We start from the raw sequence: 72,089 nt of genomic DNA on the forward strand, positions 1-72,089 counted from the left end.
TCGCTGGCGCTAAACCCACCAGACTCCATGTAAAAAAAAAAAACCTATAGTTTTAGCGTGTATAGAGCCAACATATTGCCACATGTAAATCGGTAAACTATGTGTTTATTTCAACCAGAACTAGATTTTGATGGTTGGAAAAGTGGAAAGACGACCCAAAACGGCTTTTCATAGTTTTATTTAGTTTCTGTCCACTTTGAATGAAGTGTGTTTTAACGATGCTAAAATCACTGATTATTTACATGGAGTCTGGTGGGCTTAGCGAACGCAATTTTTGCAGATGTTTAAAAAAAGGATCTTACTCTCAGAGCTCTGTACCATGCCACTTTCTACTTCTACTCCGCTACATTTCAGAGAGAAATATTGTACTTTTTACTCCACTACATTCATCTGTTACAGCTTTAGTTACTAGTTACTTTACACATTAAGATTCCTGCCAACAAAACACATGTAGTTTATAAAATCTGATATTTGATTCTAAAGTAAACTAGCCGACAATATAACGGCTACAAGTCCAGCTCCTTGCTGGGTCCTTCCCATGTCTCCTCCCTCCTTGCTGGGTCCTTCCCATGTCTCCTCCCTCCTTGCTGGGCTCGTATATAACAGGGATGCCACTTCTGCCCCGGGACATTTCATAGGTGTGGTCTGCAGCTCTGGCAGAGAATTGGGCCGGAGGATTTCAACAAGTTAAGGAGCAGCACTTTTCATTCTTTAAAGGTAAGACTGAGACACGTTCTTTCTTTCTATGTTCATTTGTTTTATTGTTCTTTACTTTGTAAACTGCTCCGATATATTCTTTAATCCTGAGACGCTGATAGGATGTGTATTGTGATTTTAATTCACTGGGATTCGATAGTATTGAGTATTCAGATTTTCTTGTCTTGTTTAACCCTTGTGTTGTCTTTCCGTCGACCTGCAACTTTGCACAACACACAGACACACACACGCACACACACACTCACACACACACACACAGTCACACACAGACACACAGACACACACAGTCACACACACACACACACACACACAGTGACACACACACACTACTAACTAAAAGAGCCTGTTTTCTAGAGAGCAAACTTTGACTTTGTTTGCAAAAAGTTATTTCATGCAAATCCTGTCTAGTTAATTCAGACGAACCAGACTACCCCCAATAGTATAATATACTATATATTATACTATATATTATACTCCTGACCTACATTACCACCTAGACCACGACTTGCACTAACTGTATATTGACTCTTCACTACATCCCAGCAGTGTTATAGACTGTCCATTCATGTATATCGTGTTATTACCTTGTCTCTTTCGCATATGCTCCGACTTAATTACACCTCACTTTGCGCCAGCTTTATAATGCCTACTTAATCTGCACTTCATGTAGCCTGTTGTATTCTGTAGTCCTGTATTGTAATGAATGTGATCTGTATGTTGTCTTGCGTGACTATACATTTCTTGGCCAGGTCGTCGTTGCAAATGAGAACCTGTTCTCAACGGTCTACCTGGTTAAATAAAGGTTAAATAAATAAGTAAAATAAACCATACCAACAATGCCTTTAGGGACAGCTGTCTCTCTGACCCTTTCACTGGAAGAGCCTGTTTTTTAGAGCGAGCGCTTTGTTGGAGAGGTCAATGAAACTCTTTTGGATTACCTCAAAAGGTATAACGAAGGCCAGCGGGGCAGCTGTAGTCCAGGGCGTACGTTAGTCCAAACAGCACAGCAACAGCTAATGCTACATTATCAAGATCTTCAACGTGACAGCGTGGCTTCGCGTAAAACATACACGCCCAATTTCTTAAGCCAAGTGGCGTGTTATCTGTACGCATTTTGAGCTATCCGCGTGTATGTCTACGCCGCATACAGCGGACGTAAACATACACGCCACTTTCTTTTTCCGACCAACCTCGTGGATTTTCGGCCTTTCATACTACTCGCTACGGCGTCAATTTGCACACAATCGCAAGGTAATGTAAGTCGATGGAGGCCAAACGGCGTTGATAAACACGCTAAAAAGCGAGTATGCGTCTTGAGAACACGCCAATAATGGCATACCAATTGGCGTGTCATACATACGCCACTTCATGAGATCAGTCTGCATCAGGAGTGCCACCCACACTTCCTGGCGCCCTTTGATTCAAATATACCATTTCCGGTAGTGACCAAACTTAATTCGATCGTTTAAAATGTTCAATTTCAAGACTTTAGTGAACATAAACACAAGCTGGACAATTGCTGTATTAACTTACATTGTAGCTGGTTTCTTGTTTAATACTGGACCAGTTTCAGAGATTGTTGTTCCATCAGACACTCAGACATGGAGACAGAGTCCAGGGTAGTAGTAGTAGTAGTAGTAGTAGTAGTAGTAGTAGTAGTAGTAGTTCCCCTTTAAGGCCTAAAAGAAGCCGGTCTGACTGGACACGTTGCGTCACTGGGATGTCTCTGAATGAACGTGTCTTTCTTCCAGTCGAGCGTCCCGTGTCCATGTCTCCGGCTCTGACCAGATCTGCTCCCAGCGAGCTCAACCATTGGTGGAGCCAGCTGAGGTTCCGCCTCCAAAACAAGAAAGGATGGAACCAGATGTTGGATGAGTCCTTTCTGCTCCACACCAAATGGTAAACACTGTGTGTGTGTGTGTGTGTGTCTCTCTGTGTGTGTGTGTGTGTGTGTGTGTGTGTGTGTCTCTGTGTGTGTGTGTGTGTGTGTGTGTGTGTGTGTGTGTGTGTCTCTCTGTGTGTGTGTGTGTGTGTGTGTGTCTGTATGTATGTATGTGTGTGTGTGTGTGTGTGTGTGTGTGTCTGTATGTATGTATGTGTATGTCTGTGTGTGTGTGTGTTTCTGTGCGTGTGTGTGCGTGTGTGTGTGTGTGTGTCTGTCTGTGGTCTGTGTGTGTGTGTATGTATGTGTGTGTGTTTCTGTGCGTGCGTGTGTGTGTGTGTGTGTGTGTGTTTCTGTGCGTGCGTGTGTGTGTGTGTGTGTGTGTGTGTGTGTGTGTATATGTGTGTACTGTATACGTGTTTGTGTGTGTGTGTGTGTGTGTGTGTGTGTGTGTGCCTCGTGTGTTAACCCGTGTGTGTGTGTGTGTGTGTGTGTGTGTGTGGTGTGTGTGTGTGTTAACCCGTGTGTGTGTGTGTGTGTGTGTGTGTGTGTGTGTCTGTGTGTGTGTTTGTGTGTGTGTGTGTGTGTGTGTGTGTTAACCCGTGTGTGTCTCTGTGTGTGTGTGTGTGTGTTAACCTGTGTGTGTGTGTGTGTGTGTGTGTGTGTGTGTCTCTGTGTGTGTGTGTGTGTGTATGTGTGTGTGTGTGTGTGTGTGTGTCTCTGTGTGTGTGTGTGTGTGTGTCTCTGTGTGTGTCTGTGTGTGTGTCTGTGTGTGTGTGTGTGTGTGTGTTAACTCTGTGTGTGTGTGTGTGTGTGTGTGTGTGTGTGTGTGTGTGTGTGTGTGAGTGTGTGTGTGTTTGTGTTAACCCGTGTGTGTGTGTGTCTGTGTGTGTGTGTGTGTGTGTGTGTGTGTGTGTGTGTCTCTCTGTGTGTGTGTGTCTCTGTGTGTGTGTGTGTGTGTGTGTGTGTGTGTGTGTTAACCCGTGTGTGTGTGTGTGTGTGTGTGTGTGTGTGTGTGTGTGTGTGTATCTTGTGCCCTGCAGCATTAATGACAACTCTCTCCTCTACGCGGCCAACAAGAACAGCGTGGCCTCCATCCACAAACTGCTGAGTTGTCCGTCCACTAATATCTTCGAGAGAGGTAAACTAGGACTTCTGGTATTCCTGTCACTATGGCAACAACATTTACAACCCAATAATCAAACCTGTTTACCAGCCGAGTCTGAAAAGGTCTCAACTTTCCAAATCGACATTTTAGGCCTCGTGGCGTCTTCAGTCGACCAACACGCAGCTTTGGGTTTTTCTGGGTCCAGATTTAAAATTCATACTTTTTTTTTTTCCACTTCTTTATACATTTTGTCAATTTGTTTCGATGTTTTTGACGATTTTTTCCAATTTTTTTCTAACTTTTTTCGATGTTTATGTCCAACAGGCAACTTTTGTTTTTTCTGGGTCCAAATTTAAAATGAAAACTTTTTTCAATGTTTTTGTCGTTTATTTCTGCGTTTTTGTAGCTTTTTTCCATGTTTTTGTCAATTTTTATAACGTTTTTGTCAATTCTTTTCTACGTTTTTGTCAATTTTTGGGGATTTTTTGGGGTTTTGAGGCGAAACATTTAGCAAATAACAAAAAAGACATTTCCGGAACAAGCCAACTGCAATTTCGGGGATGAGAGACAGAGAGACATTTTGGATATCTGTACAAAGCTCAAATATGTTTTGTGGCTCCAAACAGATTTTTTTATTTTATTTTTGGGGCCAAAATGTCTCCTTTAATAGTAAAGCTCACTCTGCCCTGGGGTAGTTGTTGTCGCTTCTTTCGCAGTTTTTGAAGATTTTTTTTGGGGCCGTTTTTGTCAAATGTTTCATTGTTTTTGTCGATTTTTTTTCAAAAAAAATGTGGAGCTTTTTCCAATGGTTTTGCTGTTTTATTTGTTCAGAATCCAACTTTAACCAGACAAAGTTTGTTTAGAATTCTGTGAATTAATTTAGACCCAAAAACACGCCAGTCGTTCCCGATACACGGGCGCTGATTGGATGTGTTTGTTTGTTTGCTGATTTACTGAGATCCAATAGTATTATAATATTCATGAGACATTTCTACAAACTCATAGTTTTCTAAGAAGAATGACGTCACATGTCAGTCAGTCAGTCTGACATTTATTTACTTTGTAAAGAAGAACATAAGATGTATTTTCTGCTTTTTCGGTTTTCGCTCTGTTACCCTGGAAACAGATGATGATGATGTGCTCGCTGTGGGCGTTACCGTAGCAACAGATACATAAGTGAATCGTTCCCCAAACCCCCACTCCTACCTCTCCTTCAGGGGCTCTCGGCGAGACGGCGCTTCATGTCGCCGTCATGGCCGACAACCTGGACGCCGCCGTGGCTCTGATGGACGCAGCTCCCGATCTCATCAACGAGCCCATGACCGCCGAGATCTTCCAAGGTGGACACTCAGGAACTCACAGACACAGCAACACGCACATACACACACGGGGTTCACATGTAAACTTTAGACAAGACAAGACAAGATAACTTAAGACAAGATAACTTAAAGTGCCCATATTATGAAAAAATCACTTTTTCTGGGATTTGGGGTGTTATGTTGTGTCTCTGGTGCTTCCACACACATACAAACTTTGAAAAAAATCCATCCATGGTGTTTAGAGTGAGATACGGTTTCTGAATGTGTCCTGCCTTCAGTCTCTGGGTGAGCTGGTCTAAATCGGCACGGCTTGTGACGTCACAAACCGAAACGAGCAGGCTAACGCAACCATTAGCTCGTAGCGTTAGCATGCTAACGCTAATGCTAACGCTAGCATGCTAACGCTAGCATGCTAACGCTAGGATGCTACCTCGTTCTCAGTAGCAAAGCACTGCTACAACACACACCAGTTCACCATAATCTACAAAAGAACTACTTCCATGTGCGCCCTCATTTAGAAGTCTCCCAGCTAATCCTGCCTTGTAACTGGCCAAAGTTGTAGAAACAGCCTTTCTTTTACTGTCTATGGAGCTAGCTAGCTGACATGAGCTACATCTGAGCTACTGGGCATGTGCAGTGCAATCAAAGATAGTACAGAAGAAGAAGAAGAAAAGAGGTCTCACTCTGTAGCTAAAACAGAGACCAGCTGAAAAGAGGATCTGCAGCAGTGAGAGAGAGCGGTGCAGTACAACAACAATATGGTGTTTTTAGAAAATTAAACCATGTAAACCTATTCTGGTACAACCTTAAAATACAATTATGAACCTGAAAATGAGCATAATATGGCTGCTTTAAGACAAGACAAGACAAGACAAGATAACTTAAGACAAGATAACTTAAGACAAGACAAGATAACTTAAGACAAGACAAGACAAGATAACTTAAGACAAGACAAGACAAGATAACTTAAGACAAGACAAGATAACTTAAGACAAGACAAGATAAGATAACTCAAGACAAGGTAACTTAAGACAAGACAAGATAACTTAAGACAAGACAAGACAAGACAAGATAACTTAAGACAAGACAAGATAACTTAAGACAAGACAAGACAAGATAACTTAAGACAAGACAAGACAAGACAAGATAACTTAAGATAAGACAAGACAAGATAACTTAAGATAAGACAAGATAAGATAAGACAAGACAAGATAAGATAAGACAAGACAAGATAACTTAAGACAAGACAAGATAAGACAAGACAAGATAACTCAAGACAAGATAACTTAAGACAAGACAAGATAACTTAAGACAAGACAAGATAACTTAAGACAAGACAAGATAACTTAAGACAAGACAAGATAACTCAAGACAAGATAACTTAAGACAAGACAAGATAACTTAAGACAAGACAAGATAACTTAAGACAAGACAAGACAAGATAACTTAAGACAAGACAAGATAACTTAAGACAAGACAAGACAAGATAACTTAAGACAAGACAAGATAACTTAAGACAAGACAAGACAAGATAACTTAAGACAAGACAAGATAACTTAAGACAAGACAAGACAAGATAACTTAAGACAAGACAAGATAACTTAAGACAAGACAAGACAAGATAACTTAAGACAAGACAAGACAAGATAACTTAAGACAAGACAAGATAACTTAAGACAAGACAAGATAAGATAACTCAAGACAAGGTAACTTAAGACAAGACAAGATAACTTAAGACAAGACAAGATAACTTAAGACAAGACAAGATAACTTAAGACAAGATAAGACAAGACAAGATAACTTAAGACAAGACAAGATAACTTAAGACAAGACAAGACAAGACAAGATAACTTAAGACAAGACAAGACAAGATAACTTAAGATAAGACAAGACAAGATAACTTAAGATAAGACAAGACAAGATAACTTAAGATAAGACAAGATAAGATAAGACAAGACAAGACAAGATAAGATAAGACAAGACAAGATAACTTAAGACAAGACAAGACAAGACAAGATAAGATAAGACAAGATAACTTAAGACAAGACAAGATAAGATAAGACAAGACAAGATAACTCAAGACAAGATAACTTAAGACAAGACAAGACAAGATAACTCAAGACAAGATAACTTAAGACAAGACAAGATAACTTAAGACAAGACAAGATAACTTAAGACAAGACAAGACAAGATAACTCAAGACAAGATAACTTAAGACAAGACAAGATAACTTAAGACAAGACAAGATAACTTAAGACAAGACAAGACAAGATAACTTAAGACAAGACAAGATAACTTAAGACAAGATAAGACAAGACAAGACAAGACAAGATAACTTAAGACAAGACAAGATAACTTAAGACAAGATAAGATAACTCAAGACAAGACAAGACAAGATAACTTAAGACAAGACAAGACAAGATAACTTAAGACAAGATAAGATAAGACAAGACAAGACAAGACAAGATAACTTAAGACAAGACAAGATAACTTAAGACAAGATAAGACAAGATAAGATAAGACAAGACAAGATAAGATAACTCAAGACAAGATAACTTAAGACAAGACAAGATAACTTAAGACAAGACAAGACAAGATAACTTAAGACAAGACAAGATAAGATAAGACAAGACAAGATAAGACAAGACAAGATAACTTAAGATAAGATAACTTAAGACAAGATAAGACAAGATAACTTAAGACAAGATAAGATAAGATAAGCCTTTATTGTCTCCTGGGGGAGAAATTTGTCTTGGGCAGTCGGGACAACAAAAGTGGCGACGCATCGCCCTTAAACACACAACAGACATACAGTAAACATGCATAAAACGTACTTGACGAACTTAAAGGGGCGCTATGCAGTTTTGGCAATTTCTTCGCTGTTTTCTGGCTTTTTGCTTCCTACAGGTTTCTCTATAGAGCCCCCCCTACAGGTTTCTCTATAGAGCCCCCCCCTACAGGTTTCTCTATAGAGCCCCCCTACAGGTTTCTCTATAGAGTCCCCCTACAGGTTTCTCTATAGAGCCCCCCTACAGGTTTCTCTATAGAGTCCCCCTACAGGTTTCTCTATAGAGCTCCCTACAGGTTTCTCTACAGAGCCCCCTACAGGTTTCTCTATAGAGCCCCCCTACAGGTTTCTCTATAGAACCCCCCCCTACAGGTTTCTCTATAGAGCCCCCCCTACAGGTTTCTCTATAGAGCTCCCCCTACATGTTTCTCTATAGAGCCCCCCCTACAGGTTTCTATATTGAGCTCCCCCTACATGTTTCTATATAGAGCCCCCCCTACAGGTTTCTATATTGAGCTCCCCCTACAGGTTTCTATATAGAGCCCCCCTACAGGTTTCTATATTGAGCTCCCCCTACAGGTTTCTATATAGAGCTCCCCCTACAACGTTTTTAAAACGGGAGCATGCCTATGTTCCCACATTTCTAAGATTTTTTTCAAAATTAGGCCCTATGTTCCCACAGTTCCCACATTTCTAAGAGTTTTTTTTCCAAAAGTAGGCCCTGTGTTCCCACACTAACTTTTTCATGCATTTGTATCAAATTTTATTCCCCTTTCTCCCAATTTGGTAGCCAATTACACCCAACTTATTATCCAGTAGCAATGGACTACAGATGGAATGTAGCTTTTAGCTAAATCTGGTAACTAACCCTAACCCCTAACTAACCCTAACCCTGGGAACATACGGCTATGGGAACATAGGGCTGTGGGAACATGGGGCTGTGGGAACATGGGGCTGTGGGAACATATGGCTGTGGAACCATAGGGCTGTGGGAACATGGGGCTGTGGGAACATAGGGCTGTGGGAACATATGGCTGTGGGAACATAGGGCTGTGGGAACATATGGCTGTGGGAACATAGGGCTGTGGGAACATATGGCTGTGGGACCATTGGGCTGTGGGACCATAGGGCTGTGGGACCATAGGGCTGTGGGAACATAGGGCTGTGGGAACATATGGCTGTGGGAACATATGGCTGTGGGACCATAGGGCTGTGGGACCATAGGGCTGTGGGAACATAGGGCTGTGGGACCATTGGGCTGTGGGACCATAGGGCTGTGCGAACATAGGGCTGACCCCTTTAAAACTATAGATTTTTAGCTATTGGTCTCAGTGTGGACACACATGGGATAAATGTGAGCCTCACTTACACAACAGGGGAAATGAAACCGAGTTGATTTACGCTGTCTCAGGTGTCACTCCTCTCCACATCGCCGTGGTGACGCAGAACATCAACCTGGTTCGTCATCTGATCGGTCGCGGGGCTGACGTGGCTACACCGCGAGTCACCGGTCTGTTCTTCAGGAAGAGGAGAGGAGGACTCGTATACTACGGTAAGTCCCAACGCTCTTTGTAAAGGCTGTACACTCTGAGAAATAAGTCTGTTCCAGCAGCTCGTTACCAGGACTTAATTAGTAACTTAATAAGTAATTAAGAAACAGATAATGATGTGTGTATGATACAGTTAAAACGCAGAACGTTTTCTGTTATTTCAAATTCTTTCATTCAAAACGGCTCAGTTAGTTTCTGAAAACACTGGAAAAAAGCAAACAATGTTTGACATACTATCAGATATTTCTTAGAGTGTAGCCACAATGAACCCCAAGTTGCTCCTAATGAATGTGTATGCAAAAATGTACGTTTCTGTGTGTGTGTGTGTGTGTGTGTGTGTGCGCGTGTCTCTGTGTGTGTGTGTCTCTGTGTGTGTGTGTGTGTCTCTGTGTGTGTGTGTGTGTCTCTGTGTGCGAAGTGATACATAAACAGATGGTGTTTTTCAAAATGTACATTTGGTCAACAGGTGAGCACATCCTGTCTTTTGCTGCATGTGCTGGGAACAAGGACATTATCTCCATGTTGATCGACGCAGGAGCCAGCACCAGGGTCCAGGATGACCGTGGTATGTAGGGGTAACCCTGACTAATGCACCAGGGTCCAGGGTGATCGTTGTATGTAGGGGTAACCCCGACTAATGCACCAGGATGACCGCGGTATGTAGGGTAACCCCGACTAATGCACCAGGGTCCAGGATGACCGCGGTATGTAGGGTAACCCCGACTAATGCACCAGGGTCCAGGATGACCGTGGTATGTAGGGTAACCCCGACTAATGCACCATGGTCCAGGATGACCGTGGTATGTAGGAGTAACCCCGACTAATATTCTGTTCTGCCGTACATGCAGATGAATGTCTCCAGTACCCGGAGGTCTGTGTTTATCCGCCGGTAAAACTCCCGCTGGATGACTTTTCTTCAGAAGGGTTGAAAACCAGCAACTTTCCCTCCTTAGCTTCTAGCTTAGCATGGCGCCATAGCAACCATAAACACCACTGGCTCTAGCCGTTTGCTGCTTCCTGTTTGGTGCTGGAGGGAGAGCATCCATTGGTTGTTGACAATGTTCACGTGATTTAACTTCACTACCAAGACTTCAAACTTAGGATGATATCAAACATGTTTGATTTTGTTTGAATGTCCAGACTGGAGAAAGACTGACTGGGACTGAGTTTTTTGACCTTACACCAAACGATGGAGACGACGGGACATCCCCCGACTCTAGCAAGACTCTCAGGATTTCATTCACAGATTATTGGACATTAGTCTGAGACAGAGGAGTCATTTGGAAAACTCAGACTATGGTTAACTGCTCCTCAGATCTCTGCAGGGTAAATCCAGACAGCTAGCTAGACTATCTGTCCAATCTGAGTTTTCTGTTGCCCGACTAACACACACTGTCGACACCTTGGGGGTGGCAGTAGCTCAGTCCGTAGGGACTTGGGTTGGGAACCGGAGGGTTGCTGTTCAAGTCCCAGTACGGACCAAAGTACAGAATGTGGATTGGTAGCTGGAGAGATGCCAGTTCAACTCCTGGGCACTGCCAGGTGCTCTTGAGCAAGGCACTGTACCCCCCCCCCAACCGCTCAGGGCGCTGGTCCAGCACTGGCAGCCCACTCACTCTGACATCTCTCCATTTGTGCATGAATAAGTCCTGAGCATGTGTGTGTATTTCAGGCCTGTGTGTAGTGATTTCTAACAAACAGAGTGTAAATTGTAATTTCCCCACTGGGGAACAATAAACAGTATAAATTATTAAATTAAATTAAAACTACTTTTGAACGTAAACATGTTCCACCAAAACAAGTTCCTTCCCGAGGCTATTTAGCAGAGACACCGTGGCTCCGTCCGGAGCTTAGCACCGCCCAAGATGATTGTGATTGGTTTAAAGAAATGCCAGTAAACCAGAGCATGTTTTTCTCCCATGCAGGAATGCTGTGTGGACTAGCCACAGGGACGAGACTAGTTATAGAGTAGTGATCTTCATCTTCTTGTCCTCAGAGTCATTGCAGGGGGGCCGCCAAAGTATTGTTTATTTTTTTTAATGTTTTTGCCAGTTTTTCTCCCATCCATGAATGCTGTGTGAACTAGCCAGACCTTCCTCTGCAGCGCTGTGGAGGAAGGTCTGGCTAGTTCAAGACGAGGGTACATATATGTATATATGTATATATATATGATCTGACAGCCCAGAGGCTCAACGAGCGCCCGCAAGCACAGCATATGGTCAAGCAACCTAGAGAGTGACTGAAGAGAGCGAACAGCGTTAAAACAGAGCAGTGAATAAGAGAAATAAATCGTTGTTTTTGCCGTTTCTTCACTAGAAATGCCGCTTTAGCAAGTATCTCACTGTCACTAACGTTATCAACGTTCAGATTTAGACACAACAAATGAAATCCAGCTACAAAAAAAGCTGAAAGTTAGAAGTTAGAACGGATGTACAGTCTTTTGATTATTAATGGCCTTCTTTTCTCTCTTCTTGTCTTTTTTTGTATTCCCTTGTTTTTCTGCCTAGGTAACACAGTGCTTCACATTTTGGTTCTGCAGCCCAACAGGACGAGTGCGTGCCAGGCTCTTGACCTGATTATGGCACGCGATGCCGAGCTGGACCAGCTGGTGCCCCTCGACATGATGCCCAACAACCGAGGCCTTACAACTTTTAAACTGGCTGCCAAAAAAGGAAACACTGTGGTGAGCATAGGCAGAAATCGCCGTGTGGTTGCTGTGTATTGTACATAATATATATTTAAATAATTGTGTAAACTGTAAAACTATAAAAAATGCAAACAGGGTGATAAAAAATTTGTTTTAGGTTTAGAAACATTTTGAGTCCCCCTTCCCTTGCCTCACAGTGGTTTGGTCCACTGCTTGGGTTTCTCCCTTTACGTTAACGGTACCTACGTACAGAAGTCCGGTAGACTCATGGAAGAGAACAAAGTTTGTTTGAATCGCGTTAGTAAGCAGGCTGGCAAGGCTGTTTTAATCACTTTAAACATCGGATAACATGATTCTGTTCTTTATTACAGATGATGCTGAGTCATTAATAAATTAGTCATGACAAAAGATTATGCACTTTTACACGAGTCCGCTAGGTTAGCAGTTAAAACGTTACTTAGCTTGTATGGTAGCTTGTTGGATAGTTAGTTAGCTAGCTTGCTAATTCCACCCAGCGTGCCTTCATGCTACACTGGTTGAGATGAGCCGTCAGTCATCTGAGAGAGCTGTGTGAACAAAACATAAAATTGTTAATTTTTACTAATGTAGTGGCTGGCTGGCTGGCTAGTTAGCTTGTTCTCAGTTCAGCTTCATCTCTATAAAGTCCAGTTCAGACCAAAGATTTGTGATGAAGACGAGTTGAAACTTGCAGCTATTTGCAACGCGTCGGTCTGCAGCGTTCTGAAAGCTGCCAGCTCACATCAACGAGATGAGACGGTGTATCATCTCCATAGCAACAACTCTTCGTACTTCCGTCCTAACTTCCGACTTTTAGGCTTTTTGTAGCTGGATATATCATTTGTAAATATGAATGTGGATAACGTTAGTGATAGTGAGAAGCTTGCTACAGTTACATTTCTAGTGATGAATCGGCGAAAAACACGTATCATTTCTCTGATTCACGGCTTTGTTCTAGGCGCTCCCTCTCTTCAGTCACTCTCTAGCTCGGAGACTCCACCAGCTGACTTCTCTATTGGCTGTTGAAACAAGAGACGTCTCTTACGTTCTAAAACCAGCCTCTGGAGACTCCACCAGCTGAGTCGCAGTGACACCATCAGCTGGTGTGAGTCAAGCTGAGACGGGCCGGTTCAAAGCGCTGAAACTTTTCTCTGCAGCGTTCTAAAACGGTTTTGTCTCGTTGGGAATCTTCGGTCTGAACTGCGCGATGTTTAAAGTGAATCCAGTAAAACAGCCTTGCCAGCGTTCCACAACTACACATATGCTCTACAAGTACAGTTTTGGCTGAATCATTTGTGTCCCTTTCAATAACTGCTCTTAAGAAATGTCACGTTTATTGTCTACTAATCCGATCCTCACTGATGTGCTTCCTTCTGTCTATTTCAGGTGTTTCAGCACCTGGTTAATAAAAGGCGTGTGGTCCAGTGGAGTATGGGCCCCCTGACCTCAGTGCTGTACGACCTGACGGAGATAGACTCATGGGCCGACAACATGTCAGTGCTGGAGCTCATCGTGGTCTCTCCCCTGAGAGAGGTACAATCATAGAAATCAACTGGATAGAAAGTCCATTAAACTGTTTGGCGTGGTCATTTGATTGGCACAACAAAATGGCGATTGTTGTTAGTTGTCATGTTGACAGTACTGCGTCATTGGGGCCGTAAACTGTGTCGCAGCTCGCTGGGAGGAGAGCAGCCCAGAGAAGCTCGAGAGACGTTCTCGGAGCTAAAGGGAGTGAGGAGGAGAGACAGTTAGACCCAGCGGCAGTGGGTCAGTGGACCGCTAACGTTAGACCCAGCGGCAACGGGTCAGCTGACCGCTAACGTTAGACCCAGCGGCAACGGGTCAGCGGACAGCTAACGTTAGACCCAGCAGCAGTGGGTCAGCGGACCGCTAACGTTAGACCCAGCAACAGTGGGTCAGCAGACCGCTAACATTAGACCCAGCAGCAGTGGGTCAGCGGACAGCTAACGTTAGACCCAGCAACAGTGGGTCAGCGGACAGCTAACGTTAGACCCAGCAACAGTGGGTCAGCGGACCGCTAACGTTAGACCCAGCAGCAGTGGGTCAGCGGACCGCTAACGTTAGATCCAGCAGCAGTGGGTCAGCGGACAGCTAACGTTAGACCCAGCAGCAGTGGGTCAGCGGACCGCTAACGTTAGACCCAGCAGCAGTGGGTCAGCGGACCGCTAACGTTAGATCCAGCAGCAGTGGGTCAGCGGACAGCTAACGTTAGACCCAGCTGCAACGGGTCAGTGGACCGCTAACGTTAGACCCAGCAACAGTGGGTCAGCGGACAGCTAACGTTAGACCCAGCAGCAGTGGGTCAGTGGACCGCTAACGTTAGACCCAGCAACAGTGGGTCAGCGGACAGCTAACGTTAGACCCAGCAACAGTGGGTCAGCGGACAGCTAACATTAGACCCAGCGGCAACGGGTCAGTGGACCGCTAACGTTAGACCCAGCAACAGTGGGTCAGCGGACAGCTAACATTAGACCCAGCGGCAACGGGTCAGTGGACCGCTAACGTTAGACCCAGCAACAGTGGGTCAGCGGACAGCTAACGTTAGACCCAGCGGCAACGGGTCAGTGGACCGATAACGTTAGACCCAGCAACAGTGGGTCAGCGGACAGCTAACATTAGACCCAGCAGCAGTGGGTCAGCGGACCGCTAACGTTAGATCCAGCAGCAGTGGGTCAGCGGACAGCTAACGTTAGACCCAGCTGCAACGGGTCTGCAGACCAACTGCAATGACAGTTCTGTTAGGCTGATTTGAATGGAAATGGCCTTTCTATTCATTTTATTTCTATGGGTACAATACAGGATGCACTGTATTTTGGTAAATCCCTGACTGGTCTAAAATAATTATGCTGATACGGAAGCTCTAAAGGCAAGGTGAAAAAAAAGAATTTTTCAGGCATCCCCGGCCAAAACCTAAGTTTAAGTCATGTAACTTAAGGCTCTGACACACCAACCTGACGGCCGACCATCAGCAGAAAAGGCAGTCGGGCTGACTGCCTCCCCGAGTTGCTCAAAAAAGTGCCTCGAACACACCGAAATGACGCCGACTTGAGGGTATGTACGTTGACGTAATACATCTCCGTAACAGCAAGCGGCACTAATCTGTATTGTCGCCCAAAAAATTTTAACCGGCAGCTTATTGGACGAACGCGTCACGTGGGTCTGGCTTCTCCCGAATTTCAAACCCAGACCATAATGGCGGCTCGTTCGGAATACGATCTCATAATTTTAAAATAGTTCACCGCAATGTGTTTCTGAAAACATTTGAAGAGAGAAATAGGCCGTGCAGTTGCTGAATCTGTCTTCATTTCAGATCAACAAAGTTTAAAGTTTAAAAGATTTTCGTCAGTTTTTACGAGGCGTTCGTCACGCTCATCCCGCTCGTCATTTCCGGGTTAGCACTCCACCAATCAGATTAGTCATTGAGTCTGACTGCCCGCCTTCCGATTCAACATGTCAAATCAGCCCAAATTAAAGTCGACGGCTCCTCCGACTGACGACGGCACGGAACACACCGAACAGACTCGGGTCACCGACCTCGCCAGACCGGCCGATAATCGGGTTGGTGTGTCAGCGCCTTTAAACTTCGGTTTTGGCCAGGATTAGTGTCCCCTCCTATGTAGCACGCAAACATAAACTTTTAAACCTTTTGTTCATGCTGCATTTGCCTGAACTTTCAATTCCCTTTGTATCATGCACTAAGCGCTTCAGCACGACTGTCTCAACCTCAAAACAGCCAAATAAGGAAGTAAAAGTTTAGATGGAAGATACTATTCAAGTCATACGTACGACCTAAACTTTTTGCCGACGATGCCCGAACACTCTTACCTTCCGTAAGTTGATGTGATGCTGAGGAGAAATTGAAAACTAATTTTGTTTTGTTCTCCAGCCAAGAAGGATACTGGAGCTGACTCCTGTGAGGCAGCTGGTCAACCTGAAGTGGAACATGTATGGAAAACATTACTTCAGGTAAAGTTTGACATCTGTAGTCAATATCTGAACTGTACAAATGTCCAGTCTTGTTTAACACTGTTTTTTATCACTCTGTTTTTCTGTGTCAGGGCCCTGCTGTTTCTCTACCTCCTGTACATCTGGATCTTCACAGTGTGTTGTGTATTTCGCCCTATTAAGGAAGCTCCGGAAAACTACACAACAAATCCCAACGACAAAACCGTCATGATCCAGAAAACATTAAATGTGTGTACATCAGGGCTGTCAATTGCTTCAAATCTTTAGCGTGATTAATCACATGAGTGTCCTAGTTAACTTGCAATTAATCGCAATCATCTTCTCTACGCATGTCCTCAAAATGTGGCTGCAATAGCACAAAGCAATCAGGAGATATAGCTTTTATATATATATATATATATATATATATATATATATATATAAAAGCCATGCTCATGGCTTTAGAGCTAACTTCGAGGGCCAACTATAACAAAACTGTATTACAGTTACTATTAGAAAGTCTTTCCGGCTTAAGCCAGAGATCTTCTGTACCAAATTTAGTGAAGATGCTCAAAATCTGTCGGAGGAGTAGGTAAAAAACTGATCAGGACTATGGCTGTCAATCAGTTCAAATATTGAAAAAAATGTTAATGTCTATTTTTGGGCGAGAAAGTAACCATGTAGATCCCCAAATTGTGATTGTGAGCAGTGGTGGCCTAGAGGTAGCTTCCACGTATGAATGTGATCAGATCAGACTGTGTAACTGTGTGAATATGACAGGTCATCGTTGCAAATGAGAAGTTATTCTCAATTGACTTACCTGAATAAATAAAGGTAAAAATAAAAATATGCGCTGACGTTTTTTGGAGCTGCTGCTAGCTATGTGAGACCCGCTGACAAAGACGTCGACAGTATCTTTGTAATACTACTAGGCTACTACTAATGATAATAATAATGGGAATGATTTTTTTTATCCTTTTGTATTTATACTTCCTCTCTCCGTGCCTCAGGAGAGTTACGTGACACATGCGGACCACATGCGGCTGGTGGGTGAGATAATCAGCGTCCTGGGAGCTGTTGTCATCCTGTTGCTGGAGGTGAGACTATGAAAGATGCTTTATCTAACGCTGTGCCGTACCAGTCTACGGTTTGGACACACTTTTGGACTGGGAACGTGTGTCCAAAACTTGACTGGTACTAGTTTTTTTGGAAAAAAACATCAGATGTGTTTTTTGTGCAGACATATTAATGTGTAAAGTAACTAGTAACTAAAGCTGTAACAGATGAATGTAGTGAAGTAAAAAGTACAATATTTCTCTCTGAAATCTAGCGGAGTAGAAGTAGAAAGTGGCATGAAAAGAAAAGACTCAAGTAAAGTACAAGTACCTCAACATTTGGACTGAAGGACAGTACTGGAGTAAATGTACTTAGTTACATTCCACCGCTGCTGTTCTCCCTCTTCCAACAGATCCCTGACATGCTGAGAGTGGGGGCAAAGCATTATTTTGGCCAGACAGCACTGGGCGGCCCCTTCCACGTTACCCTGTGAGTGGAAAACACATCTCAGCAGCGTAACAGCAAAAACACACCTCACGCTGAAGTGCCGCGAATTGCCGCGAAGCGTAGATCTGTGCCTCATCGCGTGCCTGGCCATTCATACCAGACGGACCTGATTGCAGCTGGTATGAACAGACAGATTAGATAACTATCTATTCACTGCGCTTTGCGGCTATTTGCGGCGCTTCTGCGCCCGGTGTGTTTTGGCTGTAACAACGCTCCCTGTTCTGAAATAGCTTCTGTATAATAATATAACTTCTGTGTTGTTTCCAGCATCAGCTACGCGTGCCTGGTGGTGCTGCTGTGTGTGTTCAGAGTCTGCTCGGTGCAGGCGGAGGCGGAGGTGATGGCGATGTGTTTAGTTCTTGGCTGGACCAACATCCTGTTCTTCGCCCGAGGTTTTGAAATGCTCGGCCCCTATGTCATCATGATACAGAAGGTAGGACTCTGCAACCCGTTCTCACACTCAACTCGTATAATACGGACACTTGGTCAGTGTCTCTCAGCATCAGATACCGACGCAATAAACATCCATTAGCGTGTGTGTAGAAGTGAAGTACTTTGTAGAGAGACATCAGTAGAGAGTAGTATGTAGAGAGACATCAGTAGAGAGTAGTATGTAGAGAGACATCAGTAGAGAGTAGTATGTAGCGAGACATCAGTAGAGAGTAATATGTAGAGAGACATCAGTAGAGAGTAGTATGTAGAGAGACAACAGTAGAGAGTAATATGTAGAGAGACATCAGTAGAGAGTAGTATGTAGAGAGACAACAGTAGAGAGTAGTATGTAGAGAGACAACAGTAGAGAGTAGTATGTAGAGACAACAGTAGAGAGTAGTATGTAGAGAGACATCAGTAGAGAGTAGTATGTAGAGAGACATCAGTAGAGAGTAGTATGTAGAGAGACATCAGTAGAGAGTAGTATGTAGAGAGACATCAGTAGAGAGACAACAGTAGAGAGTAATATGTAGAGAGACAACAGTAGAGAGTAGTATGTAGAGAGACAACAGTAGAGAGTAGTATGTAGAGAGACAACAGTAGAGAGTAGTATGTAGAGAGACAACAGTAGAGAGTAGTATGTAGAGAGACATCAGTAGAGAGTAGTATGTAGAGACAACAGTAGAGAGTAGTATGTAGAGAGACATCAGTAGAGAGTAGTATGTAGAGAGACATCAGTAGAGAGTAGTATGTAGAGACAACAGTAGAGAGTAGTATGTAGAGAGACATCAGTAGAGAGTAGTATGTAGAGACAACAGTAGAGAGTAGTATGTAGAGAGACAACAGTAGAGAGTAGTATGAAGAGAGACAACAGTAGAGAGTAGTATGTAGAGAGACAACAGTAGAGAGTAGTATGTAGAGAGACAACAGTAGAGAGTAGTATGTAGAGAGACAACAGTAGAGAGTAGTATGTAGAGAGACAACAGTAGAGAGTAGTATGAAGAGAGACAACAGTAGAGAGTAGTATGTAGAGAGACAGCAGTAGAGAGTAGTATGTAGAGAGACAACAGTAGAGAGTAGTATGAAGAGAGACAACAGTAGAGAGTAGTATGAAGAGAGACAACAGTAGAGAGTAGTATGAAGAGAGACAATAGTAGAGAGTAGTATGTAGAGAGACAACAGTAGAGAGTAGTATGAAGAGAGACAACGGTAGAGAGTAGTTTGTCCACGCAACATTCCAGGATAGGAGAAAAAACTCTCTGGGTTGTTTGCATTTCTTTAAAGGGGTGATAGAATGCAAATCTGATGTTACCTTGTCATAGTTGAATAACGACAGTTCGGTGGGTAAGTAGGACATACGTAGAAGCTCAAAATCCCATTGATACCTCTTTCCTCTGCAAATCTCACATTTTGAAACTGCCGCTGAAAACGGCCAAATCTCAACAAAGCTGGAAGCTGACTTCAGCATCCCAAATCCTAGTCTTTGTCACGCCCCAACATTTGCAGAGGCTACACCACTGACCTGAGGTCAGCTTAGTCTTCTGAATCTAGCTAGGTCATGCAGATCTCCAGAGGTCCGCTATTTAATTACTAAATTCACTTCTGAGACTTTTTTATGCAAGAAATCAACTATGTAGAGGTCAAATATGGGCCGTTTTACGAAAATTGATGGCTAATTGCAAATTTTGTCCGACTGTGTGTCGCAGTTCAGCAGGAGCTCAGCAGGCTACGTGACAGCGGCCGGTGCTGCCTCGCCGCCCGGCGTGAAGGCACCGGTTCTGGGTTACTGGACTACAAAATGCCGAGGCCCTGATGGAGCTCCAGGGCCTGCAGCTAGCCGCGATTCATAGGATTGAAGGGACAGTAGCAGCTAACGAAACCCCTAATGTTCACAAAAATGCATTAAATTGAAATCAGACACCATTGTTAGCTTTATAAGACCTTGGAGTAGCTGTAATATAAGTTATATATATATATGTTATATAAGTGGCGTGACGAAATTCAAACTAAATATACTCTAGTTATGCCAGCAGCTGGCAGCCAGCCAGCTGCCCCGAGCCCCAGTAGTCCAGTAACCGAGAAACGGTGACTTTCACTGGGTATGGAGACTGTGTGGAGCTCCTAAAGTCCAACACGTCTTACCAAATTTGCAATTAGCCATCAATTTTCGTAAAACGGCCCATATTTGAGCTTTATATAATTGATTTCTCGCATAAAAAAGTCTCAGAAGTGAATTTAATAACGAAATAGCAGACAAACAATGTATAACTTTGCAGTGTCTGAAATATGAGACCTGCTGTCTAGTCTCCAATGTGTTTCTATGGGGTTCCTCAACCAATCAGCACACAGCTCATCTAAATATTCATGAGCAGACCATATTTGGAAGAAAAGCTCTTGTTCCAAATAGAGCCATATTCACAGGGTAGTTAAGGACCTAATAAAATAGCATTCGGGCAATTTTCAGCCCAACCAATGTTACATACTCTATTAGGAGACCTTAAGGAACAGTGTGAAATACCCTATATAATCATTCTATCACCCCTTTAATCCAATCACAACGGTCTTGGGCGGTGCTAAGCTCCAGATGCAGCAACGGTGACTCTGCTAAATAGTCTCAGGAAGGAACTTGTTCTGGTGGAACATTTGCACCCCGCAAAAGAAAACACATCCAATATTAAATGAAGTTAAAGGAGAATTCCGGTCGATTCCAACACGTAGCTCTGTTGTTTGTAAATTTGGAGTGCTGTCAGTAGCGAGAAAAACGAAACCAATCGGTGCTGCCTACACCGTGTTATCCTCCTGCAAGTGTTAGCACTCAGGAGGCTGAAACAGGGCATTTCTTTCACATCTTCTGCAGTCAGATTCACTGTGTTCACTCAGAAGGAATCACTTCACATGGGTATATACTTGTAATGACATCTCGAACATGTTAAGAGGCTAAAAGCACGTTTAAAATTTGCCCTGTTTCAGCCTGCTGGGTGCTAACGCTAGCAGGAGGATAACTCGGTGTAGGCAGCACTGATTATTTTTGTTTTTCTCGCTACTGACAGCACTCCAAATTTACGGTAAGCGGTATGTTAGGGAGTCGATATAGACTAGCTTACAGTATCGCAAACAGTTGCAAACATTGATTAGACATTTAGAAAAGTTTGTTTTTGCAGACTGACCTACCATGTGTCTCATTTCCTCCTAGGTTATGTTTGGAGACCTGATGAAGTTTTTGTTCCTGATTGTCATTGTGGACATTGGTTACGCCAGCGGTGAGTATATTCTGGGTGTTACACTTTTAAGAATGAGGTGACGCTCACTCTTGGAATAACACATTTATTTCCTGTAGGAAATATGAAAACACAGTTCAGATTAGGAGCTGTAGCATGTACACTTAAACTCGTTCATCACGTACTGACTTCTACTTCGGCACTACTGGCTCATAGCACATACTTTCATAACTCTTATTCAGTCACTATCAATAACAATACACTTCATAATACACAACTCAACTCATACACTAAACAAACATGCTACTCTTGGTACCATACTCACTATTGCTTCCACTGTTACTCTGTAAATACCCATGTTAAGTACCCAAATACATGTTAACTTACTCTTACAGGGACTACAGTTAAGTATTTAGCAAGTGACCGTAGCTACACAAGTACTCTCTCTTTTTAGTGTCAAATTAACATACACACAGGTAAGTAATGCATAACTTGAAATGACATAAAAACATGAAAATAACAGTTCAGTAATACCACATTACTCCAGACTGAATACTCTTAAGAACTTGTCTTGTTAATCTCACTGCTTTTACTGTTTTTAAACCTCTATGAATTATGTTTATGAGCTGAATTATCTAACATAACTAATCTTTAACCCACAGTCAGTTATTGTATTATTTTCACAAATATTTCACAATTAACGTTTTAAACACTGACTACCGCACACTCCACTTATCAAAACATCACGGAATGCTCCTTTAACCTTCATGACGCTCAGGCTGTGGCGTTAACATTTACCGGTGATTAGCATTAGCTTGGCCTGCTAAACAATACACACAGTTAAACAGTTTCCTACAACATTCACTCGGTTCATCCCGTTTCACACCGTTTGTCCTCACTACTGTCTTAACCACATATGTCTCTAAACGTGTGTTTCACTCCTTACAGCTCACACAGAAAGGTAGTAGCTTGTGTTTAGCAACCGAAGTCATTACTATCAGCGTCCGCCATCTTAGACACACGAGGCGGCAAACATACACACCCATAACACGGTCAAATTCAATGTCTCTTAATGTCACGGTTGTTAGCTAAAGCTCTAATAACACCAACTACTAATGTCTATTACCCGGGTTCTGATTACCGTCAGCTTACCTGTAGGAAATATGAAAACACAGTTCAGATTAGGAGCTGTAGCATGTACACTTAAACTCGTTCATCACGTACTGACTTCTACTTGTGTCTAAGTGTAAAGCTTAGAGCGCCCTCTGCTGGCGAAGCTGAGTTAAGCCAGACTAATATCACCCATTCAAAACACATTAATTCAGAATCCCTTGTGGTATATTATAGACAATAGAGACAGTAGTTACCTCGTGTTTTTAGACTTTAGCTTCACTCATTTCAAAATTTAGAGGGGGGGGGGTGCAAATAATTGTAAATAACACAAATAATTAACACAGTGCCACATGGGCAACATGTACCAACAAGTAATTATAGGTGACCTATTATATAGCATTTTCAGCTTCATACTTGTATTTTTGTGTTTGTTGTAGAACATGTTTACATGCTTTAATGTTCCAAAAACACGTCTGATACTGCCCATGTCTGCTGCACCTGTATTCCCCCTCTTTCTGGAGCTCCTGTCTCTTTAAAAAGCCTAGTCTGCTCTGATTGGTCAGCTTTCCGCATCTCGCTCCTGTTGTTATTGTCTCGTACAGTCGGTGTCCGGCTTCAACGGAGTATACAGCAGTACTTTGTACCTTGAAAAACACCGATAGAGGCTTCTAAACCAAATACTACCCAATCGGGCATGTTTCAACAGTAATGTGACCCGAAATTGAGGAGAATTTAACAACATTGGCAGCCAAGATTACAGCTTTTACTGCCGTTAGCAGGAAGCTACATGCGACAATGTTAACACTGCAGTAGCTTAAAAATACACTGCAGTAGTTCCTGCCTTGCTGGAGCAGATGACCAATCATAAAAGGCTGGTTTAGAGTTGCGTTACACGCAGCTGAGAGTAGAAAAAACTGTTGAAACCGGAGCGTTCAGAACAGTTGGAAATCTGAACATTTTAGCTCACTGGGATTTTTCTAAAATACGTTTACCTCATTATTTGCAGCTCTGGCCACGTTTAACATGAAAATTGGACATACTGGATGTTACTGGATATAACATTATAGATATGACAGAAAATACAGAAATAGGGTTGGTCCTTCGAGCCGGATTCAGCGTGGTCACCGTGGGATTGTTTAGAGATGTTCTCGGATCAGTATATATACACCCAGTAGATGCCCGCGGTACCTTTAATTCTCACGCAGCTGGTGAGATTAGAAATGTTTGGAATAAGATGAGTTAAACTTTTCTACTCTCATGTTCTCCTCAGCCCTGTGGATGGTGTATATGACTCAGGAGTATGGCACCCTTAATGAATATAGCTCCTACCCCAGCATCCTCTGGGCTGAGTTTGAGATCAACTTGGCCCTAATAAATATGCCGGAGAACCCTACCTACGTCACCCCCTTGATCGTCTACGTGGTGCAGGTCGCCTACACTATCTTCGCCTTCGTCCTTCTGGTGAATCTACTGATAGCCATGATGTGTGAAACGCAAGTGAGGGTGGCCCAGGAGAGAGACGAGCTGTGGAGGACTCAGGTACACACACGCACGCATGCACGCACACACCCGCACGCACACACACAGACACACACACACACACACACATATAGAGACAGTGCGCATCGCGTCATACTCTGACAACTCTCCGTTGACTTGTATTGTGTGTCTGCTAGCAAACAACAGAAACATCCCTAAAAGCTGCTGTGTGCTGATGTTTACTACTAAGTGAAGTCTCAAAAGTAGAGGTCGACCGATATGGGTTTTCTCTGGCCGATGCCGATGCCGATCTTTAGAAATCAGGGTCAGCTGATGGCCGATTTATTTTGGCCGATATGTGCTTGTTTTTAAACCTCTATTTGAAAGATAAAATGTAACACTAATATACACAGAATTTCTCAACAAAAACATTTATTGAACACTTCACCAATCTACACTTGTATACTTCAATTAAAAATGTATAATGTAAAAACGTACTGTAGCCTATATTGTATAAATAATGTATGAAAAATATATTAAATAAACGAAACAGGTAAGAAGAAAATAAACTTTGTCAAATAAACTTTTAAATGAAAAAAATAAAGTTTAGTGCACTTATCAGCATTTATTAAACTTCTGAGAATACAAATCTGCTTCACAGAAAGTGACGTTATTATTAATCTCAACATTTCCTCCTAACTCCTGTTGAATCCCATCAGACCAGGGCTCTCTAAAGTCAGTTCTTGTTCACCTTGTTTGTTAGATCATTGTTCATTAGTTTGTGTGTTTTCTCTGTGTTTTGGGGACCCTCCTGTTAGCCTACATGTCCTGTTGACCTCATCAGGATCTTATCTCAGCACATTTCTGTCATTCAAGCAACTCTGAGTTGTAATTTAAAACTCGTCCAGCCAATTTAATAAAATTAAGGGTTTTATTCGTGCTCGAGTCCATAGATGCAGTTAATGGATACAGGCACGGAGAACTGAAGGCTCTGTTAGCAACGATTAGCTCCGTTAGCGGTTAGCTCCGTTAGCGGTTAGCTAGCTCCAGTTAGCTCCGTTATAGGAGTGGATGAGACTGCCAAGGACAGGGGTAACAACCAGACTCTGATGACATTCCGGGTAGCTTCCACAGCGGTGTGGCCGCGGTGTTTTGTACGGTTTTATTAGTACAGTTAATCCCAAGGTAAGAACACCAGCAACATGCTACTGCTAACGGTAGCGTCTGAACCTGAAGTGGCTGCGCGAGACACACGGCAAGACTTCACGAGGGGAGGGGCTGGAGGCAGCTGGTCTGGGTACGTTGTAAAAAATGTCACCTATTCATGTTTTTAACACTAGGCTGCCCGCAGATGCACCTGCCTATTAATTGGCTTGATATACTGGGATATTGGCCGATGCCGATTATGTTAAAAAATGCCAAAAATCGGCCGATTAATCGGCCGGCCAATAAATCGGTTGACCTCTACTCAAAAGAGCCCAGAGCAAACTAAAAGATCCATCTCAGCCCAGACACTCTCTGTGTGAACGTTTCAGGACAGTTCAAACACCAACAAACAGACTGAAAAACTGTTTTTATCAGAGCTGTCAAATGATAAATTTTTTTAATTGCAATTAATCACTGAATTTTATTAATTGCGATTAATCGCAAGTCCATATTAACAATCGAAAGCCATTCTTACCAGTGTATCTTGATTGGGAATCAAATGAATGCAAAGAAAGTTACTTTATGAACTTGATTTTAAGATTTGTAATTATTTATTTACTGTAAACAAAAGAAAAATGTGTGAATCTGTCATTATTGCACAATTCCTCCAAGTACCTAACTAAAAAACTAAAAATCCCTATCCTTACTAGAGTCAATCTAGTGTTTAGTAACTCCTAAATAATGTTGATTACTCACTGACGTCCAGTGATCACCGGTTAAGTAGCACTCTCCAAAATAGTGCTTTGCCTGAGTGGGTAGCATCACGTTAACTGTACTACTATGTTTAGCTCCGTAGGTGGTAGCTCAAGCTTGACGTACTTCGGTGATATTTTAATTCGGCTTTACACAATGTGCATATGGCTTTCGACTTGTCTACGAGCCGTCCGGGAGTTTTGGAAAATAAAAAGCGCCATTCAGGATTTCATTGCTGCTGTGTTTCTCCATCCTGCTGCAGCAGCAGGATGTGTTAGGAGGAAGTGGCAGCTTGATGATAAGTAACGGTGCTGCAAAGGGTCAAAATAGTAGCCTGTTAGGCACCACGCGAAGCCGAGTGAAGTGTAAAATAAATTAATAAATGCCGGCATGCAATTAATGCGATTAAAAAAAATTAATCGCATCGCGTCGGCCCTTAATTGCATCGCGATTAACGCGTTAACGCTGACAGCCCTAGTTTTTATCTATTTATATAAGAGCCATAATTGAACATTAATTGAGCATTAACGCCGCTTGACTTCTGAGTTTAAGGATGAATCGTGCCGTTAATGTCTTGTTTGTGTGGTATGCCTGTGTTTTGTTTTTACTCTCCTTTTTAACAATAACCTACCTCTTTATATATTTTATAGTGACTTTAGAAACTCTTTCATACACATATATATATATATATATATATATATATATATATATATATATATATGCTTTTTGCACTTAATGCATTTGATGTACAATGACAATAAAGACTATTGTATTCACTTTTGTCTTCATAAAAGCTCAGTTTTTCGGGTCGGCAGCTTGTAAAAAGTTCTGGGTTCTTTATTCTGTTGGTAGTGAACATCAGCACACAGCAGCTTTTAGGCATTTTCTTCTGTTGTTTGCTAGCAGACGGAATAAAGAGGAGGAAACCTTCACGCAATGCAAGTCAAGGGAGAACGGAGAGTTGTTCTCTTTACTGGGACTTAAAGGTCCCATATTTATAAAGTGAGATTTCCATATTGTCTGTATTGATTAAAAAGCAGGTCGAAAGTATTAAAATGCTCAACCTACTGAGAAATGCACTTAGCCCTTATTCAGAAACTGTGCCTTTAAACGAGGCCTTCCGTACACAACTATACGGTAAAAATTGCCGCTGCAGGGCTGTTACAGTCATTCCCCGGCTGCAATGACGGTGCAGAAACTGCAAGAGCGCATATGCAGAAGACCCGTTTCAGACAGAGGGGGAATACAGGTACATTCAGACAGACTGTATGACAAGAACAATGGGTATCTTGAACATTAAAGCATGTCAACATGTTCTAATAGAAACCCCAAAATACAAGTATGAACCTGAAAATGAGTATGATATGGGACCTTTAAAATGCGCTCTGTCTCTCTGGACTTGCGTCTAAAGACACAGACACATCATCATGTCCCCGTGCATTGCTGTGTCATGGTAACGAGCTGTGTGCATGTTGTGAAGGTGGTGGCTACGACTCTGATGCTGGAGAGGCGGCTGCCCCGCCGCCTGTGGCCCCGGCTCGGGATGTGTGGGCTCAGCTACGGCCTGAGCGATAGCTGGTATCTCAGGTAAGAACAACTATGGCGACGCAGTAACCATGCATGAAACATAAGCATACATTATCTCATCCAATGCGTTCAATAAACATTCGATAGGGGTGACCGCGCCTTGGCAGTAGGAGCCCCCAAACTCTGGAATCAGTTGCCTCTGTGGGTACGCGATGTGTGCTGCCTGCACGATCCAACATGCGCAAGATGTTCGCGCATGCGCAGATGATAATCCTGTTTACGACACTGCACGATCTGTATGTAACATGTAACAACTCCTTTCATTATTTTGGATTGGCAACCACGTAAACACCTCGTAATGCATAGCGTAAGCTACATTTAAAAACATCACAACATCCCCACCCTACATGGTCACAAAAATAACAATGTTGCCGAGGCGTAGGACACGGACGTCCATATGCGGTTTTGGATCAGTGACAATAAGTACTTAATTTAAATATCTTTATAAAACAGACCCGCCGTGAACTGCATAATGAATAACATAAAATGTAGCCTACAAAAATATGCCGCCAGTGTTTCAACGCATGCATGATAGTGTAGGGAAACCGTCGCGTTTTCTACTACGTATTTATGCACGTATCAGATCGCGCAGGCACCACAGATCGCCTACCGACAGCCTCTACATTTTAGGTTGGCTCCTACAAGGCCTGTTTTCAAATCCCGTCCCGTCTCAGGCTTTTAACCCACCAGAATAGTTGCCTTTCTATATTATTATCATGTTGCTGTTCAACTGTGTGTTCATTGTGTTCGTTCTACGTTTCAGTTGTTCTGATTGTACTTCGGTCAACTGCTGTTGTTTTTAAATGTGCTTCATAAATAAATAAATAAATACCCAAGACCTGAACGTGCGTACCGGCCGATACCGAGTACCATAGACGTAGATTTGTGGGGGGATGCAGTAGACATGTCTCCCCTTAAAAAAAATATAATCCCTCATCCTCTAATATTACCGTTTCCATGCAGCCGTGTAAAACAGGATGTTTCCAGACTTGTTGGAGCGTGTGTTGAAATTCAGGATTGATTTTAAGATTTTAGTGCTGACTTTCAGAGCCTTAAACGGTCAGGCCCCACAGTACATCCTGGACCTTTTGAAGCCGTATTTCTCTGGCCGGACTCTTCGGTCCTCTGGCCAGAACTTGCTTGTAGTCCCTAAGACTCGTTATAAGACCCGAGGGGACCTGTCTTTTCAGTCTGTTGCTCCCAGACTGTGGAACGCCCTGCCCCTGTCCATGCGTCTGGCAGACTCTGTTGTCTCTTTTAAAAAGGATCTGAAAACATGTTTATTTAGGAAAGCCTTTGGTTGATGGGTTTTCACTAATGTCACTTTAAATTTACATATGTATATACATTTTATATTGTTTGTTTTACCTATTCTTTTGTACAGCACTTTGTGATTTTATCTGTGAAAAGCGCTTTATAAATAAATTTTACTTACTTACTTACTTACTAACACGGCGTCTCTCTTTCATTCCTTCAACCAGCTTCTAGAAAAGGTCGCCTCATATCCAAAAACCTGTTGATATCAGAGTCTTTGACAATGTTTAAAAGTAGCTGTGTTTCTCCTTCTTATCGGGTCAAACTGTCAGCTGGTTGGTTTGTGTGCAGTAACCATAGCAACATACAGACCTGACCATAAGCCGTAAACAGGCGAGAGGGCCGTAAACTGTCCCAAACTGCAGTAAAAACCCAGACTCAGACGCAGATTCTGAATACGCTGTATACATGTCTAAAGAATGTCTCTAAAACCTGAATAATGCCAGAATATCACACACGCAGTCCCTATGTAACACATTTTCAGTTATAAAATGCAGAGTGCTGATATATACGGCAACAAGTGGCTTCAATGTGGCAGATGTAGCATGTGAAGAATGTCCCATAATCAAAACCAATGAAGGTGTGGTCCATTGTCTGCGTCATTTCCCCGCTTCCCATTCATTTCTATGGGAGCAGCCGTGCAATGCATTCTGGGAGCGTCGCGGGGACTTTGGAGAAGCGTGGCGTCAAGTCACCCTGCTCCTCATTTGCATAAAGTTTAATCCAGCCAACTTTATGCAAATGAGGCTCGGCTCGGCTCGGCGGCTCTCAAAAGCTGACGAAAATCTTTTGAACTGACCTTAGTTGATCTGAAATGAAGACAGATTCAGTTTCTCTCTTAAAATGTTTTCAGAAATACGTTTCGGTGAACTATTTTTGTAAAATACCAGATTGTATACCGAATGAGCCGTCATTATGGTCCGTTTTGAAATCCGGAAGCAGCCAGCCCCACATGATGTGTTCGTCCAATCAGCTGCAGCCATCGCGGTTGTAGGAGGGCGGAGCCTGTTTTCTTTGCTTGTCATTGGTCAGTGGAGAGAAACTGGTGGCGAGGTCACTAGCGTGCAATGCTGGGAAGCGACGTGATCCCATCCGTGAAAACAACGCGTATATGGACGCGTCCTATGAATCAGAAATGTTGGAGCAAATGATTGTAGAATGTTTGGCCTGATGGACCAAACTCCATTCAGAAAAACATGCGTTTTAAAAGTCGTCTTGCTGACAGACCAGACAAAGCATGAATTCAGACTTTCCACAACTCCTCATCAGGATGTTGTTGTTTTCAACTTAGTTTTCATCCGTCTGTTGCAATTACATCACAAAAAAAATCTGTCCTCGTTTACTTCCTGGAGAAGTAAAAACAAAACAAGTAAAATAGTTTCTTCAAATTTAAATTAGCAGGAATAAAAAGACTAATCAACGCTGACCCTTCCAGCTTGTTTTTAAGGTGTGCTGGGCGTCTAACATTTATTATTGTCTCTACTAGAGTCCAGACGGACCGGAACCAGAACCAAAACCAGACGCCGCAGAACCAGGACCAAGACCAGACACTTCAGAACCAGGACCAGAACCTGACCCAGGAGCTGCAGTTCGTCCGAGCAGAGCTGCAGCAGCTTGGGTTTCTGATCCAGAAGCTGGTTCAGAACCGGTCCCGGTCCGACTCAGGCTCACAGGTCTTCATCTGAAGGCCCCCCCCCCCCCCTTCCCCCTTGCTGTGAATGCAGCAATCACACTCTGATATGCACCAAACGCGCACCGAGACGTTTTTGTCCCTCTTTTGCTTTTTGTCGGAAAAAGGGACAAAAACTTTGAAAAAAGTGGAAAACAAACAGGGACACAACAGTCTGGTGGAAAAGGAAGAGAGACCGTACCGAGACCTCCTCTTCTTTTTTTTAAGATAATTTTTTAGCCATTTTCAAGCCTTTATTGGACAGGACAGCTTAGACAGGAAAGGAGAGAGAGGAACAACATGCAGCAAAGGGATGGAATCGAACCCGCGGCCGCTGCAGCAAGGACAGAGATTCTGCACATGGGGCGCACTCCAACCAGGCGAGTCACCCAGGCGCCACCTGGTGCAGCTCGTTTGTCCGACCTCCAACAGACACAAACGGCTGGAAGAACTGCACATTTTGGGACTAAACCATCTGCCTTGGTATTTTAGCAAGATGTAGTCGAATATCTTAAAGTTGGAACATTTTCAGGAACATTCATAATATTTTAGAAAAGAGACGTCTGCTCTGATGAACATATTAGGTTTCAACTTTCCAAAACACACAAGAACAGAGAAAGTCGTTTTGGTGCCTAAACTTAAGTGTCATCGCCGCAAAACGCTCACTTTTTGGTGCCTAAACTAAACCGTAATCTCCGCCGAAACGACCGGCAGCTCACGGTGCTCTGTACCCGGCTCACAGTCACCTAATCTCAGGTAACTGAACCACCAACTACCCCTGACCTGACGGAGCACCATGCGGAGCACCATGCAGAGAATCGAAGCCGGCATCGCATGGTTTATCCCTTACGCATGCACAGTCGTGAATATTTCTTTCGCGCCCTAGTGCCCCGCATGGGCCTCTCTTACGTCCGCAGTTACTGTATATTACAGCTGCGAGACCTGAGATCTGCTCCCAACGTCAGCATTGTACTTCAGCCAATGTTAGTGAAGCAGGTGGCCCGGATCTTAGAGGGCTACGCCTATACTCATAGAATCTGGAGTTACAATACGTAACTATCGTTCTATTTCGTATAGGCTTCGCCCTCTAAGAGCTGTCGCTATTGGGTCAAGGGCGAAGCTGATGTATGTCAATGCCACCTGTGACACCAAAATCCACAAGCAGATAGCATAGATTAGCTCCTCTTCCTTCTCACACTGTACAGGTTTTATTATAAAAACCTGATAGGCCTGCGGCAGGGAGCTCTGTAGCCTGTAGCGGCTTAAACAGCGAGCAACCGCCGCTCGGCGTCATCGAGCTCTGTAGCCAATGTCACGTGACCAGTCTCCCAGTTTGTGACGACATCTGACGTTTTGGTGCGCGTACATTATCGGCTTTGTGGCCCTGGTGGAACTCTGCACTGGTGGTGGATGGCGTCAATGCACTTGCATCATTAGGTTTAGCTTTTTTAATAACAAATCTGTCCTTTTTAGTCTCACTCTGATTACCTAATGCACATGCATGCACTAAAGAGGCTTTTCCATCCGAGAGACGCTGTGATTGGTGGATCGGATGTGGAGCAGGGGGGGGACTGACGGCGACGTAACCAATCACAGTATGACAGACGCTCCACTTAGCACCAACTGCAGCGTTTGATTTGAAATGAATGGAGCCTGCTGGCAGTCTGGCACACGGGGGTGCTCTAGTATTTTCCGTGGGTGCTCGAGCTCCGGAGCACCCTCGGAGCGAACCAAGCGGCTGAAAAACGCTGCGATTTTTTTATTTTCCCTTTTGTGTTGGAGCAAGTGAAGCAAACTCCAGATGTGGAAGCAGCCTGAGTTTGAGAGGAACCAGACCAGTCCAGAATGTCTCAGAAATGTAAAAACTAAATGAAATAATAATAAGTGTGATATTCTGTAACTTGCATCATTTAAATAAGAAGCACAACTTGTCATTGTGCTGTTTTTCTTGTTTAACTATATTTGATTTATTATCTGATATTGTTCAGAATCCCTCTTCTCCTCCATGTCTTCCTTCATTAGACTGTCTGTCTGTCTGTCTGTCTGTCTGTCTGTGTGTATATTTGATTTATTATCTGATCTTCTCCTCTGTGTCTTCCTTCATTAAATATTATTGTTTCTCCGTCTTGATTTTATTGAAGCTCTTTTGTTTTTTTAAAGATGATTTTGGACTTTCTACGGTAGCCCCGGGCAACCACATTGTTCAGGCACTCTGCCCGAGTATTTTCCTGTGTAGATTTTTGCTTTAACTTGTGTTTTTGGTTATTGTGCACATGCCAAATAAAGAGCCTTATTGAATGCACCATCTTTCTTTTCAAGTTTATTTTGATGCAACTACTTTTGTACTTTGACTCGTAACCGAGTATTTTTTAAGTTGAATTTAAAAAAGAAATTACAGTGCACTGCTAAATTGAGTGTACGTACGATGTACCCTACATTTTACTCCCGTCTCCCACAATGCAACACGGCCGTGTTTTCCCGGGGGAGAAGAGGCAGAGGTCGCCGCAGAAACTGAAAAGGAAAAAATGGAGCGCACTTTGGTTTCTAAACAGGGAAATGTAACACACGCACAGAGACACACACAGACACACACACAGACACACACACACACACACACACACACACACACACACACACACACACACACACGCACAGAGACACACACACACACACAGACACTAGGCTTGCACGATATTGGAAAAAAACTGACATTGTGATATATTTTTCCTGCGATATGAAAAAAGACAAATTTTTACAAGATGACATAATTAGCTCTATTTGGAAATAAATAATAATTCTCGACTACTGGGGTGATTTTGTAGGGGAGTGTATCTACATAGAAACTAAAAATGCAAATAGATTGTATTGTATTGTAGTGATAGTATTTTATTCATACAATACTATCATTCCAGGCTAAAGTGAATGATATTAATAATGCATGCATGCTTGATAAATTGATCAACATTGATTGTGATTGGTGGTTGGCTGTGCATGCAGAGCCAGCATGTCACACACTAGCAACAAACTGTGTATCCAAGAAGACTTAAATCAGTGTAAATGACGTTAGACACAGACTGCTGTTGTAGATTAGTGTTATGTTTCCAGCGTCGCGTCCCCGAACGTAACGTTAGTTGGGACAGACCCCTTGTTTCTTTAGGCTAACTATATTAGCTTTAGCTTGGCTGGTAGCAGCTTTATGCAGTGTCATGATTATGTTGCATTAATCAGGTGATTTAGTTCGTCTTTGCAGCGAACATGAAACACGGACTACTGTAGCTTCACTACCCAGGGAAAAGCATGTGCATCATCACTGTGTCTTGCGGTACTTTTCTACACACGGAGAGCCTCACTTCCCATAACAACAAAAGGTTACTGTTCGGTATGAATGATGAACAGAACCCAAATGCAGACAGAACGCAAAACCAGGAGTGTGAATTAACAGGTTTTATTTAAAGTACTCAAGTATCGAGTCCAGGTTTCCAGGGTGGAGAACAGGTCCGGTGGTTTCCGGGAAGGAGCGGGTCTGTCAGAGGAAGACAGTAGGCCGGCTAGCGGCGGGGTCCAGTGGCTGAATAATAATAATGTATTAATCCCACAGGGGAAATTACAATGTTTTCACTCTGTTGTTATCATTATACACATAGGCCACATGCTCAATACCTATAAATGCACTAATGGAGAGAGTCAGAGTGTAGAGGGGGGCTGCCCATGGACAGGCACCCCTGATATTTTGCATTGGCACCTCTCCAGCTACCAGTCCACCACCATACTTATGTCCATATGGGGATTTGAACCAGCAAACCTCCAATTCCCAACCCAGCTCCCTACTGACTGAGCTAGTGTGCTAGAGTAAAGTAGTAGTCAGGTTCCAATGGCAGCTGGAGTAAGGTGACTGTAAGTGTCTGACAACATTATGGAAAGGATTTATAAGGAGGTTGATCTTTTTGTTAAAGAGTAAGATCCTTTTTTAAATATAAAAAGTCGGCGAAATTGCATTCGCTAAACCCACCAGACTCCATGTAAATAAACAGTAATTTTAGCATCGTAAAATGGGCATTCTAGAACATCTCTGAGCTCTGAGGCTTGTTCTGGCTGTCTTGAGCCTGTGCGTGTAGGGTGCACGACTATTTCATTCCAATTTCGGGTCTGTCAGTCACAGTGAAAACCGGGGACATTTCCGGGGACATCTCCGGGGACAGGTCACCGAATCCGGGGACGTCTGGTCACCCTAAGCTGGAGGCACAAGAGAAAGGATCAGGACAGGCAAACATACAAATCACTAAACAGGCAAAGGTTTGTCAGGACCGAGACTAACTGTGGCAGTTTTGACTATGATCTGACGCAGAGTGAAGGAATGACCCGGTATAGGAAGCAGAGCTTGATTGTGGTAGATGAGAGGCAGCTGGAAACCAGACTCCCGCACACCAGACTCCACTCCTGTAATTAGGACAGACAGAGGGGAGGGGGAGAGGAGAGAACAGAGAAGCTACCTAGGAGCAGCAGGCCTAACAGTTAGGTCACATCCACACGCTGCTGCCCACATGGCCACCTGTCTTAAATGAGAAGGCTCGGCCCCTAACAGTCATGTGAAAGGAGAAACGGTGAAAATTTACTTTTCTATCAAGCAGAAGTCTTCACCCTGAACCCTGAACCCTTCCCTACCCCTGGACCCGTTCTCCTGTCCTCGTCCCCGTGTGGAAACATGTCCCGACTGCAGACTCTGAAGGTCCTCATCAACCAGCGGCTCACTGCGGCTCTCGAGGACATATTTGGACATTTGGAGAGAACAATCGGCGAGTACGAAGCGGAGATGGACCGCCGCCATCACAAGCTGCTCGGTGAGGTTTTTATCAGCTGACAGAAAGCTGCAGAGACGCGTTTCCTCAGAATACTGTCCGTGCTAAGCTAACGCTGGCTGTGTTGTTGCCTGTCACTGCTCTGCATGGCTGCATGTTTCAGGAGAATGTGTGTACTCAGTGTGTGTCGGCTGGGTTTTGTTGCTCCCTGTACTGTTGATGTGTAACTGTGCTGATGTCGCTGCTTCCGGTTTCTCTGCGTGGCTTCCTTCGCTGTCGTTATGGCGTCTTATTCACTCTTAATCCTACATGCAGCACTGGAAGAAGTATTCAGATCCTTTACTGCAGTAAAAGTACTAATACCACACTGTAAAAATACTACAGTAAAAGTCCTGCAGTGAAAATGTTCCTTCAGTAAAAGTGTGTAAGTATCATCAGAAAAATGTAGTTAAAGTATTAAAACATTGTAGAAAGTGTGAAGTATCCAAACAGTTGTGTGTTTAATGGTCTAATCATTTCAGCTGGACTTTATATTGTTGGCTAGTTTCAGGGGCGGATCTACAGGGGGGGCAGCTGAGCCCCCCACTGTAGGGCCTTGCCCCCCCAGCTGCCCCCCCAACTTTGGTGTTCAAAAAACTGTGCTTGTAAAAACAAACTGCCACTATGTCCACAACCAAACGGCGACCCTCTGTAAACCTTATGAATTCAAAACATGCCAGTTTGTAATATTTTCTATTCTGCTGTTCTTGTCGTTACTAAAATCAAAACTAATCAAAGGGCAGAATGCTCTTACAAATCATGAGGGGGCGACTTTTGGCAACGTAATAGACGCACTGTTATTGATGCTGACTCGCCTTTAGCATACATTACATCTATTACAAATGTAACTTTAATTTAAATGTGTGTTCAAACTTTACCTGGGGAAACTGACTTCACCTTCAGAGGCTCGGAGGGGGGGGGGAGAGCAGCTCGGTCGCTCCAGTCATTGCCGGGATGCAGGGCCACCACACCGCAGCACTCTTGCTGTGTGAATGCCGCTCTGCACGTTTGATGCAGGGACGTAGCTAAGTATTTGAGGGGCAAGGGGCTAAGATTACACCTACAATTATTTATTATGAATTAATATAAATTGTTTGTTTCAATGTTTTAAGAAGCTTTGTGTGTTTTTTACACACAAAGTTAGGGGGGCAGGGCCCCCCCCCTGGGGGATGATGGGGTCAGAGCCTCTGGTAACCTTTACCGGGCCTGGCCCAAAAAAATGCAGAACCCCGACCTGAGTGTGGTGCCGCAGCCTCGCCCTGGCCGGTTTCCTCCAGGTCCCCAACTCTCAGGTAAAGATATGTCGGTAAATTCAAGTAAAAGAACACGTTGCTTATCCTGTGCGGTATGCGCCACACAAATCTCAGATGTGTGGGGGGTCATTTCTAAATCACATGAGGTCCCCAGATGATACTAATCCCTTGCAAATAGGGCGATAGATGATACAAACTACCTTTGGTGTTTTGTCTTAATTCTGTTTTTGTTTGTGTTTCCTGTTTCCTGCAGCTGTTGGTGGTTAAAGAAGAGCAGCAGGAGTGTAGCTCCAGTGTGGACCAGCAGGAGCCAGAGCCCCCCCCCCCACACATTAAAGAGGAACAGGAGGAACTGTGGAGCAGTCAGGAGGGAGAGCAGCTTCAAGGGCTGGAGGAGGCTGATATCACCAAGTTCCCATTCACTCCTGTCCCTGTGAAGAGTGAAGATGATGAAGAGGAAGCTCAGTCCTCACAGCTTCATCAAAGATGTAAGAAAACATTCAGCTGCTCTGAGTGTGGGAAAAGATTTAGCTTCAAGTCAAATCTGAAGAGACACATGCAAACTGACACAGGAGATAAACCATTCAGTTGATTAGTTTGTGATCAAAGATTTTTTCAAAAAGCACATGTGAATAAACACATGAGAATCCACAGGGGATAAAAGTCACTCAGCTGCTCTGAGTGAGACAAGATTTTCACAAACGAGATATTTGAGAGAGGAGAGAACCGATTCAGCTGCAGAGTTTGTCACAAACGATTTGCCTGATGTTCAATGGGCGAAACACATGAATGTTTTCTCAGTCAGGTTTAAACTCTCTGAAACATGATTTACTGGTGAAATATATTATTAATATTATTGGTATTTAGGGGTGCAACTAATGACGTAACTTTGAGTTTGGTTACATTTTTAATAAACCATTTCATTTGGACCATATAGCCTTAACAAAAACAATCGTTCGTTAAAGCGTAACTCTCGCCAAAATGCAACCTAGGGTCTTCTTGTGAATGTACCCGAGTCAAACGTTCGTTTTAAAAGCATAATTAGGATGGAAACGCCACTTTTAAGATTTACCGTATTATCGTTTTTGGGCCAAATGGCCTTTTGAATGGGAGAGCTAGGGACACTACTATGATCGCATTAAAATCGCTATTTTTAAACCACTAAGAAGGCTCGACACAACATGAGACTTTGCTCCAAGTATCACCAGGGGCTCTACACATGAACTCAGCATTGAGAACATTGTGTACACAAACTTTTTGACTGGCGAGATGGCGGCGACCAGAAAAACCAACTGCTAAAGTAAGTTGTTCAAAGAGTTATAGCAATAGAGTATATCAAGGAGTTCATGTGTAGAGCCCCTGGTGATACTTTCAGCAAAGTTTCAGTGTTTTCAGCATTTGTAGTGTTTTAAAAATAGTGATTTTGATGCTATCATAGTAGTGCCCCTAGCTCTCCCATTCAAAAGGCCATTTCACCAAAAAACGAGAATAAAGTAAATCTTAAAAGTGGCGCTTCTGTCCTAATTATGCTTTTAAACAAAAGTTTGACTCGGGTACATTCACAAAAAGACCCGAGGTTGCATTTTGGCGAAAGTTACGCTTTAATGTTGCCGACTGTTGCTTTGTGCTCTTCATTTTCTTTCTTTTTCAAGCTTTAGTACTTAACTCTTTGATATTATTGAGCCCGTCGGCTCTATAGCGCCCTTAATATTCTTTGTACTGTATTTCTATGTTTTGTTTCATTTGTTGTTTGCCCCCGCTGTAAAACCAATTGCCCTCCCAGGACAAAAAAATAAAGTGGAAAGTTGGGAAAATGTTGAGTTTTATATCAGCAGTGAATTAACTTGTGATCATCAAACAGTAAAATAAATCTATCAGAAAACACAAACTGGGACGCAGGAAAGAAACTAAACTTCAAACCACAGAGATTCATAGAAGCTACAAAAGTACTGACAGCTGAACTCACAGATACTTTAAAAAACAAAACCCTTTCTCTGGAAAAACCTTCCGGACTTTTATTTTGAAGCTCAGCAACTAATCTGCACCGGAAGCTGTAGTCTTCACTGCGGCTAACTTCACACTTTGAACAAGATGGCGTCTAACAGGAAGGTGTGTTAGCAGAGTCTCTTTGTTGTGTTGAGAAAGAGGTAAAATGTGTAAAGTCCAGATGCTGAGAGCGTTGGTGGAGCAGCGACTAACTGCGGCTGCTGAAGAGATATTTGGGCTGTTTGAAAGAACGATAGCAGAGTACGAGGAGGAACTTTGTCGTTCAAAAGAGGAGAACGAGCGACAACGGGAGCTACTGGACGCTGTTAACAACCCTCAGCTTCGGCTACACAGAGCAGGTTTGGTCCCTTTACTTCTAGAAACTCAGGATGTTCATTTAACATTCACTGACTGGTGAAGCGGAGAAACTAGCTACCATGTAGTTGTTCAGCTTGTATTTACCTTCACTAAAGTGCTTGTTTTGCCGCTGACAGACTCAGATTATTATTCTAAGTGTCTGACAACATTATGAAAGGATCCCTACCGAGATAGACCTTTAAAACCTCTTAAAGACGTTTCTGTTTAACCAGAAACAGCTCTGAGGTCGCTAGCACTAAACCCACCAGACTCCATTTAAAAAAACAATACTTTTAGCGTGTATAGAGCCAGCATATTTTAACATGTACATCAGTGAACTATGTGTTTATTTCAACCAAAGCTGGAGTTGTGATGGTTGAAAAAGTGGAAAGACGAACCAAAATGGTTTTTCATAGTTGTATTTTGTTTCTGTCCACTTTGAATAAAGTGTGTCTTAGGATGCTAAAATTACTGTTAATTTACATGGAGTCTGGTGGGTTTAGCGAACGCAATTTCGCAGGTGTTTAAAAAGAATCTTACTCCCATAAGGATCTTACTCTTTAACAGAAAGGTCGACCTCCTTAGAAATCCTTTCCATAATGTTGTCAGACACTTACAATAATAATCTGAGTCTGTCAGCGGCAAAACAATCACTTTAGTGAAGGTAAATACAAGCTGGACTTTAATAGATTTCCTATTAACTTACATTGTAGCTTGTTTCTCAATTAATAAAGCGCCTGGTGCAGGTGTGTTTAGGGCGTGTCCAAATCCACTTTTGCTAGTTTGACGGCTGATAAAAAGGATCTGTGCGCCGGGTGCATGGTTCTAAAGGGTTGTACTTAGTGTCTTCATTAATCAGAGGGGTGTTTTGGGCGTAACATGCAATCAACCAATCAGAGATCATCTCCCATTCCCTTTAAAAGCCAGGCGTGTTTGGACCTTGGAGCATTGCTATTATGATGGAGGATTTGCTCCGTAATATATTTTTATTTGTAATCGTGTGTGTGTGTGTGTCCCTGTGTGTGTAACAAGCATAGTGTGTGTGCGCTGTGCACGAGCCTAGGAGCATTTTACTAATGCTCTGTTAAAATAACAATGAAATGCTGCGTTATTGACTTTAGACCAGGTTTTTGTTGGTCAATGGTGCGATCACTTCCCGCTGCCTCAAGATAGCAATACGCCCAGAATGCACCTGAACACACCTCCCTGTAAGACCAGCACGCCCATGGGCCACAGGTGGGCGCAGGTGTATTTGCTATTTAAACGACGCGGGCGCTGGGCGGTCTTAAACTACCAAAGACACTTGCGTCGGGCTTTGCTTTGCCCTGAACGCGGCCTAAATTGATCTGACTACAGCCCTGCGATTTAGTAACCCTCCGCCTGCTTCATGGCATTATACCACCCAGTCTTTCTTCACATGTTGCCGTTAGTGATGTCTGTGACTTTTTTTGGTTCATAAAATGTACCTGAATTCACGAATATGTAAGATATTACTACAGACGTTCCTGTAATCGTACGTTGCAACGTCTGCTGTGATGTATTAATATCAGCTGGAGCGTGCTGCGAGCTTGACGCCGCTGTTTGCAGAACGTTATCGCTCAGCAGTGTGGACTAGAGATGTCACGAGGAACCGATAGTTGCGATACCTTCCGGTTCTAAAATGACAAAACACCGACGATGCCCATTTTTTTTAAGCACCGTTAGCGACGATGCCAGTGTTAGCAGCATCGGTGCTGCGCCTCTTCCGGAACTGATGGGGGCGGTATACGCTGCAGTGTTCCAGTCGATATATTCAGAAGGAGGAGGTCACAAAGAAGTGGCTGAAGTCACGCCCTTCTACTGCCACCGGTACATGGGACATATCTTTCGAAAAATTATGAATGAGAGTCAATGGAGATAGATTCTACCCAACCTAAAAAATTCCTGATTTACATCCCCCCTCTTTTGGCTTCAAATAACTCACCGTTGACGGCTACGGCCGCTGAACAGGCTACATGTAAACAGCCGTGGCCCGCTGGCCTGCTCCTCCGGTAACATTAGCCGTTAGCAGGGTTAGCATAGCGGAGTTAGCCAGGACCAGTCGGGATCACTTTACTGGCAGTGTCTCAATTGTTTTTGCGAGTAAATAACTCGAGTACTCTATAACTGTATACTCTATTGATATAATTCAATGTGAGTACACAAATGTTGAAATGACATAAAATGCCCATCCCTTCCCTTGTAGCCATGATAAATTAGCCTGAAGCTAATGCTTAGCTACTTGTTCTGGAGGAAATTAGCCAACTTGGCGTACTTTTAAGCTGTCTCCATCTTTCAAATACATCTCCAATATTTACCCGGGTTTGTAACGTCTCTGGTCACGCAACGGTTAGAAACACTGTTGTTGTTTTTGCACAGTACCTTTTGAAAAGATGCCTGGAATGTGTCTGGGGACACTAGTTGTTGCACTATGACCATTAATTGCACTTTATTATGTTATTATATGCTCTATTGCACATGTTTTGTATGTCTTGTTATGACATTTTAATAAAAAAAAATTTTTTAACCGTGGTATCGAAATCGGCATCGAGAATCGTGTTATTTTACTAGGGCACTAGGGCTGGGCGATATGGCAAAAAATATGATCACGATCATTTTTTTTTCATATTGATCAATATCTATATTGATCACGATATATAATTTGATAACGCTGCCAGGTTGAAGAGTATCCTGATAATGACTGAAGCCTGAAGAAACCAGAGGGTTAATTAGTTAAACTTTAGAATATCGTTTATTAACATTAAAAATAGAATAACATAATGTAACATTGAACTGTGCAAACATGGCTTGGTTAGTAGTAGGGCTGAACGATTTTTGAAAATAATCTAATTGCGATTTTTTCCCCAAATATTGCGATTTCGATTTGTCTTCTGTATTATTCAACAAAGAATAATATAATAATGTATAGTATGAACACACAATTACACACTAGACAGTTAAATAAGTAAAAATATAGTACACACACACACACACGTATTTTACAGTGCACAGAGAGGAGCTGCCTCCAGCCCCTCCCCCTCGTGAAGTTGCGTGCTGCCGTGTGCACTTGTTCAGAGAGGCTATCGTTACGTTAGCATGTTGCTGGTGTTCTTGTTCAGAGAGGCTATCGTTACGTTAGCATGTTGCTGGTGTTCTTGTTCAGAGAGGCTATCGTTACGTTAGCATGTTGCTGGTGTTCTTGTTCAGAGAGGCTATCGTTACGTTAGCATGTTGCTGGTGTTCTTGTTCAGAGAGGCTATCGTTACGTTAGCATGTTGCTGGTGTTCTTGTTCAGAGAGGCTATCGTTACGTTAGCTAGTTGCTGGTGTTCTTGTTCAGAGAGGCTATCGTTACGTTAGCATGTTGCTGGTGTTCTTGTTCAGAGAGGCTATCGTTACGTTAGCATGTTGCTGGTGTTCTTGCCGTGGGATTAACTGGACTAATAAAACTGTTGAAACACCGCGGCCACGCTGCTGTGAAAGCTCCCCGAACGTCATTTATCAGTCTGGTTGTTACCCCTCTCAGTGGCAGCTCCTCCACTCATATCTTTATAACGGAGCTAACTGCTAACCGGAGCTAACCGCTAATCAGAGCTAATCGTTGCCAACAGAGCCTTCAGTTCTGCGTGCCTGTATCCATTAACTGCACGTATGGACTCAAGCCCGAATAAAACCCTTCATTTTATTAAAATGGCTGTAAAAGTTTTAAACTACAACTCAGAGTTGTTTGAATGACAGAAATCAGCTCAAGGTACGGCGTAGCGTTAGCGTGCTAGTTGATGCTTTCTCTGCGGAGTGCAGACTGATTTGCTCTCGCGAGTCATGTGACCAAATCGCAGCCTTTGCGATTAGGAAATCGCGTTTTAACATATCGCGATATTATCGAAAATGCAATTAATCGTTCAGCCCTAGTTAGTAGAATATATTGTGTGATAAAAGAATATATTGAATAACATCTAAATGTAAACATTGAATTTTGCAAACATGCTTTATCTGCCTTAACAAAACGGTACAAGTTAGTAACGTGAATGCAAATAATGTCAATCAAACTAACAGCTGTGACTACGATCACATTCACTTGTCATATGGGGCGATGGTCGCAAAAGACGACACGATTGCTTGTTGTTTTTCAGCCGCGCTAGTGCTGCTAACAGCAGGAGAACCACTGGGACGTTGGTAGCAGACTAACGTTAACATGGGCCCGCATTCTCAAACTCTCTCTGTGGTCGCTGGGACGGGACCTTTTCAACTGACAGAACAGATTGGTTGTGTTTCCCGTCTTGGTCGACACCGACCGACGGCATATTTTGCAGACCGTGTTAATCTGCGCTTCGTCGCTTTTGAGATTTCCAAACCACTTCCATATAATTGACGTCCTGTTACCTTTTTTGTCAACAATTTCCTCAGCTTTGGATGATGATGCAAGTCCACTTTCACCGTCGCTTTCGTGCCCGTGCCCCTCGGTCCCACTCATTTCTTCACCGCCGGTAGCTCAAACAACGCTCTGCGTAGGAAATGGGCGTGTACTTTGACGGGCAAGCCAAAAACTTCTTCTTCTATTGACGTTTTTGGCGGTTGGAAAACAACTTTTGGTGCGCAATACCGCCACCTTCTGAAATGGAATGGCGTTTATTTCTGCTGTGTGATAGGCTGTTAGATCTATCCAAATCGAGTAAAATACGTCCAAGTTAATCATCGTCATCGACCTGAATTTTATTGTGATCCCATATCGAGATCGTTTTATCGCCCAGCCCTAACTGGCACCGACTACTGAATTTTTGGTATCGTGACACCCCTAGTGTGGACACTCACATCGTTATCGTTCTTGGTGTGGATGACCCGGAAGACAATTATTTTTTTCTATTCAAAAGTTCTCTGAAATGTCCGTGTTTAAAAATGTAAATGAGGCATTATCTAACGCTAATGTTTGGGTGAATTTAGGAGAAATCTACAGACACAAATAGACAAAGTTGTAGTCAAATAAATAATGTTCTTTCCACCAGTCTGAAAGAAGTCAAATGTTGTGGAAGAGAAATAGAATTTCAGCAGGTAAAAAGATTGCCCAACTAAAGTGTAAAGCCTTACCTTTCTAACAGAATATCATTTTAACTGTGTACTTTAGGTTTGTCTTTACGAGAGTCGGCAAATGGAAGCTAACCCCGTTGAATTAGCCGTGTGTTGGCTGCACTAAGTAAAATGTATTAAACTGAAGACATGTTTTAGTTACTTTGTTAACTTAGTTATTTTTGTAAAAAACAAAAAGCCGTGCAGCTCTGTAATCTGAGCAACTACAAGTATCGGATTGGGACTTGGTATCGGCAGATATTAAATATTTAAAAAATCGGATCGGGGGCATCCCTACATCTAATTAATTTAGAAGCCGGTCGGTAAGTAAGCGTGGTTCATCTAGTAACAACCACGGTTCAGAGAGACCATTTTAAATTTCACGGTAGTTTATTAGCAATAGTTTATTTTGCAATATGTCAATCTTTTATGACATGTTTGAAAAATATAGTGATAAGTAGTGATGTATCTCGTATGTTTACCTGTAATGTGCAAAAATTAGATATTTCAATCATTCAAAGCTGTGTTTAGCACAAATGTGCTGCATAAAAGAACATTGAAATGTAAAAACAAAGTAGAAAGAAAAACACAAAAAGAACATCCCAACAACAAGCAGTAGTCCACAAATCCTGAATTTTAAATTTGTGTAGCATTGGCGATTTTAGAACCTTTTTGGGGGGCTCAAGCACCCCTAAATTTCATCTCAGCCCCCCTAAAAAGTATAATAATAAAAACAAAAAAAAATATTGCTGTGTGTCTGTAGCCGATGCTATGCACCTGTAACCCAATCAAGAAAAGGTTTGTAAGTTTTTATTTTTTTTTATTTGATTAGGACAATGCACATTAATCAACATTTCTGTAAATGCGCCAGTGTTAGCCAGTCAGCTAATTTTCAACTGTAGTCCTAATTACCCAGCATGCATGTCTTTATGGCGGGAAGAAACCGGAGCAGTCGGAGGAAACCCACGCAAACACGGGGAGAACATGCAAACTCCACACAGAAAGGCCCGGAACGACCTGGATTCGAACCCAGAACCTTCTTGCTGTGAGGCAGAAGTGCTAACCACTGAGCCACCGTGCTGCCTTAACAGCCTAACAGAAACGTAGTGTTGGCCAATCAGAGGAGGTTGCTGGAGACTCCCGCCTTTGGCTGAGTCTCTATCTGTTGTGTCAGAGGGAGAGCAGGAGACGGTTGTGAAGTTTAACGTTGGTCATTTCATGGTGCAGATTAGAACCCAAATGAAATGTAAGCTACTACAATTGATGAATGTTAGAACATTGTGTTAAACTGGTCGTTATTACTGAGTAGGGTTGGGTACCAGAACGCGGTGCCAATAGGTAGGCCTGTCACAATAATTAGAATCAGAATCAGAAATACTTTAATAATCCCAGGGGGAAATTATTTTTTGTTACCACTCAGGTATACAAACATATACAACAGCTAGAGCAGGAACAGGCAGCATGCAGCTTTCGCGCATGCGCACTTAAAACTCTCTTAACTCTCGCAGGGACAGATACAGCATGACATGGAGGAGAGGAGACTATCAGACTATCCTCATAAAGATAAGAACAGTGTGGGAACAGGAAAAAACACCTCAGCACGTAAGCACACAAACAGTACATTTGCACTGCAGCACAACACAACATAAACATAATAATAATTAAAGCTGCAAGAAGTGTTGGACGGGCCCTCGCACCTCTGCGCGCGTCCGGGTTACTGGCAGATGCCACTCTGTGCATTTGCGTGGCACTCAGACACCGCAAATCGTCACTAATGAAAAGGGAACTACCTGCTGCGTTCAATGGTACCTCACACAAGACTCTACGTTGTACAGTTCATTAGTCAAAGCATAGGGGTCGGGGCAAACCTTTACCAATAAAAAAGGAAGTCTCTGCTGAGAGGGTGTATTGTGATAATTGGCCGAAACACCCTGTGATGCTGTGGTACACAACTGACGATGTGTCCTGCTGGTTAAGCCTTATAGCAGCGATCCTTCAAAAACTCACGAATTTGAAGTGGTGCAAATGCTAGGGATTGCAACATCTAGTCCTTTCAACGAACATTGATACCTCACATAAGACTACCTTAAATGGGTCACCAGTTATGAAAGGGGGCATGGCTTAAGCATAGGGGGGCGGGCCAAACCATCACCAATGAATAAGGAACTCTCTGCTGAGTTCAATGATACCTCACACAAGACTCTACCTTAAACGGTTCAAATGTTATGAAAGGGGGCGTGGCCTGAGTAAGTGGGCGTGGTTAAAGTATAGGGGGCGGCTCAGTATCACATGTAGACCACACATTATAAGTTTCATGTAAATCGGATGATGTTTGTCATATAAGGCTGATTTCCTGTTGCCAGGGGGGGGCGCTATGACCAAAAGTCAATTTTGGCCTGTAGGTGTCCTCAGGCCTGGACCCTTGTCAATCGTGAGAAATGTTGGCCAAATTGGACAATGTACACTAAAGTTACAACAACTTCTTCGTTCATTGATAAATGCTCAAAATGGCCGCCACGCCACGCCCACACCGTTTGACGAAAAGTTTTTCTTTTAATAACTTTTCATCTTTAAGGTGTTGAGATGGTACAGACCAAGTTTGAAGTACATCGGATGAAATCTCTAGGAGGAGTTCGTTAAAGTACGACATGTGGAAATGGCCAAAATCGCACTAATTTCGAACCTTCAATTAAAAATGGCGGACTTCCTGTTGGGTTTAGGGTATGGCTCCGATAAGCTTTTCTGTACATCTTGACATGATACATATGTGTACTAAGTTTCGTGAGTCTACGTTAAACGTACTGCAGGGGCTCCATTTTTTTAACTTTGTAGGGGGCGCTAGCGAGCCATTGTTGTGCGGCTATTCCCGAAACCCTTAAAATATGTAAAATTTCACCAGGATTGATTTTGGTGAGTTTTTGAGTATGTTAAGCCCCCGTTTTTTGTTTTTTTTCACCCAGCATGTTTCCTTGGATTAAGGTGGCACTAAAATCATGGTTGCAGCTGTCACCGTGTGCCTGCTGCACGCCCTGCTATGCTCTGCTCTTGGGGGAATTACTAAAATTGTTGGGTCCTTGTATATTATAGAGTGTGGTCTAGGCCTACTCTATCTGTAAACTGTCTTGAGATAACTCTTGTTATGATTTGATACTATAAATAAAATTGAATTTAATTGAATATAGCAAATATGCGCTTTGCCCTATAACTCCCTTAGTACATCACACCTTTAAAAAAAAGTATATCCACGCATTCCCTGAATGGAGATGAATCTCGTGATATAGGCCACAGCCATTTCCAACTATAATTTTTTCCCCGCTTAATCGCGATATATTGGAAACCAACTTTTTCGAAGACCCTAAGTCCGATTTGCACAAAACCTGACGCATAATATCTCCAGATGGCCCTGACAAGAGCAATGCCAGAAATCGGCCGGAACTCACTGGTACTGAGTACCAGCACTCCTGATTTTTGTCCACATGAACAGCAACACTTCTCTGTAATGTCTCTGTGTGTTTCCTGTTTCCTGCAGATGTTGAGCAGCTGTTGGTGGTTAAAGAAGAGGTTCCCCCTGAGCAGCAGGAGTGTAGCTCCATTGTGGACCAGCAGGAGCCAGAGCCCCCCCCACACATTAAAGAGGAACAGGAGGAACTGTGGAGCAGTCAGGAGGGAGAGCAGCTTCAAGGGCTGCAGGAGGCTGATATCACCAAGTTCCCATTCACTCCTGTCCCTGTGAAGAGTGAAGATGATGAAGAGGAAGCTCAGTCCTCACAGCTTCATCAGAGACAAACTCAACACATGGAAACAGAAGCTGATGGAGAGGACTGTGGAGGACCAGAACCAGCCAGGAACTCACATACACTTTTACAACCAGAGACTGAAGACCAGACTGGAGACTCTTCTGATCCTGAGACTGGAGACAGTGCTGATTGGAAGGAGACCAGAGAACCTCAGTCAGCTTTAAACTCTCTGAAACATGATTCAAGACGTAAGAAACCATTCAGCTGCTCTGAGTGTGGGAAATCATTTGGCTTCAAGTCACATCTGGAAGATCACATGGTAACTCACACAGGAGAAAAACCTTTCAGCTGCTCTGAGTGTGGGAGAAGATTTAACCGTGAGTCACACCTGAAGAACCACATAAGAATCCACACAGGAGAAAAACCTTTTAGCTGCTCTGAGTGTGATAGAGCTTTCACTGAACGTGGACACCTGAAGAGACACATGATGACTCACACAGGAGAAAAACCTTTCAGCTGCTCAGTTTGTAATACATCTTTTACACGGAGTGGAAGTTTACGGTCACACATGGCCGTAGTCCACACAGAAGAAAGAAGATTCAGCTGCAGTGTTTGTAACAAAAGATTTGCCTGGCGTTCTGATGTCAAAAGACATAAATGTGTTGGTCACATGGAGACAGAAGCTGATGGAGAGGACTGTGGAGGACCAGAATCAGCCAGGAGCTCACATCCACATCCACTTTTCAGTCCCTCCAGGATTCCGCGGCCTTTTTTTGAAATTGTTGTGGCCCAAAATGCCTGATTTCGTGGGAGCTTTTGTAAAAAATTGCGATAAAAGTTGCAATGTCTTTTGTATGTTTGTTGCAATGAAGTTGCGAGAGAGATCCAATTACTCTGGGCTGAGTTTTCCTAGTAACCTTAGCAAAGAGGCTCAGGATGCTGTAAATGTTGGTATAATATGAAAATGGCTGGTGGATTTAAGACAAAAAATAATTTATTGAATGAGTCAAATTTGAACATATGTGTCAGTCGTTAAGTTAGTTAATTTCCTATCCTGGCCTGGGACACACATTCATACAGTTTGATAAAGTAAAGGACTTCAACTTATCATTGCACTTACAATAACGAGCGTAGCTGTCCTCAAATTAGGTCATTGTGTCGTCTCATCTCTGTTTTTTCCTGCATCCACCGTGTTTGTGTGTCTGCAGCAGCTACAGTGACATCAAAATGTTAAAACGTTATATTGATGTTAAAATGTATACTGGTTGGCAGGACGGTCTGAAATGTTTTGCACTGACTAATGACAGTGCTGATTGGAAGGAGACCAGACAACCTTAGCCACATTGATTTTTTTTGACTATTTTACAACTTATTGATAGGATTACACCAGCCCTGTGTAACAGTGTATACACAGAAGGAATGTTTCTGGATTCATCAAAAGCTTTCCATAAAGTAAATCATGAAATTGTACTCGCCAAACTGTGGCTTTCAGAGTTCAGTACGTCAGTGGTTACATGAGTACTTAAGAAATGGCAAACATAATCAGTTGTTATACAGTATGTTCATATTAATCTTGTGCGGGGTCCCACAGGGGTCAATCCTTGGCCCTCTTCTTTTTCTCATTTAGATAAACGACCTAGCCTTTGTCTCCCAAACTGTGTTGAGTGAGAAGAAAATAAACCCAGATTGGTCTGTTCTTTCAGTGTTTCCTGCTTTATTAAACTTTTTCTTTTGCACAGAAGATGATAACTCAGTGATACATTTATAGAGTACTTCATCTTTAAGCCTCTCCTTGTATTTAATCTGTGCTGTTGTAGCTTGACGTTAATGTGACCACATATAACCGTGGATTTCCACAGGATGCAGAACGTCTGCAGACCGGCTCCGCTGCGGAACGGCTGCGTGCTCCACCGTCCGTCAATACCCACCAGGTCTGGATTTGTTGCGTAACGGCTGCGCCCAGCCGACCACAAGATCTCGCGAGTTCACGTATGTTCGCGCGATATAACAGGATGTAGTTTCTATAAACAGAACTACAAAACCAACAGTTTGTTTCCATCCAGAGGAGTAGAGGGGAAACTACTCTGAGCTGTGTTTTCAAGGTGTCGTGCAGGAAAATATGACCCGCCGTGAGCACGGTGGATTTTATTTTGAAAAGTAACCGGATGTTTTATTTTGTTTCTGTGCTCGACTTCCTGTCCCGCACTATCTGAATTGTGCTGAATTGCTGCGGAGCTCTCCGTCGTCCGTCAAAAATAGAAGCTCTGAGTATCTGCTTCGGAGGGCTGCGGACTGACGGAACTGTGCAGTCAGTGGAAATACACACATTGACTTTAATGGAAACCTAATGACTCCGCAGACGTTCCGCAGACGTTCCGCAGACGTTCCGCATCCGGTGGAAATTGCTGGTAACTCAGACTTGTGTCGTAATGGAAGTTTTAGCAGTCGTTCCTTTTCTCTACAGAAACTTAACATGTAGCCACTGTCACTGCTTCTGCTTTTGTTTCCACTGTTCCCCACTTCCTGGAGTTTTCCGCCCGTTTGACCTACTTTTAATTTAATTGTTCCGCTTGTGATCATTTCTGCTACTTTTTGTCCTATTTGGGAGTTTCCTCCAACATAAAGTTCAGTTATATTCCAATACATCTTCCCCTCCTCTCGTCTGATTAGTATGACTGAGACTGACAGGACTCTGAGTGGACTGACTGATGATTTTAGCTTTTACATTCATGATTCTGTCATAACTGTGATGAAAGACTTGCAGAAGCTGATCTGTTAATATGAGTGAAACCCTTCACTGTAACATAATGTATAAGAGTTATGTGTGTAGTGAGTTGTGGCCAAGTGTTATTGGGCCTGTTGTCCACTAGTCAGCGCTCAGCCCTCTGTTTAATTAAACTGTTAAATGCTTAATAAAGTTCAGATGAAGCCAATGTGTCCGCTTGTGTCAAAACGGTTTGCAGATAGACAGAAATAAGTGAGCAAAATAACAATTACACTTTTATTTTACATTTTATTTGTATTATTTACCAATATGAAATAGGCAGACTAATCTGGACCGGAGGTGATACGAGGTAGCCTAGAAATCTAGACGCACCTTAGCGGCAGGAAATGTAATTTGCAGCCAGGGTTGTCTAGCAACTCTCCGTTGGTTTGCGAGCTGGAAAAACCAAACTCTAGCAGGGCCAATCACATCGTGTATAGAGTCGGTGGGCGGGCTTAACATAATGACGGCAGAGTTACGACGGTTCCGCGTGGATTCCCTGCTACTTGAAAACAAAGAAAATGGCTGCTGCTGCTGGCGAACAGCGGTCTTTGGAGTCGGCTTTGGCCGCGACTCTGGAAGACTTGGAGTTCAGCTTTTCTTTGAGAAAAGAACAAAGAACGGCCCTGAAGTCATTATTAAAAAATGAAGATGTGTTCAGAGTTTAAAGTTGAATCTATCAACTAGCGTTGCTGTGGTTGGTTGTAGCGCTATCCTATTGTGTGCAGAGAGAATTTGTAAGACAACCGTTTATCCCGCCCCTCGGATTGAGCCCTGCCAATGGGGAGTTCCCAGACCCAACATCTGGATGTGGGTCAGACCCAGACCCAACATCTGGATGTGGGTCAGACCCAGACCCAACATCTGGATGTGGGTCTGGCTTGTCAGGCTAGATAGGAGCGATTATTTTTCTAAAATTGGGCTACTTTCCTCTAGGATCAATAAATGATCAGTTTTTGTCTTGAATGACTGTAGACTAAGTAAAGAATAACGTAGAGTGAGCCGGTCATTATTTTTTTAATATTTAGGGCCCGAGCACCGACAGTGGCAAGGCCCTATTGAAAGCAATTATTTTTTTCTTGGCAAATGAATCGCCTTTTTGAGGGGCTTAACATACTCAAAAACTCACCAAAATTGGCATTCGTGTCAAGTCTGGTGAACATTTACGTATTTTAAGGGTTTCGGGAATAGGCACACAAAAATGGCTCGCTAGCGCCCCCTACAAAATTCAAATAATTAAGCCCCTGCAGTACGTTTAACGTAGACTAACAAAACAAAAGCTCATTGGACCCATACCCTTAACGCAACACGAAGTCCGGCATTTTTAATTGAAAGTTTCGAAATTAGATTTTGGCCTTTTCCACATGTCGTACTTTAACGAACTCCTCCTAGAGATTTCATCCGATCGACTTCGAATTTGGTCTGTACCATCTTAAGACGTTAAAGATGGAAAGTTATTAAAAGAAAAACTTTTCGTCATAGGGCATGGCGGACGGGGCAGCCGTTTTGTGCGTTTCGCCATCGAAACAGGATGTGGGTGCAACTTGAGTGTACATTGTCCACTTGGCTCGAAACTTTTCAGAATTCATAAGAGTCCAACCCTGACGACATCTACAGGCCGATATTGGCTCAAAGTCATAGCGCCCCCTAGTGGCAGCAGGAAGTATGCCTAAAGTCAAGGTTCTATATTTTAACGAACTCCTCCTAGAGATTTCATCCGATGGACTTCCAAATTTGTTTTTGCCATCTCAGGACCTTAACGATGAAAAATAATTAAAAGCTTGAGTTTTTGTCCAACAGTGTGGGCGTGCCATTTTAAGCATTTATCGATGAACGAAGAAGTTGTTGTAACTTTAGTGTACATTGTCATATCTGCCCGAAGTTTCTCATGATTGACAACAGTCCAGGCCTGAGGACATCTACAGGCCAAAATTGACTTTTGGTCATAGCGCCGCTGGCAACAGGAAATCTGCCTTATACGACAAACATCATCCGATTTACAAAAAACTTATGTGTGGTCTACATGTGATACTGAGCCGGCCCCTATACTTTAACCACGCCCACTTACTCAGGCCACGCCCCCTTTTATGGCTTTTGAACCGTTTAAGGTAGAGTCTTGTGTGAGGTGTCATTGTACTCAGCAGAGAGTTCCTTTTTGATTGGTGATGGTTTGACCCGCCCCCTATCATTTAACCATGCCCCCTTTCACAGCTAAAGAACTCTATGACGTTGAGTCTTGTGTGAGATATCATTGTACTCAGCAGAGAGTTCCCTTTTCATTGGTGATTTGCAGTGTCTGAGTGCCGCGCAAATGCACGGTCGCAAGGAGCGGCATCCGCCAGTAACCACGATGCGCAAGCAGGTGTAAAGGCCCATCCAACGCTGCTTGCAGCTTTAATTCTATTTCTGTTTGTGTTCCCTGTTTCCTGCAGATGTTGAGCAGCTGTCAGTGGTTAAAGAAGAGGTCCCCCTGAGCAGCAGGAGTGTAGCTCCAGTGTGGACCAGCAGGAGCCAGAGCCCCCCCCACACATTAAAGAGGAACAGGAGGAACTGTGGAGCAGTCAGGAGGGAGAGCAGCTTCAAGGGCTGGAGGAGGCTGATATCACCAAGTTCCCATTCACTCCTGTCCCTGTGAAGAGTGAAGATGATGGAGAGGAAGCTCAGTCCTCACAGCTTCATCAGAGACAACCTCAATACATGGACACAGAAGCTGATGGAGAGGACTGTGGAGGACCAGAACCAGCCAGGAACTCACATCCACTTTTACAACCAGAGACTGAAGACCAGACTGGAGACTCTTCTGATCCTGAGACTGATGACAGTGCTGATTGGAAGGAGACCAGAGAACCTCAGTCAGCTTTAAACTCTCTGAAACATGATTCAAGATGTAAGAAACCATTCAGCTGCTCTGAGTGTGGGAGAAGATTTGGCCACAAGGGACATCTGAAGAGTCACATGAGAACTCACACAGGAGAGAAACCTTTCAGCTGCTCTGTGTGCGGTAAAGGTTTCACTTTAAATGGAAATCTAAAGACACATTTGAGAATCCACACAGGAGATAAACCATTCAGTTGCTCAGTTTGTGATCAAAGATTTTTTCAAAAAGCACATGTGAATAAACACATGAGAATCCACAGGGGATAAAAGTCACTCAGCTGCTCTGAGTGAGACAAGATTTTCACAAACGAGATATTTGAGAGAGGAGAGAACCGATTCAGCTGCAGAGTTTGTCACAAACGATTTGCCTGGCGTTCAACGGGCGAAACACATGAATGTTTTCTCAGTCAGGTTTAAACTCTCTGAAACATGATTTACTGGTGAAATAAGTTGGTATTTAGGGGTGCAACTAAGGACATAACTTTGGGTTCAATATTGGGGGGGTTGAGATCTCCACTTCTGAGCAAAATTTCTTTGCATATAACTTTATTTCCTGCATTCTGGTGAATGTCTTTGCATCAATTTATGGTGCAAATGTCTTGAATAATGTAAAGGAAATCATTATTAGGTTTTCGGGGGGATTGCACTGGCCAGTTTTGATTGGGGGGGTAACCACGGCTTTAAATTAACTTTCTTTGTGCGTGATCACGGAAGGTTTGTATCATGTGGATGCGCCGACTGCGTTGTTGTCATTAGTTAGGATTCCTCATGGGGGAGACAGAAACTACGCACTATAGCTTCAAGTATAGGTCCAGGCACTGCTTTCAAAGTACCGTCAGCACAACCCCAAACTATACTCGACCCTACTCTGAACGCTGTAATCTGTAAACTGTGGAAGCTGATCTCTGCTTAAATGTTGTTTGAATTTTGTCTAATAACAGATAATGTAGTGCATTATTATGTGAGTATCTAACACTATGTGTTTGCTTTCATTAGACTTCTGTTCCACTATATTATCACTAGTAGTTATTTCCATTTGATATATTCGGGCCTGTCGGCGCTATAGTGCAGGGATTAAAGTTCTCCGTCGCTACGACGGATTTCGGTCAATTTGATTAAAAAAAAATGCCATATCTGAGATCGATGCAGATCCGATGATCTTTTTGTAAGGCAACTACAAATATTGGGTCCGTTGAGGGAGATAAGAAGTGTAGGCTAGGTTCTTTCCGTGCATTAATGTATACAATTTCTTACTATTGCAAACTCTTGTGAGGGGAGGTCATTCATTTGGGTGCCACCTATGGCTTAAACAGATAGCCTGCTATGCCACCCAGTGTAGCCTATTATTGTTACGGTTTTCAATTAATGCAACTAACGTTATGTGTAAAGCGATGCACTGTAAACCCGTGCCATATGCAATTTATTACCCCTTCTGTTAAGACATGTCCACAATCTTTCACAATTTGCGATGGAAGGTTTTGACTGAGCGTGTTAATACAACAAATATAATAATAATAATAATAATAATAATACAATCATGAAATAGACTATTTGCTATTTATTAATCGCGAACTGTTGTGTAAGAGGGTCACTCGTGTTTGTGCTATGATGCACAGACAGCCTTATAGCCTGTTCTGATTTCACTTTTAACGACCGTAGGTTATGACATAATAATCATGCAATTAAAATAGTCAACTTATGACTTTGCTATAAAATATTATTGATTCATAGCACAAAACCCGGAACCAGTTTCCTCGCATATTAGCGTCATAATTTGTGTGCGTCTAATGGTAACCACTATTTAGCAAGGCCACTAGCCGTCATGGATGCGTTGTTGCTAACGAAAAGCACAGACGTGTCAAATAAATGGAGATGGCCTTGGCTGTTGGAAACGGGGGAGAACGGCAAGCCATACAGCTCATGGTGTACAAAAATGAAAATGCCAAAATCAGTTTGCTTTTGCGTGGGGTGCTGCAATTTTTCTTTTATATTTTTCTGTTTTACCGTTGTGTTTATTTATTGTCATTGTAAAAACATTTTTTTGTTTAAATTTAAATAATAATAAAGCTTACACTGAAAAGTTATATATGTTTCATTATTACTAGTCCTTGATAGATAGATTTGACTTGTCGTTGAATTGCATATTATTAAAAAACAAATCTCCCTTTAAACATTTTTGGCCTGAAGTAATTAAATAGAGTGTAAGGTAACCTGCCAGCAAAAAGCCAGAAAATGGTGAAGAAATTGCCAAAACTGCAGAGCGCCCCTTTAAAAACCAATAGGGCGCAATCGCAGAAGGGGTGCTATTCTATTTTCACTTTAATCCCTGAGCGCCAAAAAATAAAGTGGAAAGTTGGGAAAATGTTGAGTTTTGTATCAGCAGTGAATTAACTTGTGATCATGAAACAGTAAAATAAATCAGATATCTGAAAGTACAAACCAGGACGCGGGAAAGAAACTAAACTTCAAACCACAGAGATTCATAGAAGCTACAAAAGTACTGACAGCTGAACTCACAGATACTTTAAAAAACAAAACCCTTTCTCTGGAAAAACCTTCCGGACTCTTATTTTGAAGCTCAGCAACTAATCTGCACCGGAAGCTGTAGTCTTCACTGCGGCTAACTTCACACTTTGAATAAGATGGCGTCTAACAGGAAGGTGTGTTAGCAGAGTCTCTTTGTTGTGTTGAGAAAGAGGTAAAATGTGTAAAGTCCAGATGCTGAGAGCGTTGGTGGAGCAGCGACTAACTGCGGCTGCTGAAGAGATATTTGGGCTGTTTGAAAGAACGATAGCAGAGTACGAGGAGGAACTTTGTCGTTCAAAAGAGGAGAACGAGCGACAACGGGAGCTACTGGACGCTGTTTACAACCCTCAGCTTCGGCTACACAGAGCAGGTTTGGTCCCTTTACTTCTAGAAACTCAGGATGTTTGTATCTGAATGTATTGGTTGGTTCATTAAACATTGTGAAGGACTGACGAGGCACAGAAATGAAATCGCCTCTTTTAAAACTGGAGGGCCTCTGTTACAGTTAAAGTCCTGCAGTGAAAATGTTACTTCAGTAAAAGTACTAATACCACACTGTATAAATACTCTGTTACAGTAACAGTCCTGCAGTGAAAATGTTCCTTCAGTAAAAGTGTGTAAGTCTCATCAGGAGAATGTAGTTAAAGTATTAAACTATTGTAGTGTGTGTAAAGGATCAACCAGCTGTGTGTGTAATGGTCTGATCATCTCAGCGTGACTTGTAGCCGTTATATTGTTGACTAGTTTACTTTAGAATCAAACATCAGATTTATAAACTACATGTGTTTAGTGAGCAGGAATCTGAATGGGTAAAGTAACTAGTAACTAAAGTAACTAGTAACTAAAGCTGGAACAGATGAATGTAGCGGAGTAACTAAAGTAACTAGTAACTAAAGTAACTAGTAACTAAAGCTGGAACAGATGAATGTAGCGGAGTAACTAAAGTAACTAGTAACTTAAGTAACTAGTAACTAAAGTAACTAGTAACTAAAGCTGGAACAGGTGAATGTAGTGGAGTAACTAAAGTAACTAGTAACTAAAGTAACTAGTAACTAAAGCTGGAACAGGTGAATGTAGTGGAGTAACTAAAGTAACTAGTAACTAAAGCTGTAACAGATGAATGTAGCGGAGTAACTAAAGTAACTAGTAACTAAAGTAACTAGTAACTAAAGCTGTAACAGATGAATGTAGCGGAGTAACTAAAGTAACTAGTAACTAAAGTAACTAGTAACTAAAGCTGGAACAGATGAATGTAGTGGAGTAACTAAAGTAACTAGTAACTAAAGTAACTAGTAACTAAAGCTGTAACAGATGAATGTAGCGGAGTAACTAAAGTAACTAGTAACTAAAGTAACTAGTAACTAAAGCTGTAACAGATGAATGTAGCGGAGTAACTAAAGTAACTAGTAACTAAAGTAACTAGTAACTAAAGCTGTAACAGAGTAATGTAGTGGAGTAACTAAAGTAACTAGTAACTAAAGTAACTAGTAACTAAAGCTGTAACAGAGTAATGTAGTGGAGTAACTAAAGTAACTAGTAACTCAAGTAACTAGTAACTAAAGTAACTAGTAACTAAAGCTGTAACAGAGTAATGTAGTGGAGTAACTAAAGTAACTAGTAACTAAAGCTGTAACAGAGTAATGTAGTGGAGTAACTAAAGTAACTAGTAACTCAAGTAACTAGTAACTAAAGTAACTAGTAACTAAAGCTGTAACAGATGAATGTAGCGGAGTAACTAAAGTAACTAGTAACTAAAGCTGGAACAGATGAATGTAGTGGAGTAACTAAAGTAACTAGTAACTAAAGTAACTAGTAACTAAAGCTGTAACAGAGTAATGTAGTGGAGTAACTAAAGTAACTAGTAACTAAAGCTGTAACAGATGAATGTAGCGGAGTAACTAAAGTAACTAGTAACTAAAGTAACTAGTAACTAAAGCTGTAACAGATGAATGTAGCGGAGTAACTAAAGTAACTAGTAACTAAAGTAACTAGTAACTAAAGCTGTAACAGATGAATGTAGCGGAGTAACTAAAGTAACTAGTAACTAAAGTAACTAGTAACTAAAGCTGTAACAGAGTAATGTAGTGGAGTAACTAAAGTAACTAGTAACTCAAGTAACTAGTAACTAAAGTAACTAGTAACTAAAACTGTAACAGATGAATGTAGCGGAGTAACTAAAGTAACTAGTAACTAAAGTAACTAGTAACTAAAGCTGGAACAGATGAATGTAGTGGAGTAACTAAAGTAACTAGTAACTAAAGCTGTAACAGAGTAATGTAGCGGAGTAACTAAAGTAACTAGTAACTAAAGTAACTAGTAACTAAAGCTGTAACAGAGTAATGTAGTGGAGTAACTAAAGTAACTAGTAACTAAAGTAACTAGTAACTAAAGCTGTAACAGATGAATGTAGCGGAGTAACTAAAGTAACTAGTAACTAAAGTAACTAGTAACTAAAGCTGGAACAGATGAATGTAGTGGAGTAACTAAAGTAACTAGTAACTAAAGTAACTAGTAACTAAAGTAACTAGTAACTAAAGCTGTAACAGATGAATGTAGCGGAGTAACTAAAGTAACTAGTAACTACAGTAACTAGTAACTAAAGCTGTAACAGATGAATGTAGTGGAGTAAAAAGTAGAATATTTCTCTCTGAAATGTAGCGGAGTAGAAGTAGAAAGTGGCATGAAAAGAAAAGACTCAAGTAAAGTACAAGTACCTCAACATCTGGACTGAAGTACAAGTACTGGAGTAAATGTACTTAGTTACATTCCAGCGCTGATAATAAAGAGGCGTTGTTTACTTCATAGGCTGTGTACCTGTGTTATGACATCATCTGGGTCACATGACAGTTAGAAATAACCAAAAGACTTCTACTGGAATTCATTCAAACTTTAATTTTGTTTACATAAATAACATGTTTTCAAATTTGACAGAAAGAGACAATGTTATTGTTAATGATAATTATATCAGAGACAATTATATGTGTAGAAACATGTTGAAGTGTTCCAGCTCCAGGACAATGTGTTGATGTGTGTAGTAGTTTGTGTGGTGGCCGTAGTTGTTGCATGTTGAGCCCAGTAGAGGGCAGCACATACCAGGTATTATAGCAGGATCAGGCTATGATGATTTAGACCAGGGGTTTTCAAATTGGGTGAATGTGAGCCATCTGTCGGTACACGATCCGTTCTGCCTGCACGATCCGTTCTGCACATGCGCAAAATGTTCGCGCATGCGCGGTTGTACGAGGATTTACGACACTGCACGATCTGTTCCACGCTTCCGGTCGACAGCCAAGCTAACGTTAGTTTAGCTAACAGCTAATTCGGCTAACTGCTAGCTGAGACAGCATGTAATAACTTTAAAAGACCCTCAAAATAAAACGTGAAAATAACCGTTAACATATATAACAGCTGTTACGTCAGTTCTACTTTACTTGTGCTCATTTAAAATCCAATCACTCAATACTTGTCTTTATTGTTATTACTGTGAAGTCTTAATTTAGCTGTAGCTGCTTTTCCCGTTACGTTTGAGTTAACGTTATTTTAGACTGAATCTAGCTGTCAGCTAGCGGTTAGCCGAATTAGCTGTTAGCTAAACTAACGTTAGCTTCCCGGTGGAGGCTAGCCATAGGCTAGCGTGGAACAGATCGTGCAGGTCGTATGGATACGTAAAACAGTATTATCTTGCGCATGTGCAGAACGGATCGTGCAGGCAGAACGGATCGTGTACCGACAGCTCCCCTTAGAGCAGGTAAGGACAGCCGAGCACCCCCCCCTTCCCCAAAATCCCGTCCGCCTGCCCTAACCCACACACGCCTCAGCAGTAAAGGACATCTTTTGTGTGTTCCAGGCAATGATGAGTTTCAATAATAACTGATAAAATGTAAATGTTTTTTAATATTGTATTTGAAGACATTTTATTTCCACAACTTTTCTAAAAGTGCATTCATGAATGATACTTCATTTATTATTCATTTAACAGCAAATCATTTCTAACATGCAGGCCTAATTGAGCGTATACTCTTAAAATCACTGAACATCAGTGGGCCTATCCACAAGTCAACAAAGCATGCTTAACATGTGCTATGATGGGGGGGGGCGGGGGGTCTGGGGGTCCACCCCCCAAAATTTTAAGCATTAAACACTAAATATCCTGCATTCTGGTGAATGCTTATGCACCTATTTCTACCTTTTTCTGAATCAATATGCTGGAAATATTTTTATGTAAAGGGAAACAGATTATAATCCCAATATAAAAACATAATGGAAAATATTTCAGTAAGGCTCTCAGGCGTTCTGTATTACTTTATCTATTTATTCTCCTTTTGGATCGACTTTTCTAATTATATCTGAGTCAGCACACATGTAGCTTAGCATCATTTACTCTTACCTTCTCTTTTGCATCTTTTGTTGGGGAAGTAACCTCCTTAAATGTGCATATGACAATTATTCACCTCAATGACACATGAATTCATTTTAATGAATTAATAAACTCCTGGACTGTAATATTTCAGATGTTTGAGCAAGATTTCTGCTCATGTTCAAAACCTTTGTGCACAATCAAAATATAACTCATCCCATCTGTGTTCTCTGAGGTTTGGAGGAGTCGTGATATTTTGTGAAAAATAAAGTTATAATAGGTTATTACAAGAATACAGTCACTATATTTCAGAAAATAATCCACCTGCACCGTAGCCTGCTGTGCATTACGTGATATCTCTGCTGAGACGGTAGATCTCAGACCTCCTGACAGACTCAGAGCCCCGTTTGGGTCTCTGGTCTCTGAATGAGACAAAGTTTAGAGAAGTGGCTGAACGCTGCTCTACATCGGAGGTGGAAAACCAAAACTACAGAAATACACGGAGCACAAACACGACACATGTCCACAGCAGACCGCGTCCTTTATAAACCTGAAGCTGCACAGCTTTTTACAGCGAGAGTGGACACTGAAGCCCCGGCAAAATCAGCTGACGCCGCGTCTGTCAGTGGGAACAATGAGGCTGCACTGCAGAGAGACATAAACACAAGTCGTCCTCCACCTGCAGCTGTGATCTGTATTTGTTTCTAATCAGGGTCAGTGCGGAAAACCCACACTCACACAAGTAGGTGGAGGTGAAGGGGATTAGGACTTTCATAGCCTTAGTGGAGATCTGGGGGAACTCGCTCTCCACAGACAACCGTAATGCGTGATGGACATTTCTCCCGGTCTCTGTCCCACTGCAGCAGAGGAGCAGCCTGGGACCCCGACCAGCTGAAACCTAACTTTAACTCAGGATCATATTTCCTACGTTTGTTGCTGGGTCCTGTCTCCTCCCTTAATGCTGACATCTGTTGACTTGGGACAAGGAAACGATGCATTTTAAAGCTAATACACGCACGCACAGTTACAGATATCAATAGAGCTGCATACAGTTATTTTTTCTTCGCGTGTCGCGCCTCCCCTGTGGCTCTTTGGCGCCCCCCAGGGGAGGCGCGCCTCACCTATTGAGAACCCCTGGTTTAGAGAAAGATAGATGGATAGACTTTTATTAATCCTAAAATGGGAAATTTCAGTCCTACAGCAGCACAATATCAGACACACAGCACACATACAGAATATACATGAAATAATAATAGGATACAATATACATGAAATAATAATAGGATAGAATACAAGAACAAATATTTAAAATGTATACAATTTGGAAATAAAAATGTACAATTAGGTAGGTAGGTAGATAGGGCTGAATGATTTTGGAAAATAATCTAATTGTGATTTTTTTCACCAATATTGTGATTGCGATTTAATCTGCAAATATTTTTTTAAGCTCTTTGTCTTCTGTATTATTCAACAAAGACAAGTTATAAATCATTGTATAGTATGAACAACACAAGATTAGATAGATTAAACTAGCTGTTGTTTCCAGGAGGCCAGGCCTGGATGTGATGATGAAATCAGGTGATGAATGAATTTATATGAAAGACATCTTTTGTTTAACTACTTCAGTCCCAGTAGTATACTGAGCACTGACCGCCTGGTGGAAACATTCATATGAAAGTCAGAAACTAATCACACAAACTAAAGTGCAGATTGCAGAAATATAAAAACAAATATGTGGCTTTACCAAACTCAGTAGTATTTAGATTATTTAATAGGGGTGCACAATATATCGACTCAATATCGTTATCGCGATATCACGTTGCGCAATATTATACCGAAAGTCTCGCGATAATTAAGCGATATTTTGTTTGCGTTGCATCCCGCCCGACATGTACCCAAAGAGTATAGAAGCAACAAGAGGAGAAACTCAACACAACGTTGTGTTACATTCAGTCCAAGATGGCGGAGCTGCAGTTCCATTGAGTTTCTCCTCTTGTTACGTCTATACTCTTTGATGCACCTCTCGAAAAATACACATCACTTGGTAGCGTTGTATTCCCCCCGACTCATTTCCTGGTTCTCCTTCTCCAGAAACAACATGAAATCAAGGAGAGGGTTAACTTTTCCTGCTCCAGATTTTCCACCGTGGTCAGAAAGAACAGAGGAGACACTTTGTTTCTCTCACTATGACTATAGACTCTAGAAAATCGCCGTCACTCTCTCACTTCTACCTCGCTCGACGCACACACCAGATATAAACGTATAAACATCATCTGCGTGGAGCCTCCGCAGAACCATAAAACGAAGCGAAAGAAAAGAAAGGAGCTAAAGAGAGAGCGAAGAGTGGAGCAAAAAGAACACAAAAGTAAGAAAATGAGTGTTGCTCTGGGAGACGACGAAATAACAGAGATTGAAAGGAAACCTGCCTAGCCTACCCCCGGTTGCTTGGCAACAGTAAACAGAAATTCTCCGGTGCTACCTTAAACCACGTCTTAAAAGTTACTTCAGAGGTATTGTTAAGTCACAAGAACGATGTTTTTGGATTTAAAAGTATTTATTTCTCGATAAAAGTAACACAATATATGAGATTAAATGCCAAACATATCAGATATATACATAAATACGATGTCCTGAAGCGTTTTCCGCCATCTTGAATTATTTTCTTCGACTTGAGCCACTGACATACGTCACGCTGCCCTCACGCTGCCTTCACTCTGATTGGCTGTCTCACGCTGCCTTCACTCTGATTGGCAGTCGCTAAATGAATGGTAGTTGTCTCTTGTAGCTAATGTGACTGTAGGGTAATGCCTCCTCCTCCTCGGTAGCTTGGAAATACTTTGGCTTTAAGCCAACAGATGTGCACTGCATTGTTTTTTATACTGTAGTCGTGTATATACAACCAGTAGAACATGTCCTGTTCTATAGACATGCTCTTTATTTATTTTATACTGTCCAACCAGTACAACATGTCCTGTTCTGGAGACACATGTTGGACCAGTCCAATATGACTGTCAGTTGAAATAAACCTTGTTTTGTAAGAAAACTTGTTTTATTTGTTATAAATCTATTTTGATGCGTTTTCCCATAACTTTGGTAATTTTACATATGTTTAAAAATATCGAAATTAATATCAATATCGCAATATCACATTTTATATATATATATATATATATATATATATATATATATATATATATATATATATGTGTGTGTGTATATATGTGTGTGTATATATATATATATGTATGTATGTGTGTGTGTGTGTGTATATATATATATATATATATATATACATACATACATACATACATACATACATACATACATACATACATACTATATTTTTACTTATTTAACTGTCTAGTAAATTTCAAAGACCGTGTTTAAAAAGTGCAATCCACATGTTTGTTTATTACAGTAAATAATAATTAAATAATAGGGGTGCACGATATTGAAAAAATGTGATATTGATATTAATTTCGATATTTTTAAACATATGTAAAATTACCAAAGTTATGGGAAAACGCATCAAAATAGATTTATAACAAATAAAACAAGTTTTCTTACAAAACAAGGTTTATTTCAACTGACAGTCATATTGGACTGGTCCAACATGTGTCTCCAGAACAGGACATGTTGTAACTCAAAGTTAAATGTAATCACTGTCTGAACATTATTATCTAAATATTAATCATAATTATCTCTAGTCAGTAACAGCAACACACAACGCAGACTAAAGTGCAGTTGTTGTGAGAGTGGCACTACCAGCCATAGTGATCCTGATTTCTCACCATTAGCAACTCCCGATCCAGCTCCAGTCAGTGTACTTGATGCTCGCATCAAATCTATCACCAAATCCTCCTTTTTTCATCTTAAAAACCTCCCCAGACTCTGGCCATCACTCTCTGACTCCGTGGCAGAAACAGATGCTCTGTGTAGCCGTGAACCCAGGCTCGGTGATCGTACTAAAGGACGTCATGTCTCTGTGTAGCTGTACTAAAGGACGTCATGTCTCTGTGTAGCCGTACTAAGGGACATCATGTCTCTGTGATCGTACTAAGGGACATCATGTCTCTGTGTAGCCGTGAACCCAGGCTCGGTGACCGTACTAAAGGACATCATGTCTCTGTGTAGCCGTACTAAGGGACGTCATGTCTCTGTGTAGCCGTACTAAGGGACATCATGTCTCTGTGTAGCCGTACTAAGGGACGTCATGTCTCTGTGTAGCCGTACTAAAGGACGTCATGTCTCTGTGTAGCCGTACTAAGGGACGTCATGTCTCTGTGTAGCCGTACTAAAGGACGTCATGTCTCTGTGTAGCCGTACTAAAGGACATCATGTCTCTGTGTAGCCGTACTAAAGGACGTCATGTCTCTGTGTAGCCGTACTAAAGGACGTCATGTCTCTGTGTAGCCGTACTAAAGGACGTCATGTCTCTGTGTAGCCGTACTAAAGGACGTCATGTCTCTGTGTAGCCGTACTAAGGGACGTCATGTCTCTGTGTAGCCGTACTAAGGGACGTCATGTCTCTGTGTAGCCGTACTAAGGGATGTCATGTCTCTGTGTAGCCGTACTAAGGGGCATCATGTCTCTGTGTAGCCGTACTAAAGGACGTCATGTCTCTGTGTAGCCGTACTAAGGGGCATCATGTCTCTGTGTAGCCGTACTAAGGGGCATCATGTCTCTGTGTAGCCGTACTAAGGGGCATCATGTCTCTGTGTAGCCGTACTAAGGGGCATCATGTCTCTGTGTAGCCGTGAACCCAGGCTCGGTGACTGTCGGGTGGCATTTTGCTTACTTGACAAACTGGTGTTCGGCATTTTAGCCATGCAACTGTCGTAGATGGCTTTGTGGGTTTTTTTGTGCTGATACAGGTTCGTAGTGTTACCCTGTGAGGTAGCAACGTTAACGAGACAGGTTTTGCACAATACCCGAAGCTGCGCATCATCTTAATAGTCCCACAAAAGTGACATACTGTTCCTATTTAGGACTAAAGTTTCTGTCGAGCCTGAGCCCACTGTACAACAGGTCAAGGCGTAGTTAGCGTGCCAAGTTGATGCTTTCTTTGCGGAGTGCACACCGCTTTGCTCTGGCGAGTCACATGACCAAATCGCAACCTTTTTGATTAGGAAATCGCGTTTTAACATATCGCGATATTATTGCAAATAAGATTAATCGTTCAGCCCTAATAGATAGATGGATAGATAGACTTTTATTAATCCCAAAATGGGAAATTTCAGTCCTACAGCAGCAAAATATCAGACACACAGCACACATACAGAATATACATGAAATAATAAATAAATAGGATAGAATACAAGAGCAATTATTGAAATTGTTATATTAATAAAAATAATATTATATTATTCAAAATGGCAGCTAGCATCGAGCTAGCGGAAAAATGACGGAAAATTGATAAATTATGGACATCAAGTGGATAAATCTTAGATATAAGGGTTTGGATTTATTGCTGAACAACAACTTCCAGGCTGGATAGAAAACCTTCTGTAAAGGCTACAAAGACACCAAAGACACCCCCGTGATGGCTAACTCCTTAGCTTTTAGCAGCAAAAATCGGTAAGTTTCTACATTAAACCGTTATCAAATTATCTAAATATTAATCAGAGGTGCCGTTTTGTGTCGTCTACGACGCGGTCGGGTTCTGAGGGTTAATTGTGAATCAAAACAGTTATCAAAATTAAAAAATTCTGGTAACACTGCTCACTCAGAGTAACATTAATAAAACTGGTTGTGCTTTTGGATAGGGGTGATCCAGTCAGATACTCAGGATTGGTATCAATCCAAACTGTAATAATTGAACTAACTAAAATGCAAAGGAATGTAAACAACAAAGACTTTTTAGTGCAAACTGCATAATGACACAAACCTTTAACAATAAACTTGGTGACTGCCCTGTTGTCAACATTGAACTAATGGAGAACTAACTTAAATGCAAAGGAATGGAATTGAGTTGCCTTGTTGCTGAAAGGTGCTGTAGAAATAAAGTTGCCTTGCCTTACAACCTCAGCCTGTCAGTCAGTCACCAGGGCACAGAAACCACTGTTGTGCCTGTATGTCTCAGGAGGAAGTGTCACCGCGAACGCTCTCGGCTCTCCATTAATATCATATCGCAGCAAACGCTGTCTGCGTGAAGTTTTGAAAACTGTAACCACACTTGAAACCACTTTATCAGCATTACAGTGACTCTCTGGGACTTCAACAGAACTGCAGAGCCGACGTAGTTCTCCCACACCCTCGCGATTTACACGTGAGTGACGCTCATAGACAGTTAAAGAAACGCGACGCATCAACGCAAATTATTTGTGTCGACGCATTTACGTAATCAATGACAATGACGTCAACTATGTCGACGAATCGTACCAGCCCTAGTCTGTGTTTGTTTGTGTGTCTGCCTGTGTGTGTGTGTGTGTGTGTGTGTGTGTGTGTGTGTGTGTGTGTGTGTGTGAGTGAGTGAAACGGGTTAGCTAGGCTACTGAGAATGTTATTTTTCATTTGAATGTTTATGTCGCGGCCGGAAAATTAACGAGCGACGTCATTGCGTTATAATCGATTATGGTGGGCTACTGCATCGATGCAGCATCGTCCATGTCCGCATCCCGATGCATCGATTATTTGATTAATTTCAACACCCCTACTGTCAATTGGCGGGGTCATATATCAGCGTTTCCTTCAGGTTTAAAGTTTACTTGGTGGTGGGTGGCGCGGGATGTGATGGCACGGCACGTGATTCCTGGGTTCAGTAAAAACTAGTCAAACGAAGGTTTATGAACTATTTATTAAAAACAATGACTAGGCTAGGGGCGGCCTCTGGCTCGCCCAGTGGGAGCGTTCGCCCCATGTTGGCTGGGTCCTGCAGCGGCGTAGGTTCGGGTCCGACCTGCTGCCCTTTGCTGCGTGTCATCCCCCTTCTCTTTCCCCCTTTCATGTCTATCCACTGTCACTACAATAGAGGGAAAAGCCCCCAAAAAAATTAGTAATAAAAAATAATATTAAACATACAAGACTAAAAGATGATACAGATGAAGTGTAGCCAAGATGTGCTTTGTCAATTAAATCTGGTTGGTTTATCAAATGTTCTGATTGACAGAGCCCAAATAGGCTATTATATGTAACTTAACCTTAATACTATGATCCATACAGACAGTTACATGTTATTATAAATCTCAACACTGTCTCATCCTAATTTCTGTTAAATCATATAAGACTAAGGCTATCTAAAGTTAGATCTTTGTTAATTTTTCCTAATTTTTGTGTTTTATTCCGTGTTTTGGGGATAGTAAACATGCTGTTTTGTAGGCCACTATAGCTACATGTCCTTGTTGCATTCATTAAGATCTCATCTGAAGATTTCTGTCATTCTAACAACTCTGTCAGTAAATTTAAGTAAAAGAAGGCTTTGCTTAACCTGGACGAATGCACCACACGAAACTCAGATGTGTGGGGGGTCATTTCTAAATCACATGAGGTCCCCAGATGATACTAATCCTGTGCGAATAGGGCGATAGATGATACAAACTACCTTTCTTACCTCTGGTTTTTTGTCTTAATTCTGTTTCTGTTTGTATTCCTGTTTCCTGCAGATGTTGAGCAGCTGTCGGTGGTTAAAGAAGAGATTCCCCCTGAGCAGCAGGAGTGTAGCTCCAGTGTGGACCAGCAGGAGCCAGAGCCCCCCCCACACATTAAAGAGGAACAGGAGGAACTGTGGAGCAGTCAGGAGGGAGAGCAGCTTCAAGGGCTGGAGGAGGCTGATATCACCAAGTTCCCATTCACTCCTGTCCCTGTGAAGAGTGGAGATGATGAAGAGGAAGCTCAGTCCTCACAGCTTCATCACAGACAAACTCAACACATGGAAACAGAAGCTGATGGAGAGGACTGTGGAGGACCAGAACCAGCCAGGAACTCACATCCACTTTTACAACCAGAGACTGAAGACCAGACTGGAGACTCTCTGAAACATGATTCAAGATGTAAGAAAACATTCAGCTCCTCTGAGTGTCCTACCATATTCCCCCGAACACCGAGGTCCTGTGATAACATTAGTCCCGCGTGAATCGACATGTCTGTGATTTGGCGGAGTCGTATATCATTTTTCAAGGTTTTTGTTTCCTGTGCGCTTTTCTATCACTCTCGCGGAGACGGATACGGGATGCAAGAATTTATTTAACTTCCAAATTATAATTGTAAGTCAATAGTTCTTCAATCAATAAACCTATTTACTTGATTCAACTACAACAAAGGCAAAGACAAGCAAACGTGGTGTGTGTGGACGCAGCCTTCATGACCAACCTAGTCTGGACCGCTGTCCGACCGGAGACCTCCGTCCCCGAGTTGACGCACTCCCCGTGGCTTCGTCCGAAGGCTGACGGTGATGCTGTGTGGGCGCCGCCGCGGCGGGGATGATAGGGTATGAGCCTCTGGTAACTTCTACTGGGCCTGGCCCAAAAAGATACGGAACCCCAAGTGCGGTGCGGCAGCCTCGCCCTGGCCGTCCTCCGGGCGCCTACGGGTACCCAACTCTTGGGTACAGATACAGTATGTCGGTAAATTCAAGTAATAGAAGGCTTTGCTTATCCTTTGCGAATGCGCCACGCAAAACTCATTTCTAAATCACATGAGGTCCCCAGATGATACTAATCTTGTGCGAATAGGGCTATAGATGATACAAACTACCTCTGGTTTTTGTCTTAATTCTGTTTCTGTTTGTGTTTCCTGCAGATGTGAAGCAGCTGTTGGTGGTTAAAGAAGAGGTTCCCCCTGAGCAGCAGGAGTGTAGCTCCATTGTGGACCAGCAGGAGCCAGAGCCCCCCCCACACATTAAAGAGGAACAGGAGGAACTGTGGAGCAGTCAGGAGGGAGAGCAGCTTCAAGGGCTGGAGGAGGCTGATATCACCAAGTTCCCATTCACTCCTGTCCCTGTGAAGAGTGAAGATGATGAAGAGGAAGCTCAGTCCTCACAGCTTCATCAGAGACAAACTCAACACATGGAAACAGAAGCTGATGGAGAGGACTGTGGAGGACCAGAACCAGCCAGGAACTCACATCCACTTTTACAACCAGAGACTGAAGACCAGACTGGAGACTCTTCAGAGACTAAAGTCAGTGATGGTGATTGGGAGGAGAGCACTCAGTCAGGTTTAAACTCTCTGAAACATGATTCAAGACAAACATTCAGCTGCTCTGAGTGTGGGAGAAGATTTGGCCACAACCAACATCTGAAGAGACACATCATGACTCACACAGGAGAGAAAACATTCAGCTGCTCTGAGTGTGGGAGGAGATTTGATCGCAAGTCAAATCTGAGCAGACACATGATAACTCACACAGGAGAGAAGCCTTTCAGCTGCTCCGAGTGCGGTAAAGGGTTCACTTTAAATGCAAATCTAAAGACACATCTGAGAATCCACACAGGAAATAAGCCATTCAGTTGCTCAGTTTGTGCGCAAAGATTTTTTCAAAAAGCACATGTGATTAAACACATGAGAATCCACAGGGGATGAAAGTCACTCAGCTGCTCTGAGCGAGACAAGATTTTAATATTCTTTGTACTGTATTCCTATGTTGTTTCATTTGTTGTTTGCCCCCGCTGTAAAACCAATTGCCCTCCCAGGACAAAATAATAAAGTGGAAAGTTGGGAAAATGTTGAGTTTTATATCAGCAGTGAATTAACTTGTGATCATCAAACAGTAAAATAAATCTGATATCTAGTACGCGGGAAAGTAACTAAACTTCAAACTACAGAGATTTATAGAAGCTACAAAAGTACTGACCGCTGAACTCACAGATACTTTAACCCTCCTGGTGTCCTCGGGTCAAATCTGACCCTTTTTCTAAAAGTTTCTACATCAGAATTTTGGGGTTTTTTTAACCAACTTTTCAACAAAAAAAAAAAAATAACCTGGATAGTTCCATACAACGCTCCTCACAGGTAAAATATAATAAGTTCACTACTTTAATTGAATTTGAGTGTTAAATTTAATAGCATTTGAAGAAAAAAATTATAAAAAAAAATGTTTAAGAAAGTGACAAAAATGTCGGAAAAAGTGACAAAAATAATTGGATAAAAGTGACAAAAATGTCAAAAGTTGGACCTTGAAAAACAAAAAGGTGCATGGTCAACTGGAAGACAGCACAAGGGTTAAAAAAAAAACAACCTTTTGGACTTTTATTTTGAAGCTCAGCAACTAATCTGCACCGGAAGCTGTAGTCTTCACTGCGGCTAACTTCACACTTTGAACGAGATGGCGTCTAGCAGAAAGGTGTGTTAGCAGAGTGTCTTAGTTGTGTAGAGAAAGAGGTAAAATGTGTAAAGTCCAGATGCTGAGAGCGTTGGTGGAGCAGCGACTAACTGCGGCTGCTGAAGAGATATTTGGGCTGTTTGAAAGAACGATAGCAGAGTACGAGGAGGAACTTTGTCGTTCAAAAGAGGAGAACGAGCGACAACGGGAGCTACTGGACGCTGTTTACAACCCTCAGCTTCGGCTACACAGAGCAGGTTTGGTCATTAAACCTTCAGTTGATCTTTCTCTCCTTCCTGTCATCTCTTCTCTCAGCAACCATATGACGATAGGACGGATGTAAATAAGCATTTGTTCATAAGATCTATTGTAATCTTCGCTCTTTAACAGGCCTTCGCCAAACCCACCAGACTCCATGTAAATAATCACTACTTTTATCATCGTAAAACACACTGCATTCAAAGTCGACAGGCACAAAATAAAACTATCAAAAGCCGTCTTGGTTTGTCTTTCCACTGTTCCAACAATCACCACTCTGGTTTGGTTGAAATTAACCCATAATTCACCGATTTACATGTGGAACTATGCTGGCTCTATACACGCTAAAAGTACTGATTATTTACATGGAGTCTGGTGGGTTTGGTGATGGTGATTTCGGGGCTGTTTTCTAGATAAACAAAGGATCTTATTGAATATGTATTCCCTTAGGACTGTATAGGTGATTGTTACATAGTAGTGATGTTCACCTTGGAACACAACAGCACAGTATTGTAACCACTGAGGGAGAGAGAGAGAGTGTGTGTGCTTACATAATTGCAAAAGGGTTCTCCAATGTTTTCTCAGTTAGCCTTTCAAAGTGATATCAGATTAGTAAACAGAATGAGCCTGTGGACCATTGGATGAATGGTTGCTGATAATGGGCAATGTAGATATTGGGTTAAAGATCAGCCACTTCTTTCTACAACAGTCGAGAACCCTTTTGCAATTATGTAAGCGCGCACACACGCACACGCACACACACATACATTATGTAAACACATAATGTAATCTGAAAACTGCTGCCCTGGTTAAAATAACAATGCAACTGATCTCGTATTCTGTCTATAATGGAGTGGAATGGAAATTTCTAAGTGATCCCAAACGTTTGACCGGTTGTGTGTGTGTGTGTGTGTGTGTGTGTGTGTGTGTGTGTGTGTCCATTTAAAATTCACTGTTTGGCCGTCGGTACAAGTCTGACCGCCGGCCTAGTTTTTGCGGTGTGTTGGAGATAGAAATACAAATCAGGAAATGACTCCGTTACAATCAGCAAGTTACTCAGACATACATACATACATACATACATACTCACTCACACACATACAGAAACAACAAGAAATATACTAGAAATAATAAACAAATAAGATAAAAAAAATAAGATAGCAAAGATAAAAATGCCAAAACAACTACTGAAAAAAAATATACTTAGAGGGATGAAAAAGAATGTATATTTACATACAAGTGTAGAATCAAATGTACAACCTACATACTATACTGTACGTAGTGTATGTAACAAAATGAAATACGTATAATGTTAAATATGAAGTAACCAGCAAGTAGCATAATAGTGCAATATTGTAATATATTGAGAGGAATCCATTGGTCAGTTTAACCCATGTGTTTGTTTTTACTAGGGCTGCAACTAACGATTATTTTCATAGTCGCAGGATAATCTGTTGATTATTTTCTCGATTAGTTGTTTGGTCTCTAAAATGTCAGAAAATGGTGAAAAATGTGGATCAGTGTTTCTCAAA

At 42.2% G+C, this 72,089-nt stretch overlaps 1 protein-coding gene and 2 long non-coding RNA genes across 3 annotated transcripts; 1 reads left to right on the forward strand and 2 right to left on the reverse strand.

Moving 5' to 3' along the window:
• Nucleotides 1-530: 530 nt before the first annotated feature.
• Nucleotides 531-30,436, forward strand: LOC116050030 (transient receptor potential cation channel subfamily V member 5-like). The gene is made up of 17 exons (XM_031300091.2): nt 531-717; nt 2,469-2,616; nt 3,643-3,740; nt 4,925-5,047; nt 9,226-9,366; nt 9,831-9,929; nt 11,872-12,047; nt 13,416-13,562; nt 15,937-16,016; nt 16,109-16,244; nt 17,006-17,092; nt 17,464-17,540; nt 17,826-17,991; nt 21,184-21,250; nt 23,592-23,860; nt 27,180-27,286; nt 30,087-30,436. Exons 2-17 carry the CDS (start codon nt 2,486-2,488, stop codon nt 30,283-30,285), a joined length of 2,103 nt encoding a protein of 700 aa, XP_031155951.1. The 5' UTR covers nt 531-717; nt 2,469-2,485; the 3' UTR covers nt 30,286-30,436.
• A 17,260-nt stretch (nt 30,437-47,696) lies between these two features.
• On the reverse strand, nt 47,697-48,104 carry LOC118494328. Its single transcript, XR_004896452.1, has 3 exons — nt 48,028-48,104; nt 47,907-47,943; nt 47,697-47,822 (listed from the first exon to the last, which is right to left on the reverse strand). It is a non-coding gene; the product is annotated as an uncharacterized LOC118494328 (long non-coding RNA).
• Nucleotides 48,105-60,933: 12,829 nt separating this feature from the next.
• Nucleotides 60,934-70,377, reverse strand: LOC118494329. Its single transcript, XR_004896453.1, has 3 exons — nt 70,293-70,377; nt 63,656-63,661; nt 60,934-60,944 (listed from the first exon to the last, which is right to left on the reverse strand). It is a non-coding gene; the product is annotated as an uncharacterized LOC118494329 (long non-coding RNA).
• Nucleotides 70,378-72,089: the final 1,712 nt, after the last annotated feature.

Source organism: Sander lucioperca, chromosome 23, assembly GCF_008315115.2.
Source record: "Sander lucioperca isolate FBNREF2018 chromosome 23, SLUC_FBN_1.2, whole genome shotgun sequence".
NCBI classification, from domain to species: Eukaryota; Metazoa; Chordata; class Actinopteri; order Perciformes; family Percidae; genus Sander; species Sander lucioperca.

Excerpts from the sequence above, each read along its gene's own strand:
- LOC116050030 (XM_031300091.2), top strand. The coding sequence starts at position 2,486 with ATGTCTCCGGCTCTGACCAGATCTGCTCCCAGCGAGCTCAACCATTGG. Across the intron at positions 9,930-11,871 it reads CAGGGTCCAGGATGACCGTG|GTAACACAGTGCTTCACATT; the intron begins GTATGTAGGGGT and ends TTTTCTGCCTAG. Across the intron at positions 23,861-27,179 it reads ACGAGCTGTGGAGGACTCAG|GTGGTGGCTACGACTCTGAT; the intron begins GTACACACACGC and ends CATGTTGTGAAG.